Source organism: Orcinus orca, chromosome 11, assembly GCF_937001465.1.
Source record: "Orcinus orca chromosome 11, mOrcOrc1.1, whole genome shotgun sequence".
Taxonomy (NCBI): Eukaryota; Metazoa; Chordata; class Mammalia; order Artiodactyla; family Delphinidae; genus Orcinus; species Orcinus orca.
This window is the reverse complement of record NC_064569.1, coordinates 98,055,901-98,127,631: the sequence shown is the minus strand read 5'-3', so window position 1 is coordinate 98,127,631 and position 71,731 is coordinate 98,055,901. Positions and strand designations below refer to the sequence as shown.

At 47.6% G+C, this 71,731-nt stretch overlaps 1 protein-coding gene and 1 pseudogene across 1 annotated transcript; both read left to right on the top strand.

The window, feature by feature from the left end:
• Positions 1–44,951: 44,951 nt before the first annotated feature.
• LOC101279591 (inactive Ufm1-specific protease 1-like) lies at positions 44,952–45,910 on the top strand (annotated as a pseudogene).
• Positions 45,911–52,906: 6,996 nt separating this feature from the next.
• On the top strand, positions 52,907–58,838 carry RTL6 (retrotransposon Gag like 6). The gene is made up of 2 exons (XM_033405222.2): positions 52,907–53,259; positions 53,477–58,838. Exon 2 carries the CDS (start codon positions 53,791–53,793, stop codon positions 54,508–54,510), a length of 720 nt encoding a protein of 239 aa, XP_033261113.1. The 5' UTR covers positions 52,907–53,259; positions 53,477–53,790; the 3' UTR covers positions 54,511–58,838.
• Positions 58,839–71,731: the final 12,893 nt, after the last annotated feature.

The window sequence follows — 71,731 nt, the reverse complement described above, 5'->3', positions numbered from 1 at the left end:
GGGCTGCGGTGGGGGGGGGGCGGTGGGTGCCCACGTAGGCGGTGGTCATGCAAAGCGGGAGGAGGGACTACTTCACTGGGACAGGAGTCATCAGGTAGGGCTTCCCAGAGGAGGGGACAGGCAGGCAGAAGGGGACGTCCAAGGGCACTTCTGGGCAAAGGGAAATGCACGGTGTTTTGGGGGTTACAGGGGTAAGAGTGGGCATGGGGTGGCCACAGACATGCTGGAGAGGCCGCCTGGCACGGGGTCGCCAGAACCCTGAGAGTCTAGGTGGGTGCTGATTTTCAACTGCTATTTGCTTCCCCACTCTGAACCTCAGGCTCCTTTTCGGAACTGTGGCCAAAGTGTGACCTAGTAAGGTGGCCCCCTGTGGTCCTTGTGAGGGTGCCATGGCTCCCAGTTGGTGCTAATTGAATAATGGCTATTGCTATAACCAGGGTTATCATGACATCGCATTAATTATTAGTATACAAAGTTCTTCACGTGGTGTGTCCCAAAGGTTCAGTTCGAGAAACAGAAACCACTTACTTTGGGAGGAGATTTCATACGGGAGATTAGATGCTTTCCAAACCTTGAAGGCGGGGGAGCGAGGGTCAGTCCACGGACACTGTGCGTGTCCCGGTTCTGCGATTGTCCTGTGGGCCCGGCTGGGTCCCTGATGGCTTTTATGTGGGGAGTGGCACAGCCCCCTTGGCCTCAGCCCTGCTGCCTCGCTTGGAACGTGGGGTCCACTAAGCCCCTGGGCTCCTCTGGGCACTTCCCAGCCCCAGCTCCTGGCCAGGCCTCCTGGAGTTTATCTTGAGCTTTCTGTTGAAGTTTCTTAAAAAAGCCTTTTGAATGTAAAATGAAATACCAATATAGAAAACCACATACGACAAATGTTACCGTAACCACCTCCCGGGTCAAGAATGAGAGCCTCGTCCGCCGCCCTAGCCCCCTCCACGGGCCCCAGGCCCGTCACAGCCCCTTCCTTCCCCAAAGTAACCTCTGTTCTGACTTCTGCCGCCATCACTTTCATGCCTTTCTTTGTGGTTTTATCATCCAAATAGAAGTCATTCGTCCTTTAAAACTTCCTGTGTCCTTCCCGTCTCTTTCGATTTATAGGCACCTTCATCCGTCTATTTCCCTTAAGGCGTCTGTTGAAGAGCGGGGGCCGCTTGACTGTGGCCTTCCCCACGGTCAGGAGTCTGCCCGCCGACTGTGTCGTCCTGGTACCATCCCGCATGTGCCCCCGAAAGGTTCTCTGCCCTCCTTTCAGACTACCTGGCTCTTGAAGGGAATTTCTTGCAGGTCAAGCCGGAAAGCCAGCACCTAGGGGAAACCCTCCTTCCCAGGCATCTTCTCACCAACCCCCGAGGCCTTTGCCACAAGAAGGCTCTCTGCTCCCCATGTCCTGCTCCCTGCGAGGGAGCATCGCCAGGGCGGGCACTGCCATGACCCCTCCCCACACTTCCCTGCCTAGCCGGGCACAGCTGCACTGCGACACAGCTGTCCCCGGTGACACGCACGCAGTACGCCGGGCGCTCTGGGCCGTTCACATCTGGCGGGGTACCTCTGCCATCATTTTGCGGTCAGGCCCTGGTGGACAGGATTGGAGAGCTCGCACGCCTGCTCTTAGGGCAGCGTCAGGGGTAGAAGCTGGGTGGCAGCTGCTTCTGGGGGCCAGCCTGGCCTGGCACCTACTTCCGTGTGACCCCTGGCAGAGAGTTGCTTGGGCTCTCTGAACACCCATATCACCCCCAGAAATGTGTTTTTTTTGTCATGCCGAATGGATGGTGGAAACTGACACAGGCCTCATCAGCCGTGAAGGGCTTCCCCACGGGAAGCCCCAGGCGCTGGGTTCTGGGTGGTGGGTGCAGTGGGCACAGGGCGTGGAGACAGATCTGGTCCAGCACCTGGCTCCCCTGCTCACTGGCTAGAGCTGGGTGGCCTTCCCAGAGGTCCTGCCCTGTCTCCAAGGAGGGGGCAATGTGACTGTCACCTTGGAGGGCCGTGGCGAGGGCAGGACCTGAGGGTGAGGGGAAGCCCGGGTCCCTGTCCTGTTCGTGGTTGGCATTTGATTGTTCAGGCGCTCACGGAGTGCCGGCTGTGTGCCAGGCCCGCGTATCAGGCGTGGGGGGTGTAGACGTGAGGCCAGGAGAGAAGAAACTTACCAAGGTCCCTGTGTGCCCACCTCTGGCCACGCCCCCAGGGGAGCCTGGGTGCTGTTGTTCCCAGCTGGGCACATCGTCGTGATGCTGCCCCCATGAAGGGGTCCTCAGGTGTGCCAGCCCTGACTTGGCGCCTCCAGTGGGTTTCCCAGCGAGGCCACATGTTCCTGGATGACTGCATCTTGCGACAGCCTTTGCTATTTTCTGATGTGCAGACCCCTGACCTGGGGAGGGGATTGGGGTCCTGAGGCTGGACGCACTCAAGGCCTTGGCCCCTGGACCCGGGGCTTCAGGGCTCAAATTCTTGCCTGCAGACCCCCGCCCAGTGCCCCTCCTGTCATCCTGTCAGGATCACATCCAACTCCAGACCCTGCCCTTGGGCCACAGGAAAGTGTCCATATCCTGACCCCATACTTGCCGCTGTGAGGCGATGGGCCTGCGATGTGAAAGGTGCCAGTAGCGTCTGACCCTCATGTAGTGCTCCCCACCTGCCGGGCACTGGTCCAGGCTCCCGAGGGGAATTACTTCACTCTATTTTCACAATAATGAAGACCATGAGGCAGGTACAGTTTTTTATCCCCATTTTACAGATGAGAACACTGAGGCCCAGATTGGATATGGTACCTGCTGAAGGTCAGCAGCCAGTACAGGGCAGAAGCAGGATTTGAACCCAGGCAGGCTGACTCCAGAGCCATGGGCCAAACTTCTGGGTTGCCCTGCCCAGCTTGGAGGGCCATCTCTAGATGACAGGGACACAGCTCCCTCATCTGTAAATGTGCAGGGTGGTGGCAAAAGTTCTGAGGAGTGTTGGGCCCAGGTGTATAGATGGGGTGTCAGAGGACATGGCCACTTTCTCTTCCTCCCCTGGGCAGGCCGATCTCCAGGGAGCAGAAATCTCCCCACGTGAAGAGGAGAGGGGGCTGACGGGGCCATCAGGGCCTGTGGCATCCTTAGGAGGGTGGCACACGGCAGACCTAGTGTTCCTGGATGGCCACAGCTGTCCCCAAGGCTCAGGCCTCACAGTCCGGACCCTCTTGGCGTCCCTCCCCTATTCCCCTATCCCAGCCCCTTGCAAACCTGATTTCTTTGCCCTTTTCTCCCCTGATGAAGCTTTGGAATGAGCTGCTATGTTTAGCATCTCCAATCAGGCCAGCATCACGACTGGCTATTGTTAGCATCTCAGTGCGACACTCAGGAACTGATGCTGCCTTCAGGAAGGGGTGAGCTCATCAGCCCAGAGGTCCACGGTCACCTTTCCATGAGGCTCAGCAAAGCCTGGGCCCTCCCTCCCAGCCCCCACCCTGGGCCCAGGGCAGGGACAGAACTGAGAGTCAGGACAGGATTGGGAGTCGGGAGCAGCCTGGGAACGGATGAGCAGTGAGCATCTTCCATGAGCATCTTGTCCTGTTCTTCTATGAGCATCTTCTCCATGCTGGACACTGATGTACACACAACTCTGCCCATCAGCAACCCTTCCCCTGCTCCAGGGCCACATGAGGTTTCCTCTGGGAAGCAGCTCTCCCCGTGCATAATGCCGTGCTGATCTGCGCATGCCTCTGCTGTGGGAGTGAGCACATCACCTGCGCCGCCCGTCGGGAGCTCCCTTCCTCCAGGTCCAGTGATTGACTCAGGAATGGTCCCAAGCAGGATGTGGAAATATCCATGCTCCACCTTAAACAGAACCCGTTTTGTTGGAGTGACAACGTGCCCACTTAAAAATGGACGTTATCAGGTCCCCTTGCAGTTAGGAGAGGACATGTGATGTAAGAGGAGGTCTGCTGACGTACTTTCCTACCTAAGGGGATGGTCTCAGCCAACACAAACCCTTCTTCTTCCTGCCTGGAACGTGGATGTGGTGCCCAGAGCTGGAGCAGCTATGTTGCAACTATGAGATTAAAAACTGTATCATAGGACTTCCCTGGCAATCCCGTGGTTAAGACTTCACCTTCTGGGGCTTCCCTGGTGGCGCAGTGGGTAAGAATCCATCCGCCCATGCAGGAGACGTGGGTTCGACCCCTGGTCCAGGAAGATCCCACATGCCGTGGAGCAACGAATCCTGTGCGCCACACCTACTGAAGCCCACGTGCCTAGAGCCTGTGCTCCGCAACAACAGAAGCCACTGCAGTGAGAAGCCCATGCACCTCAAGGAAGGGTAGCTCCCACGTGCCTCAACTAAAAGCCCACGTGCAGCAACGAAGACCCAACACAGCCAAAAATAAATAAATAAATACATAAATAAATTTATTGAAAAAAAAAAAAAGACTTCGCCTTCCAATGCAGACAGTGGGGGTTCGATCCCTGGTCGGGGAGCTAAGATCCCATATGCCTCACGGCCAAGAAACCAAAACATAAAACAGAAGCAATACTGTAACAAATTCAGTAAAGACTTTAAAAATGGTTCACATTAAAAAAAATTTTTTTTTAAATAAAACAACTATATCACCCATGGCAGAACAGAGCAAAGGCTGGGCCTTCTGGGAAGGGGACGGTGGCCTAGACACATACATATATTGTATGTGTCTCTTCTTCAAACCTTGCTAAAATGATGGGGAAGATCACTCTAAAGGCATCATTCTCAAATACAAAGAGAAAAGGAGACCAAAGCAGTACTTTGGAAGCTGGAAAACCAGTGGGTGAGCGGTGACCCACTAGGCAGGTCCGAGGGTAGTGTAGAAAGCTGAAAGGCAGCAAAGGGCTCAGAAATTGACGCCACCAAATACCTCTGGAAGCGAGTGAAGGAGGATTATTTGAAACGAAAGCACTTAGTCTCCCTCCTCTGCTCGCAGGGCTGGGCGATTGCCCATCGTCAGCAGAAAACCTGAGATTTATTTTTGAGAGAGGACTGTCCTAGCTCAAGCTGCTATAACAGAACCACAGACTGGTGGCTTACAAACAACAGATATTTATTCCTCACAGTTCTGGAGGCTGGAAGTCCGAGATCAAGGCTCCAGCGTGGTCATGTTCTGGTGACGACCCTCTTCCTGGTTCACTTCTCGCTGTGTCCTCACATGACAGGAGGGGTGAGGGAGCTCTCTGGGGTCTTTTTTATAAGGGCACTAATCCCATTCGTGGGGGTCCCACCCTCATGACCTAATCACCCCCCAAAGGCCCCACCTCTTCATACCATCACATCAGACATTAGGATTTCAACATATGAATTTTGGGGGGACACAAACATTCAGACCACAGTGAGGGTAAAGCAGGGGCCTCTGGATTGGGGGTACCAGGTACATTTGAGGATGGGGGACCACATGGAAGCAGAGAGACATGCTGCATATTAAGACCTCTTGCCCTATTCCTTCCTGCAGCTGCTGGAAAACTGGCAGCTGGGCCTTATCCCAGCAGGCAGGAGGTCGGAGATCATTTCAGTGAACTCAACCTTTCCAAGTGGAAAGATCTGATACTCTGACCCAGGATGGTCCCCAAGGAAAGGGCCTGGGAGGCTACCCCTGCTGTGAAGACCGCAGTCAGCAACGGCTACTCAAGGGCTTGGCACTTCCAATCAGATCCTTCCTTCCTCCCTCCCTTCCTTCCTTCCTCCCTCCCTCCGTCCGTCCGTCCGTCCGTCCGTCCGTCCTTCCCTCCCTCCCTCCCTTCCTTCCTTCCTCCCTTCTATGAGGTTTGCGAAGTGCACAGGTCTTCAGAACGCAGTTTGATGACTTTTGAGAAACGTATGCACCCACATGACACTCACATGTCTCAAGGTGTGAAACCATCCCATCAACCTTTCACCAGTCCCCCTTCACTGTCAGTCCCTGATCCCAGGACCCCCTGCCCCGTCCCGCCCAGGCAACCACTGCTCTGATCTCTGTCACCACTGATGAGCTCTGTCTGCTCTAGAAGATCACATAAATGGACCACACAGCACACGCTCCCTTGCAGCCTCCTTCCTTACCTGGCACAATGCTTTTGAGCATCACCTACCTAGTCATACAGGTCATCACTTTGCTCCTTTTATGACTGAAGAGTGTCCCACCCTTTGGTTGTAACATGCTCGATCAGCCCATTCTCCAGCTGGTGGACTTTTCAGTTGACAAACAAAGCTCTATGAACATTCTTATACAAGTCTTTATGTGGACACGTACTTCCAGTTTTTAATTGGACAAATGACTAGGAGTGGAAGTGTGTGGTCACAGGCCAGGTGTGGTCACGAGAAATGGACATATCAGTTTTCACTGATACTCTCGGGGAATAAGGGGTCCTTGTAACAGGACCAGATGCCATAAAACAGAGACACTCAGAGAACTAAAGAGTTCATAGAAAATAAAAATATTACAGCAGAAATGAAAAAATAGATGAGTTAGAAACCGAACATCATCTAATCTTATAGAAAGCAGAGCAGTATCCCTTATTCACCTCTTCCTTTTCATCTCCCGAAAAAGGATTCCAGTTGTTTTTTTTTTTACTGTCCACGTCCACACTCTGCTAAGCTCCTGAATAAGTATTTCATCCTTTTTCTTGCAATTGTTAACAGGATCTTCTTTCTCATTGTATTTTCTCTCTGCTATAGGTGGATGCTACTAATTCCTGCACTTTTATCTTGGTTTTACTTTCTTCCGAAAGTTTAAGACCTCTTTATTTTTTTTGCTGTTTCTCTTATTACATAACAATTTTTAAAACTATAAGGAAAAGCATGAATTTTCCCTGAGTCCCCCCACTCTGATTAAAAGTATAAGAAAGAAGAGCAAAACAAGACACAGAAATAGAAAATAGAAAAGATAATAATACTAGAGGGAAGTCCAGGAAGTAAACATCCAAATATTGAAGTTCTGCAAGGTGAGAATAAAGAAGGCCGAGGGAAGAAATGATCAATGAAACAACTGAATAATTTCCACTTGCCGAGACCACTGCACGCCCAGAAAACTGAAGAACATAGGCCAGTACCAAAATATATCCCCTTGACCTTTCAGGATGTTTGGGACAAAGACATAAGCCCGGTGGGTGGGGAGAAAGTTACACGCCAAGGGTCAGGTTGGAGCCTGTCTCAACTTCTCAAGGGTGACTCTGGGTCCCAGGCGACCACAGTGGTCCTGCCAGGTTCTCTGCCCATGGTGCTGAAAATTGTTCTGCTGGGACTTTGGTCAACAGAACCCCCTGCGCCGGGTGGCTGGAATTAGAATTGGCCCAAGGAGGATGGTTTTTGCAGGACCGGGGCGGCAGAGGCGGCAGCAGCGTTCTTTCCTGAGAGTCTTTGCGGTTGGACAATACAGCAGAGATTTGCAGACGTGCCGAAGCTTCTAGCCTGTTCTCAGTGTCTTCCTATTCGGGCACACTCTTCTTCTCCCGCCGGCCCTGCTGACCACCAGCAGGGCCAAGCCCACCCCCGAAGGCCACAGCTTCCCACAGACCTCACAGACTACCCCTCCAGGCCCTCGGATTTGCTCTCACTTTGGTGGTGGGACACACCTGGCTCCAGGGAACCCCTGTGAGCCCTGACTTGTCCACTGTGACCTGCTTCAGGAGATCGGTCACCGGCTCCTCATTGGATCCTCTCCACTCCCCCTCTAGACTTCACTTCCCAGCTCCTCCTACAATTGTGCAAGTTCCTGTTTCTATAATAGATCTGCATAGCACCCACAGTAGCTCTGCTTCCTGACCAATTGCTGTCAGATACAATTTGGACACCTGAAGTGGTTCCGGAAACACACATCAAGATAGAATTGGGTTTCCGTCTGATCAGATGTGCGAAGCACAGGCACCCTTTCTTCTGTTCCCACTGGTGGCATGAAATGCTCACTGGTCATGTGCTTTCTCCTACACCTGGTCATCCCGGTGGCGCTCGTCACTGAAAGATGACGAAATACAAACGGGAAAAGAGTGTGTGTTTCTATGGAAAAGAAATTCCAGTATTTGAAGCTTCCATAAAGGTAAGACACTAAAATTGTGCTGCAAAACGGTTGTCAGGAAATTTGAAATCCAAAAGGAGTTCTGTACTCTGACTGCTTTGGATGTCTCTTTAAACTTCTCCTTTAGTTAGAAACCTAAACTAGAAACTAGAAAATTCACCAGGAGTTAGGTTCTCGCAACAAACGCTCCAAGAAATGCCATTTGGAGGTAATGCTAACCACAGCCAAAGAAGAGTCCCCACGTCAAAAGTTTGCACCATTAGATAACTTCAATTTGAAATAAGATGGTTGAGTTACATACGTGTCATTTTGTTTTAAAAGAATGGAGGTGGGGCTTCCCTGGTGGCGCAGTGGTTGAGAGTCTGCCTGCCGACGCAGGGGACGCGGGTTCGTGCCCCGGTCTGGGAAGATCCCACATGCCGCGGAGCGGCTGGGCCCGTGAGCCATGGCCGTTGAGCCTGCGCGTCCGGAGCCTGTGCTCTGCAACGGGAGAGGCCACAACAGTGAGAGGCCCGCGTACTGCAAAATAAATAAATAAATAAAAGAATGGAGGTAAAATTCGCACAGAATAGTGTTAATCATTTTAAAGTCTGCAGTTGAATGGCACTTGTTGCATTCACATGTTGTGCAACTTTCTAGTTTCAAAATATTTCAGCACCCACTCCAGAAGAATCCATGTATCATTTAAAAATGATTCTCTGTTTTGCAATACCTTTTTGAGTGACGGACATTGGTTGGGAGAGCTGTGTGCTGGGGAGGGAGGCTTTGGGCTTCTAGCTACTCCCTGTCCCTCCATGTGGTGAATTTTCTGAAGCATGAAGCCACCAGACCAAGGGGTGTAGAGTTGGGAGGTGGAAGGAGAGGCAGACCCTGTAGGCATCCTGAGAGCTTCTGGGTCAAGCTATGCCTGAAGCTGGCTCCAAGCCTGGAGCTTCTGCATTTGAGGAGCCAGTAAGGTCTCTGCTTTGTCAGTGTGAGTTGGGTTTTCCCACCTGACCTGTAACAGACATGATCCCACTGAACCCTTGCAGCGACTTGGTTCGTAGTCACCTGAGCTCTAGTTTACTGACCTGGACAGCAAGACTCAGAGAGGAGAGATTCAGTGGCTGAAATTCTCTGCCTCCTCTTTGCTCCCACCTGTCTCCATGACCCTCAGATATGAGGGAGGAAGTGGCCAGGTGTGAGCAAAGCTCTGTCTGCCCTGAGGCCCAGGACCCTCCCCTTGACCACCTCTCTGCTCTTCTGTCTGTGCAGAAGCCTTTCACAGAGAGAAGCAGGCAGGGGTCCTCACTGGGGTGGGAGGCCTGCAGAGCCGCCAGCCTCCGTTGCTGTTAATGCCAGCCCAAGACGCCTCCCACGAAGAAGTTTTCTTTCTTTCTTTTCTTTTTATTGGAGTATAATTGCTTTACAATGTTGTGTTAGTTTCTCCTGTACAACGAAGTGAATCAGCTCTATGTATACATATATCCCCTCCCTCTTGGACCTCCCTCCTATCCACCCCCATCCCACCCAGCTAGGTCATCACAGAGCACCGAGCTGTAAGATGTTTTCTTTGCCATCTGAGTGGGACATTGAATTTTGTCTATAAGCCTGTGAGACAGCTCATCTTCACAAGTCCATGCTCGCATGCCTCTGTGTGACCTTGAGCAAGTTCATTAACCTCTCTGTGCTTCACTTTTCCCAACTATAAAATTTAGTCGTTGGACTACACCAGCTCCATCCAATAGAAACGTAATGTGAGCCACATACATAGTTTAAAATTTCCAGGTAACTCACATTTAAGAAGTAAAAAGAAGTAGGTAGGGACTTCCCTGGTGGGGCAGCGGTTAAGAATCCACCTGCCAATGCAGGGGACACGGGTTCGAGCCCTGGTCTGGAAAGATCCCACATACCGCAGAGCAACTAAGCCTGTGAACTACAACTACTGAGCCCATGTGCCACAACTATGGAAGCTCGCACACCTACAGCCTGTGCTCCGCAACAAGAGAAAGCCCACGCGCAGCCATGAAGACCCAACATGGCCAATAAATAAATAAATAAATTTATTTAAAAAAAAGAAGTAGGTAAAGTGTTTTAATAATACATTTTATTGGGTTCCCTGGTGGCACAGTGGTTGAGAGTTCACCTGCCGATGCAGGGGACACGGGTTCGTGCCCCGGTCCGGGAAGATCCCACATGCCGCGGAGCGGCTGGGCCCGTGAGCCATGGCCGCTGAGCCTGCGTGTCCAGAGCCTGTGCTCCGCAACGGGAGAGGCCGCAACAGTGAGAGGCCCGCATACCGAAAAAAAAAAAACAACATTTTATTGAACTCAGTACATCCAAAATATTTTTACAGTGTGTCATCAATATGAGTTGTTAATGAGATATTTTACAGGTTTTTTGTATGGTGTCTTCAAAATCTAGTTATGTGTTTTACAGTAACCACACAACTCTAGCAGCTCCTGTATTGGATGGTTCTGGACTAGACTCGGTTTCAAACTTTCAAATTTGTGATTTAAGCCACTGGTCTGTTTTTCCAAGTGAGACCCTGTTCGGCATCCCATCCTATAAATGGACAAAGGGAGGTTTTTCTCTGGTTGTTCAGGACCTTGTACATCCTCCTCCCTCCCCACCGCCTCCCCACACCCCGACTCCTCGTTTACTACCCACCTCCAGCGGCCCTGAGCCTCCTTATGTAACACAGGGCCTCCTAGAAACCCTATTTGGAAATCACTGTTCTAGGTGACCCCTGAGGGCCCTAATTATTTTGGTCTTAGCTGACATTTAGATGTAGAGAAAGGCTGTGATTTCTCCCTCCCAAGCTCCATGTTGCTGTCTCCAAAAACTCCAGAAATCCACTTTTATTCTTTCATTCATGGCATTAGTCGGTCTGGGAGAGACTATGCTGCAATAACAAATAAGTTCTCAAACCTCAGTGACTTAACACAAAGTTTATGTCTTCCTCGTGAGAAGTTCAATGCAAGCTCGTAGCTCTCCTGGGCGGTGTCCTCCACACAGTGACTCAGGGAACCAGGCTGATTCCCTCTTCAACACGTGCTGTTCGTGGAAGGAACGAGAGTGGGGGCATCACCCTGGACACGCTGTTTTGTAACCATTCCACTGGCCAGAATGAAGGAATGCAGGCCCAACTTAGTGCAAGGGGGCTGTGGTCCTCCCAGGAGCCCAGGAGTAGGAAACGATGCTTTCAGCTTTGAGCAAGCTCCCTCCCATTTCAGGGCCTGTGCCCGTCTGTCTCCTCTGCTTGAAATGTTCTTTACCTCCCTTTACTTTAAGTTCTGATGATCTCAGTTCCAATATTACTTCAACTTCAGAGAGGGCAGAGAGGAGCCGCTGCAGGGCATGGGCTGGAGCGCCAAGAGGGAGGGTCCTGCAAGGCTGGCCCCCACGGCGGGGAGCTCAGATTTCATCCCACGACCCGTGATCAGTGTGCAGAAATGGAAGGGTTTTCAGCCAGGCAGTGAGAGGATGGGATTTGCGTTTGAAAACAACCTCTTTGGCTGCCTCGAGGATGGAGAGCTGATAATGATACTTCTATTTTTAAGAAAGGCCAACTCCCTTGGTGGCGCTCTGAGGAAAGGGCAACCCTGCATGACTCCAACTTTGATGAATAATCTCAACTCCATGGAAGTATTTTACCAACGCTCCATGTAAGAGGCTTATACATTATTTAGCCTCATAGCTATCTCGGCAGAGGGGACCCTAATGAGTAGCTGAGGGCCCAGGAGTGGGCTGGGGGCACAGCCTTTGGATCTTTTCTGCACCTCAGCCAACGTTGCGACCCCCACCACTTCCAGAACCAAACCACCTCCTTCATGTCCACGGACCTTGATGAATGCTAACTGTGGGTGGTCCAGGCCCCAGGCTGGCTTCTGGGGACACAGAGATGAGCCAGTTGCAATCTTTGTCCGGTGGAGAGACTGACACCCAGATGGTTGGGGGGGGGGTACGGTGATTCTCAGGAATAAGGGGGCTGTGGGAACCCAGGTCTGGAATGGCTGCCTGGAGAGATAGGAGAGGTGATGTCCAAGCTGGGTTTTGAAGGATGAGTAGGAGTTCACCAAGTGGGTGAGGTGGGTGAAAGTCATCGTTGCCTCTGGAAGGCTGTGAGAGCATAGAGCTTGGTGTGGGTGGTGTAGGATATGCAGCTGGGGTTGTAAACAGGGACCCGGTCCTGAGCTTTGCATGTCAGGACTAGTTTTGATGCTGCCCTGGAGCCCTGTGGAGCTGTTGAAAGGACTTCAGCAGGGGAGTGACACAGATCTGTAATTTACAGAATGGGTCACTCAGCATGCACAAGAGTGACTGTGGGCTGGACTTCATAGCTGAAAAAGACACAGGCCTGCCCTCAGGGAGCTCCCAGTCTAGTGGGGGAGGACGGAGTGGCCTGCATACCCTGGAAGTTGAGTAATATTACCCCCTTTACAGATGAGGAACTCGAGGCTCAGAGAGGTGAGAGATTGGCTCAAGACCACACAGTGCATACGGCAGCGGGGAGGATGGCCCTGGTCACCCCCATCAACTGGTTTCCATCCCTGTGTCGTCTCTGTCCACACCAGTGTTCGTCTGTGTGACCAGCAGAATTCAGAATTAGTGATGGTATGTGACTTCCAAAATTAGGGTATAAGAGACCCTGCATTTTCTGCCTTGTTCTCTCTATGATCACTTGTTCTGGGAAGCCTGCTGCTGTTGTGTAAGGACAGGCCATGTGATGGGGAACTGAGGTCCTTGCCAACAGCCACATGAGTGAACTTGAAATAGGGTCCCCAGCTGAGTCAAGCCTTCAGCTGACAGTGGTTCCAGCCCACAGTGTGACAGCAGCCTTACCAGAGATCCTGAGCCAGCACAACCCTGCTCAGCTACGGCCAGATTCCTGACCTCCAAACACCGTGGGAGAGAATATGTCTACTGTCTTAAGTGGCGAATGTTGGGGTTATTTGTTATGCAGCAGTTGGTGGCTGAAGCACACAGCTCTTTAGTGGTGGGGCCAGGTCTGCAGGGTCTCACGTCCTGGCTTTTTCTCCACGACTCAGCCCTCTATAGTTTCATGCCTTTGCCTTGGTTCCTCCTCCACAAGTCTGCCAGTCACCCCCATGGATCCCCATTTATCCACTGGTGACAGGAGCCTGGGGCTGGGGGAGGGTGGATGTACTCACCAGTTAGGGACCTGCCTGTAACATGTGAGTTGCCTCCATCTCCCTACCTGCCCTTGACACTGTATCTGTACCTGAGACCCCCTCACCTTGTCTGGCTCCCATCCTGACCCCTGGCAGAGAACCCCGAAAGGTGTCCCATCCTCAGCCTGCACCCCATTCCTCCTCCCCAGCTGCAGCTCCAGGAGGGAAGAGGTCCTGCCCGCCTGCCTTGCACGCGGCTGGATCCCCAATGTCTGGAACAGCACCCACGCAGAGCAGGCACGCTGCACAGACTGTAGAATGAGTCACAGCCACTCTAGGCACGGATACAGCCACAGGAGGCTCCCAACACGTGCCTGGCTCTCAGAGCTGATGGCAGTCCAAGGCCCTAGTCCACCCCTTGATGACCAGGCTCAGATCTATTGATGGGGGTGGGGATATCTTGATCCAGGCAGCGTGGGCTCGAGCTGGGACAAGCCGGTCTGTGCGGCTGTGTGGGTCACAGGCACCTGCTTTGCCCAGCGTGGTACCCAGGGCACCAGCAGAGCTTGGTGGGAGACATCTGGGCAAGCAGGCCTGGCCTTCCCCAGCATCCTGTCCTCCACCGTGTCTCTGCTTCTTCCTGGGCTATGGGGTCCCTCCAAGGCTTTAAGCCCCTTCAGGAAGCTGAAGACAGCCACCCCCGTTACTACCTGCATTCTGACCTCTTCCCTGTCTGCCCGCCCACGTCACCAGCCCGATGGTCCCCAGGCCTCTCAAACTCAACAGCTCCAGGGCAGAGCTCATGATGGGAGGGGTGTGGAGGGTCCTGGCTTAGAGCAGGGACCCCAGAGTCAGGCTAGCTCCGTTTCCAGCCAGGCTCTGTTGTTTCCTAGCTGTGTGACCTTGGGCAAGCTACTTAATCTCCCTGTGCAAACCAAGGATGTGTCAAGAGGTCAGGGCCAGGAGGCTTTGGAGCAGACAGGCTGGGTGGAGTGTGGAGGACAGTGCGGGGCGGGTGGTAAGCAGTGAAGACTGAGGTTGTGACACTTCTGGGGAGTGAGGGATAGCAGCTGCTTCATTTGGGGGGTGGAGGGGTCATCCATGGGATCAGGCAAGCAGCAGAGTCAGCAGCAGAGCCCAGGCTCTGTGATCCTCTGAGCCATTCTCTAACTGCAAGTCACACTGTCCCCAAGGTGCATCTGCTGGGTCAGCCCAGCCCTGAGAAACTCTTGGTGGTTCAGTAATGAACACGCTGCAGCGAAGTCTGGCTCCAGCATCTGTGGGTGAGGCTGGGGGAAGAGGTGCCCTTATGTATGGTGGCTGCAGTGTGAGATGGTGGTCCCCTTGGGAAGGGAATCATCCACCACAATTACGGGGCGCACACGCTGACCCAGCAATCCTGCTTCCAGGAAGCCGTCCGCTAGAAAGCCCTGCCACTTACGAACAGTCAGTTCCGGGACATGCACACAGCATGGACAAGGAGAGAGCTGCAGAATACGCTATGAAGTGAGAAAAGCCAGTGCAGACCGGATATTCGATGCTAATTCTGCGTAAGAATAGAGATTTGCTTGTATTTGCATGAAGAAGCACATTGGAAACATGCAAAAAGAAATGAATAGAAACGACAACATTTGGGGCGGGGACACAGACGTGAGGGAGGCTTCTTTGGTTACAACCTGTGCATTTGTGTTTTGAATGGGGTTATGCTTATTTATTACTTATTTTAAAAGAGTAACATAAGAGAACTTCCCTAGCGGTCCGGTGGTGAAGACTCCGTGCTTCCACTGCAGGGGGCACGGGTTCGATCCCTGGTCAGGGAACTGAGATTCTGCATGCTGCACGGTGTGGCCCCCAGAAGAGTAACATGATAAAATTCATTAGAAGGTTCCTCACACGGGGACAGCCTCGCCGAGGCAGCGATGTTTAAGCTGAGCTGGCGATGCTGCTGGGAAGATGGCAGTACTGACTGGGAGCTTCCTGGGTGTCAGGGACCCGACAGTCTCCCGTTCAAGGAGGCACTGTGTGCACCCATTTTACAGACGAGCAAACCGAGGCTCCAAGAGGTGAAATACCTGCCCAAGGTCGCGTGGCTGGTAAGTGGCAGGGTGATGGTTTGAACCCAGATCAGTCTTAAGCCATAGCCTGCGCTGCTGACCAGGGACGCAGGAACCCAGGGGTTATGTGCAGGGAAGGGGACCGCTCCAAGCAGCCAAGCTCGCCCCCCAGCCCACACCGCCCATTTGTGGGCACGTGGATTCTGCCCCAGCCTGCTCAGGCGCAGAGCAGAGGCCAAGGCTCAGAGGCTCCACTGCATCTGGCGGGGGAAAGGCTGAGCCAGAGAAGGTTCCAGAGCTGGAGGGGTACCACTGTGGGCAGAGCTGTAATGAAGGGGCAAGGTTGCACAGTCACAGGAGCTGGGCCTCGGGGAGGAGGCTGAGGCTGGCTCCCCTGCCGAGGTGGGTGAGGGGCTGCCGCCAATGCTCCCGTCCAGGGGCTGAGGCCAGGGAGAGGCAGAGCAGAGCCCCTCTGGGCCTGCCTCCCCGCCTCCCCATCTGCACCAGAGTGCTGGGCCCTTCCAGGCGGGGGTCCCGCTGTACCCACAGAGCCTGGCATGAGCGGGTGACCCGTAGATATCTAAATATGAAAGGAAAAGGTGACCACAATAGCTAGAGGACATGGAGACATTTGATTCACATGTGCTTATGTACATGTGAATATATTTATTTATAGAAATCTTTTTCCAAAACATCTTATTGAAGTATAATACACATATGGAAAAATGCAGAACTCCTAAGTGGATGAATTTGCACCACTTACACACACCCAGAAATGAAACATCAGTGCCTCAGAGCCTCCCTCGCGCTCCTTGAGTCTGTACCCTTCCCTCCCTGGTACCTGCCTCCCTACTATAGATACCGTGCAGCTAGGATCACAGCTGGTCGGCCACTTTGGAAACTGCTTGGCCACGTTTACCAAGCTGAACCTCAGCCCCCGTAGGACCCAGCAATCCTGTTCCTAGGTGTAGACACGGTGGAAACGTGCGCAGATGCTCACCAAGGATGCAGAGATTCATCCTGGAAGGTTCATGATCGTCTCAAACTAGAAACCTCCCATGCGTCCATCGCAGTGGATGGAGAAATAAACCTGAGATAGTCACACAATGGATTTTCACAGCACTGAGAATGAAAGTAGAACAGACACGCAGCGGCCACGATGACTCTCCCAAATAATGTCGAGCAGAAAATGCCAGACAGAAGGAACGTACCTAGGATGACATTTACACGCGAGGCAAACACAGGCAAAGGGACCCAACCGTGCCAGATTTTTGTTTTGCTTCTGTTTGCATTCTTTCTTTTTCTTCCCTCCTTCCCTCCCTCCCTCCTTTCCTCTTTCCTTCCTTTCTTCCAGTTTTGGGATCCCTCCCCCCACCTCCCATCCTCCCCACCCCCAGCTTTTTCTCTGCGTCAGGAAATAATATCCTTCAAGATGATGTGACCCACTATTACGCAAAGGCTGGGGAGTGGTTTGTACCTATGGTTGGTTTAAGCATTAATACTTTGGAAGCTCTATTACTTTTTTCGTAAATCAGAGTGGGCTCCAGGTCGCTGTCAGACACAGGTGGGCTGCAGGGCTTGTTTGGGTAGACACAGGGGAGACGGTAGTGATCACGTGACAGGAAGTGCAGGCCACACCCCACCAGGTGGGTGCGCTCAGGGGTGGAGTGGAGAGCCATGTGGATGCCATCCAGGTGGGAGTTCCAGCAGAAGGAAAGGGTGAGGTCTGGTCATTGAAATGATGTGCCTCTATCTTCCTCATGGCTGTAAACAGTTGGCTATCTGTTTAGTCCATGGCTTATGTAACCAAGTGTCTGTTATCGATGTGGTTACACAGCGGGCACTAGGGCCAGGCAAAGTGGGTTCAGAGCTGGGCCCCACCAGGTACTAGTCATAAATCTTGGACAAGTTATTTAACCTCTTGGGGCCTCAGTTTTCTTATCTGTAAACTAAGTTCACACACTGCACACAGACCACGCAAGGTCGCTCTGAGAATTAACTGAGTCGTTATTTGTAGAGCACTTGCCTAGTGCCCAGAGTACAATAAACATTTGAAACAAGTTTTTCCACCTTTTCTAGGTTGGTTAAAAACTTCCCCCATTTTAGGGGCTTCCCTGGTGGCGCAGTGGTTGAGAGTCCGCCTGCCGATGCAGGGGACACGGGTTCGTGCCCCGGTCCGGGAGGATCCCACATGCCGCGGAGCGGCTGGGCCCGTGAGCCATGGCCGCTGAGCCTGCGCGTCCGGAGCCTGTGCTCCGCAACGGGAGAGGCCACAACAGTGAGAGGCCCGCATACCGCAAAAAAAACCAAAAAAAGAAAACAAAAATTTCCCCCATTTTATCAGTCAGCTTTTGCTGTAATAATGCTGTGTAACAAGCCACCCAAACCTCTCAGTGGCTTTCAACGAGGGTGATACTTGTCTCTGGGCTGTGGCTGGGTTTGGATCTGCCCCACCTGTTTCTCCTCTCATTTCAGAGCCCAGGAGGAAAAAGCAGGACCATCTGTGGCATCTCCCCTGAGGGTGGAAGGCAGGAGGGGGCATCTGAGGCCTCTTAGAGCCATCGCCTGCACCCCGAGTACTGTCACTTCTGCCCACATTCCAGGGTGCAAAGCCAGCCTCGTGACCAAGCCTGGGGTCAGTGAAGCAGAGAAGCTGGCTCTACCCACAGGGAACCATGGCGGGGATGCAGAGGGAAGGGAGACTGTGAAAAATCATACGATTTCCTACTTACTCCAGATAACCAGGTTATAAAGTCCCTCCTATGGGAACATTTGTCCCCCACCTGATTAAATTCCTGGAAGAGTAATACCTGGTGAATGATATGGGCATTTTCCTGTGGCTTCAGAACACGCTGCTGAACTGCCCTCCAGAGAGATTGAGCGAGTCATCTTCTTACTAAAAGTGTACAAGCCTGACCCCCAGCCCCCAGCCAACACTGTAAATTATTATTTTCCATCTCTGCGGAGTTGATAGGTAAAGATGACAATGTCATCATTGTCATCATTGATGACAGTGATGTTGACAGCATCCTATTATATTACCGGCTTGGACTCTGATGGTGAGGTCTGCAGCGTGTGATGTCAGAAGGACCTCGGATTGGTGTGGTCACCATCCCCGGCTCCCTCCTCACTTTCCCGCACCGCGCTGTCGCTTTCGCTGCCGCTGTTGGAGACGAGCCTTCCCCTGGCCTGGGGGCTAGGCTGATGGAGGTGCCCTGCCCAGGCAGTAGCTTAAATGTGCTCCACTGGTTTGCTCCCTCCTTCCTCTGCCCCGCCCCTCCCCTCCACCTGGAGAACAAAACATCCTGTCCTGGACAGAGGCTGCTCCTTCTTCTGGGTTCTGGAATAAGAAGACACACAGAGCCCATTTCAGCTGAACCACAGCTTTTGCGAACAAGAACAAGAAACAATATATATATATATTTTAAACTGGGAATCATGTATTTTATCTGGCAAATTAGTTCAATTGTTGCTTTATTTTTTTTAATTAATTTTTTTGGAGTGTAGTCGCTTTACAGTGTTGTTAGTTTCTGCTGTGCAGCAAAGTGAATCAGTTATACATATACATATATCCCTTCATTTTTAGATTTCCTTCCCATTTAGGTCACCACGGAGCACTGAGTAGAGTTCCCTGTGCTATACAGTAGGTTCTCATTAGTTATCTATTTTATACATAGTAGTATATGTCTATCCCAATCTCCCAATTCATCCCACTACCCCCCTTCCCCCTTGGTGTCCATTGTTTGTTCTCTACGTCTGTGTTTCTATTTCTGCTTTGCAATTAAGTTCATCTGTACCATTTTTCTAGATTTCACATATAAGCAATATCACACAATATTTGTTTTTCTCTTTCTGACTTACTTCACTCTGCATGACAGTCTCTAGGTCTCTTCCCGTCTCTGCAAAAGGCACTATTTCGTTCCTTCTTATGGCTGAGTACTATTCCATTGTATATATGTACCAAAGCTTCTTTATCCATTCCTCTGCGATGGGCATTAGGTTGCTTCCACGTCCTGGTTATTGTAAATGGTGCTGCCGTGAACGTTGGGGTGCATGTGTCTAATTTGAATTATGGTTTTCTCTGGACATATGCCCGGGAGTAGGATTGCTGGGTCACATGGTAGTTCTATTTTTATTTTTTTGAGGAACTTCCATACTGTTCTCCATAGTGGCTGTATCAATTCACATTCCCACTAACAGTGTAGGAGGGCTCCCTTTTCTCCACACCCTCTCCAGCATTTATTGTTTATGGATTTTTTGATGATGGCCATTCTGACTGGTGTGAGGTGATGACTCATTGTAGTTTTGATTTGCATTTCTCTAATGATTAGTGATGTTGAGCATCTTTTCATGTGTTTGTCGGCCATCTGTATGTCGTCTTTGGAGAAATGTCTATTTCGGTCTTCCACTCATGTTTTCATGAAACAAACAACAGCGTTGTTTGTTTTTTTGACACTGAGCTGCATGAGCTGCTTGTATACTTTGGAGATGAATCCCTTGTCAGTTGCTTCATTTGCAAATACTTTCTCCCATTCTGAGGGTTGTCTTTTAATTTAGTTTATGGTTTCCTTTGCTGTGCAAAACTTTTAAGTTTAATTAGGTCCCTCTTGTTTATTTTTGTTTTTATTTTCATTACTCTAGGAGGTGGGTCCAAAGAGATCTTGCTGCGACATATGTCAAAGAGTGTTCTGCCTACGTTTTCCTCTAAGAGTTTTATAGTGTCTGGCCTTACATTTAGACCTTTAATCCATTCTGAGTTTATTTTTGTGTATGGTATTAGGAAGTGTTCTAATTTCATTCCGTTAAATGTAGCTGTCCAGTTTCCCCAGCACCACTTATTGAAGAGACTGTCTTTTCTCCATTGTATATCCTTGCCTCCTTTGTCATAGATTAGGTGACCATAAGTGTGTGGGTTTATCTCTGGGCTTTCTATCCTGTTCCCTGGATCTATATTCCTGTTTCTGTGCCAGTACCACACTGTCTTGATGACTGTAGTAGTAATCTACAGTAGTAATATATTGTAGTGTAGTCTGAAGTCAGGGAGCTTAAATCCTCCAGGTCCGTTTTTCCTTCTCAAGATTGCTTTGGCTATTCGGGATCTTTTGTGTTTCCATACAAACGGTAAAATTTTTTGTTCTAATTCTGTGAAAAATGCCATTGGTAATTTGATAGGGATTGCATTGAACCTGTAGATCGCTTTGGGTAGTATAGTCATTTTCACAATATTGATGCTTCCAATCCAACAACATCTGTTTGTGTGTCTTTGATTTCTTTCATCAGTATCCTATAGTTTTCTGAGTACAGGTCTTTTGTCTGTTTAGGTAGGTTTATTCCTAGGTATTTTATTGAAATAATATTTCTTGCTGCAAAGAATCAGCATTGTTTAACTGCAGCAAAACCTGCCCGATACAGTGCGTGATTTGAATCACATCTCCCCCTCGCCACGGATGTGAAGCCTCTGGGTTTACAAGTGGAAGGACCTAGATGATAATAAATAACTCACTTCCTTAGGCTGGGCTCCTGTGTGCAGGGGGTTGACTGGGGACAGCTCCAGCCAGAGTGAAGGATGCCGGCTTGGATAGAGGGAGAGGTCGGTCTGCAATGGAGCCATGGTGGGGACCTCAGCTGATATGGAGAATCCTGAACCAGGAGGGCCCTGCAGACACAGCCTGAATTGAGGCTTGCGGGCCAGCCCTGTACATCCATGCAGCGGCCAGTCATGGGATGCAGGCTTCCCTTTGGGAGGGAATGACCTCTTCATGGGGACTCCCTTTAGCCAAGTCAATGTCTGGAGAGATGCAGCTGGGAGCCGTCAGCGGCTGCAGCAGTGAATGCCGTGCCCCCGGAGGGAGGGTCTGGGTGGTGAACCACGTGTCCCCTGCATAGATGAAGCTTTCATAACTGAGCAAGTACTGGTGCTGGACATATGTTACCAGCCATGATCACAAGGGCCCTGGGGGGTTAGTGTCAACATCTGTCGGGGGATCCCAAGGTCAGGCAGCTGGAAGGAGGCCAGGCAGGGTTGGGGGCCGGGGTCTGTCTGACTCCAGCACCAATGGTCTCAGCTGCTAAGACTGAGTCAAGGGGGTCACACCTCTCCTGGGGGGGCGGGGTGCCCAATGGCGTCATCACACCAGTGGGTAATAACCACATAGAATATTCTAGAATGGCCCACACCGGGCTGATGAGATGTGACTATTGTGGTTCAGATCAGCATCTTCTTTTGTAGCAGAAGCTTTTACTCTTTTGAGAGGGAAGCAATTCAGAAAATGATTCAGCAAACAGTTTGACAGATGTTTCCTTGGGCCACTGGGTTTGTAGAATGTGCCTCATCTTTGGAATTGATCAAATCTGGTTGGAGTCTCAGCTCTGTCCCCCTCCCACCCACATCTCAGTTCCGCAGGGGTGGGGTAAGATGACACCCCTCCTCCCGGGGAGGATGTTGGGAGGATGAAATGAGGCAGTGGGTTTGTGGAGTGTGAAGTTGTATGTGGGTCAGGGAGGTGCTTTAGCTCTGGGGCTGTGGAGGTGATTGGTGTGGTTCTTGACCTCAAGGAGGCCACGGCCCAGTGGAGAACCATCCACATCCACCAACCATCATAGGGCTGCGCTGGGCGTGCCAAGACGCAGGAGGGGCATGGGGCAGGGTCGGGGGTCTGCCGTCAGGAGGAACACGGGAGCTGGGCTTTGAACGTTGAATAGGAGTTCACCAGCTGGCCAGGAGAGCGTGGGAAGAGCATGTGCAGAGCCGGAGGGGGTGTGGGTCCAGAGCATCTCAGGTGAACGCAGTGGGCGGGTAGTTGGAGATATTTTGCTCTGTGGCCAGGCTGTCTGACATCCTCCACATTTCCGCTGGGTCCTTAAGACAGAAGGCTCTGCCCTGAGGCCCAGCAGAGGCAGCGGTTTCTAGCAATGGGCTGAAAAGAGAAGCAAGGGAAAGGGGAGACCCCCACACACACACCCTGAACAGGACCAGAGGGGTCTCCTATGCCTGGAGGCACTGGGGGAGACTGGTGTGGCGTGGCCCTGGAGGGGGTAGGATGAGGGCGGGTATGGGGTCACGTGGATGTAGAGTCAGCGTCTCCAAGGGGTCGGGTCTTACCTCGGCCAGCACTCGGGGCCCGGACCCGAGCCCATCTGCTCACAGGACGCCCGCATCTCAGTTTCCTGGGCCCTCGTGAGACCCTCCAGAGAGAGCATGGGGTATGGGAGGGAAGCCTGCAGGCCAGCGTGTGTGAGACCCTCCCCGATGAGACACGGTGAGGTCCAAGGGGCATGGAGGTAACGACCAGAGAAGAGAAGAGGTCAACAGGGCCCTCGCCATCTGGGGAGTCCTGTGGGCGAGTCAAGCTCAACGCTGTGCAGAGTCACCGAAGACCTGAAAGCGGAGCCGTGACGTGGTCCAGCTGTGCTTTTTTTTTTTTTTTTGCGGTACGCGGGCCTCTCACCGCCGTGGCCTCTCCCGTTGCGGAGCACAGGCTCCGACGCGCAGGCTCAGCGGCCATGGCTCACGGGCCCAGCCGCTCCGCGGCATGTGGGATCTTCCCGGACCAGGGCACGAACCCGTGTCCCCTGCATCGGCAGGCGGACTCCCAACCACTGCGCTACCAGGGAAGCCCCAGCTGTGCTTTTGAAGGATGATTCTGGTGGCTCTGTGGGGAACGGGTATAGGATGGGAGGAGACCCAGGCTGGGAGCCCACCTCCTTGGCGCTTGCGTGCACTGAGGTCTGAGCTAGGGCCAGGGCAGGAGTGGAGACGAGTGGCTGAACATAAGAGGACCTCAGAGACCCTGCCAGCAGCTCTGAGCCCTTCCCTCCCCCCGGTGATGGGGAGGTAGTTGCTACAGGGCGGGGTGGGCTGCTCTGAGCTGGGCTGTGTAACCATGCAAGTCATTTATTCATTCAACAAACATTCATGGAAAGCCCACGGCAGATGCCATTCATCAGGTTTGCCCTCCCCTGGAGAATGGCCCAGAGTGAAATGCCAGACTCAGTCCTGGGCCCTTAAGCCCAGAGCAGACGCCCAGCCCCGGAGCTGGACAGACCTCACGTCACTCTCCACGGGCAATGATGGAAATGCCGACCCTCCTCTCAGAGGCCGAGGCCTCCTTCGCTTGGAGAGTCAGAGCAAGCTGGAGACATATACCTGGTCAGCAGACCAGGCTCTGTAAAAGGGGCCAGGCCACCCTCCACGCCTGGCTTGCTCCTGAGGGGTCAGCGACGATTTGGATTCTAACAGGTTACACTGGTCTAGAGTTTGGCTCTGAGTCTGCACTTAAAGAAACCAAAGTCAACTCCGGGGGGCTGTGGGGTGTCTAGGAATGTCCACGGCTCACCCCTTACGTGCCAGGATCTGAGCCAAGCGCTAGATGCAGTTCTTGCCTTGAGACTCATCCAGCCCAGTGGAAGGACAGGTTTGCAAAAATGAGTGCAGCACGTAACTACAGGCATTCTCAAGATGCCTGGGGAGCACACGGCCGAGTGCAAGCTATGCTTCAGGCTGTTTGAGAACATTTCCCCAAGAAATGGACATTCCAGCTGGGCCATAAAGATGGGCACTCAGGACATGTGACAGGGTGACGAGTGTCAGCCTTATGCCCCCACGTGCACCAGTAGGCGACGGAAAAGGTACGCGAGCTGCAACTTCTGGGCCTTGGGTAACGGCGGGGCAGGATTGCAGTCCTTAGCAGGGAAACACAGAAAGTTAGCTCCAGCTGCCCCCCAGCTTTCAGCCTGGGGTGCTTGCCAGAGTAGAACTCAAACAAAGATCAGGTCTTGTTGTATAAAAGAAATAGAATGTACAATCTGGGGCTGTCGAGGTGACTGGGACGTGCAGAGCATGTTACTAAAGAGGGGCAGAGTGTAGAAAAGGACCCCCAGAAAACTGCACAGGGTCCCTTGGTTCTCCAGGTAAATACCCAGGGGACAGTGCAGGGTGAAATTCCACAAGGTCCAGCACAGAATCACTGCCGGGAGCTGGGGGCTGGGGGCTGGGTGGGGACCCTGGGGGGCACAGCGGCTGGCATCCATGGGCATTCCAACCAGTCAAAGTGGAACAGTTTTGCCCAAGACCCTGGGCACTCGTTCAGCCAAGGCTCCAGAAAGGCAGCACCTTAGGACTATTCCAGACCCTTCCTGACAAATCCTTAAGACTTGAGAGAATCAAGGGGAAACCCCAGTAAATTAAATGTCTCCTAGAACAAAACATCACAGCTTTTGAAGGACAATAAAGGATCCCGACTGTCAGTAGCACAGCCACCGTGATGCCCAGCACAGAATGAAAAATCACCCGGACAGGTGAGGGGCCAGGCGAGCTGTGGTCTGTCCATAACGCAGCATCGCTCGGCAATAAAGAAGAGCCGTTGACACGTGCAATGTGGATCTCGCCTAAGAGAGAGAACCTGGACACAAAAGACCATACACATAAAAGATGCCGTTACAGGGAGTTCCGGGACAGGCAAAGCTAATCAAGGTGGTGGTCACCTCTGGGGCAGGCCAGGGAATGACTGACCAGGGGCCGAGGGAACACTGTGAGGTGATAGAAACATTCCATATCTTAGCAGGGCGTTGGCTTCATCGGGTGTATTTATTTGTTAAAGTCAATTGCACTTAAGATGTGTGCCTTTTACTACATGTAAATTACACTTCAATAATAAGCCGAAACAGGCGTGAAACGTTTGCCAGGTGAAGTAAGGGCTTCTGGCAGGGGAAGGTCATGGCAAAGGCATGGCGGCTGCAGGAATGGCCTGATCGGTGCAAACTGAATGATCTCGTTGGGCCAGATCAAGAAATGTGAGTTAGGGGTAATCCAGTTGGAACCTCCCATTTTACAGATAAGGAAACAGATCAGAAGGAGAGATGCCTTGTCTGCAATTATGAAGTTTGTCAGTGGCAGAGCTGGAACTCAAATTTCGGGTTGGTGCACGCATGCGTGCGTGTGTACGGGGTGGGGTGGGGGGGCAGTGATTCCTTGGGGTGATATTTGTTGAAGGGGAGAACGATTCACATCGATCTGCGTTCATGTCACTCAGACATGCTAGCTGTATTAAAATAACTCTTAATAAAACAGACAAAGTTTTGTCCCAGTCTGGCACGCCAGGAGGGCCAGCTGCCCCTGTCTGCTCCCTCACGTGAGTAATAGCACCAGGGCCTGTGCTAAGCTCTTTACCTAACTCACCTTTGCAGCCCTGGCAGTAGGACTGACGGGGTGATTATCATTCCCTCGTTTCACAGACACGGGCTCACGGCTCAGGCGGTAGGGGGCGGGGAAGCTCTCTGCCTGCGGTCACGTGGGCAGCAGGTGGCTGTCAGGTGTGACAGGTGGGTGGGCCTTGAACCCTGGTTATTGGGGCCTTTGTACTTGATGCTCCTGCTACCCAGAACCTGGTGCCCCCAGGTATTTACGTGGTGGAGCCTTCTCCTTGTTCATGTCTCAAATCCAGCTCAGGGACATCTTGGCCATTCCAGCTAAAGTGCATCCTTGCTCTGTCTCCAGCGCTTTCCAATGCACCCGCCTTTTATTGCCATCAGTACGCTTGTTTTATTAACTCATCCTGTCTATTTTATGAGGTTATTATCTGCCCTCCCTGTTAGAATATAGGTTGCAAGACAGAAGGGGCCTTAATATACTCTTGTATCAACCGGTATACATTGAATGAACAAATATACAAATGAATGAATGAATGTCACAGAATTCTGTGCCCTTCTACTAATTTCTAATAGTTCATCATTTCCTGCTCTAGCATTTTGCTTGGGCCCTTGGGTAGTTTCCAGTTTTCACTAGTATCTAGATTATTGCAATCCATCATGGGATCATGTTTGTGCAATTTGTAAAATTATGGATGTGTGTGTGTCAGGCGAATAAAGAAGTTCAAAAATATTGAGATGAAAGCATTTATGATGGTTCTTATCACTCTAAGCCTCTCTTTTTTTTTTTTGCGGTACACGGGCCTCTCACTGCTGTGGCCTCTCCCGTTGCAGAGCACAGCCTCCGGACGCGCAGGCTCAGCGGCCATGGCTCACGGGCCCAGCCGCTCCGTGGCATGTGGGATCCTCCCGGACCGAGGCACGAACCCGTGTCCCCTGCGTCCGCAGGCGGACTCCCAACCACTGCGCCACCAGGGAAGCCCTAAGCCTCACATTTTTGGACGCCGGCTATGTTCCAGGCTTTGTGAGCCCGCTTTGCCTTTCTGTTTCATCCTCACCTTCCCTGCCTGCTCGCAGACTCAGAAAGGAGAATCTTTGATATGCAAACAGCTTGGTTTTGCCGCAAAGATGTAGAAAGAGCCCCCCAGCAATTGGCTCTGCTAAGTTCCTAACATGAAAAGCTCTGCTCTTTGGAAACAAGAGCCAATAGGTCACCGTCCCTGGAAATGAAGTCTGTGCTCCTGGTAGCGATTAGTGAGGCTGTGACCAAGCCGGGCACCCGGGGGGGCCCTCATGTCATGGCTCTGCCACTGATCAGCTCATGGGGCTTCGTGGGTGGCTTCCGTTTCTGCACCTCCATCTTGGCATCAGTAGAATGGGGACATGGCGGCAACTGCTTCAGAGGATCAAATGAGATCATCAGAGTGCCTGGCCGCCTGGCATGCCACAAGAGCATCTGTGATGATGAGAGACACTGGTCCCTGGGGCCGTCCCTCACATCCTGCTTTTCTGTACCTACCCGCTAAATCAATGGGTCCCGGGGCCCTTGGGGGCCAACGGAAAACTCCTTAGAAGGGTTGACACTACCGTGACACCACACTGAGATTGCAGTGCCAGGGCGGATATGACTGCAGACACCGTTCCTCATTCAGTCACGGATGTACCAGCATGGTTCGCAGCCCTGGTGCCCATCGGTCCCTGGGAGACACAGAGGCCACCGACTCCAGGTGCTGCCCTGATCAGAGCAGGGCAGGGAACCCTCAGCAAGAGGGGGCAGTGTGTCTCTGGGCTGCATTTTCACATCATTTCTCTCTAATCGTTTCCTTGAGATAATGTACATTTATTATCATTACAATTTGCTGGGCTTTATTCCTAATTCACAGAAATGCATCAGCGGCCCAGAAGTGGTTCATTCCAACGTGAACGTGTGGTCAAGACAGAGAATGGTGACCAGAATGTAGAATAAGTTCGCAATCGTGAACCGGCAGTAAGAAGGGGCTGTGCGGGTCCTGGGAAAGTGAATCTGCCCATACGAGGGTTTTGCACAAGCTGCCTAAAAACACGAGCATGGATTCAAATACGTAAGTTCAAGTACCTGAAAAATTGATTTCATCGCACCAGCGAGCTCTTGTCCCCAGGCCTTGGAACATTGCTGGTGTGAGAGTGTCAAACAGCGGCCCGAAGCAGAAGAAGATTTCACTTCTTTAAAAAAAAAGGTAGAGATCCATCTGGTGAAGCAACAGAGTTTTTTGGAACAAGTGCAAAACGAGACCTGCCAGTGCAAAATTGAGTCCTTTTACTAATAAAGGCTGAAGTGACACGAGAACTCCATCATTCAAAGCTGCCCTCTCTGTAGCAACAGCAGAGGAAGTGAAGTTGCTGCTTCTTAATGAGCCCCGGGGTGAGTGCCAGATATCACACTCAGGGAGAACACCAAGAGAAGCGCCTGCAGAGTCCTCTATCAGATGATGCTTTGGGATGTTGTGTGACGGCAAGTACGTGATGCGTAACAGCCATTCCTGTGCGTTGCCTGCCGGCACATGCTCTTCTTCACCCAGGAACATCCTCGCTGTGATGAGGACGTATCAGCCCCTGGCGGGATGGAGACAGATGACAGCCGTTACGAAGGCAGTCCCAGCCTCCAGGGCCACATTCACTGGGCATGCGCTGGGGCTGGGAAGCCCTCAAGGCACTTTACAAGAATCAAGCAAACTTTACTTTTATTTATTTTTTATTATCATAGTTTATTTATCTAATAATATCTAATATTAATAATTAAATATTAATATTTAATTAGATAATTAAATATTATCCAATATTAATATTTATCTAATAAAAATACTTTTATTATGCACATTTGGCAAGCCCAAGGCCCATGCGGGTGTGGAGCTGGCCCCAGGGGACACGGCTGGTTAGCAGAGGAGAGATGGCCGCCAGGATGGCTGTGTCCACACACACCCTTACGGCCATGCCAGCCTCTGCCCAAATGTGAGTGACAAGTGGATTTTTCCTCCTTTTTTTTTTTTCTGGCCACGCCGTGCAGCTTGTGGGATCTTAGTTCCCTGACCAGGGATCGAACCCTGGCCCATGGCAGGGAAAGTGCTGAGTGCTAACCACTGGACCGCCAGGGAAGTCCCGGACTTTTCCTCCTTGACTGTAGGCCCACATTTCAGAAGAAGGGGCTTCTCACGAAGTTAAATTAATATTATTTTCTGGTAGCCATGGTGTGGGTTGGAAAAGGCACGTTAGAATCAGTTCTGACCTGGCACCAGCTCTGAACAGCAAGAAAGGAAGTCACTAAGTGAAGAGGTTGCCAGTACACTTAGCTTTTATTTATTGCAAAGAGTTAATGGTCCAACCGTGGCCTGGTCCTGCCTCACTATACAAGGAAAAATCACAAATAATCAATGCGGCCAAGCACAGATGCTGAGCTGGCGTCTTTCACTCTGCTGAATTAATTATAACTCTCTCATGGGAGTTTTGAGATGTGAACAGAGATAAGACTTTACTTCTTTTTTTTTTTTTTGCGGTACGCGGGCCTCTCACTGTTGTGGCCTCTCCTGTTGCGGAGCACAGGCTCTGGACGCGCAGACTCAGCGGCCATGGCTCAGGGGCCCAGCCGCTCTGCGGCATGTGGTATCTTCCCGGACCGGGGCATGAACCCGTGTCCCCTGCATCGGCAGGCGGACTCTCAACCACTGCGCCACCAGGGAAGCCCAAGACTTTACTTCTTGACACAGATAAAGCAAGTAAAGGCCATTCCTAGGATGTCAAGTGGATCATTTTCATACCTTGAAGTTCTGTTTAGTATCTATTTAGCATCATCACAACTCTGGCTCTGTCATTTCAGGACAGAAAAGTCACATATGCCTTACAGACACCACCATCCTGAGAACTGTGGGAAAAAGGAATCGAGGATTGGACACATTTAAAAGATCACATCCACAAGCTGCGAAAGGATGTGAAACATTTCTGGAATATTTCCTGTGTGCAGGAAACAAGTGTGTCAGGGGTCCACTCACTGCTGCCTCCTGCACTGAAAAGCCCCACTTTCCAGTGTCTGGGGGTCTGGCAAAGTGGTAGAGTTCATTTTCTGGGAGGTTTAGGTTAGGTTTGTATTTACACTGCATATAATATATCTGGAATCGCTCCATAACAATCTGTCTGGCCCCGTTCGACTTGAGCCTCCGTAATCGTTAGAAAGAGTCAGCGTGGGCTCCCTGCCATCGTCAGAGCCTGGTCCTTCTGAGCTGAGATTTTCTAATTCAGTAGAAATAACAAACTAGGAAAGAAAACTAACGTACGAGTCAATCTCTCCATTCTCCGGAAGGCGATGGCCACCTTTATAGAAATCTAGAATGATTTAATCTCTCAAACTTACAGGAAACAGTCGTTATTATTAACTTTTACAGCATTGCCTGTGCTTTACTTGCTTTTAAAAAGTGGGCTGATGTTCTAGAGAAAACAGCTCCCCAGATTGTTGAGGAGGGGGATCTGCTCCCCCTTTCTCCTTCGAGTCCCCCCTCGGGGCATCACAGCTGGGCCCCAGCCTCAGGACCGGGGGCGGGGTGGTTCCCGAATCTGGTCTGGGCTGGTCCTCCCACCCCCAGACTGACACCGACCCCCACTCAGCACTTCAGTCTGGACGTCAGACTTGACATTTGTCTCTCCCTCGTCTTCTTTTCCTAATTCATCACCAGATCTTGGAGACTTTACCTCTTCACAGTATCTGGAGTCTGACCCTCTCCTTGCATCTCCACGGCTGCCCCGATCTGAGCCCCATCCCTCCGCCGGACCATGCAGACCGCATCCTGCCAGATGTGCTCTGAATGCCCCCAAAGCCGTTTCCAGTCACCTGCCTGAGTGGCTGTTTCTAAGTGAGAATCCGCTCTCTCCTCTGCATGGGAAAGCTCTCCATCACAGGTCCTGCTCTAGACTCTTCTGTATTAACACATCGAATCCCACGGCAAGCCTGTGAGGAAAGTGGCTCTGTTTGGGCTGCCTTGAAAGCCGAGGTGTGGTGCAGGCTGGCTCGCAGGAAGCGGGGGGGGGGGGGGCGTGGGGAGAGTAGGGCAGGCGAGGAGGGACACCGCGGGCACTTGGGAGCTGCCCACCTGGACGACAGGAAGTGCCCCTGCCCATTGGCTGAGGACTGTCCTGAGGGGCAGTGACTCCCCTACATTTGCAGGCTCCCCAGAGGGAAGGCCAGGTGAGTTCCCCCCACCCCAGCTTCAGCAAGAGCCCTGAAGGGCTGGGCACCAGCAGTGGCCTGGCTGAGACTGACTGAGGCTGTGCGGGGGTCTGGGGCAAAACGATCTCTTGCACCAGAAGATGCTGCTGTGATCTCCATTTTGCAGATGTGGAAACAGAGGTCCAGGGCGGTCAGTGGCTTTCTCAATGTCATGCATCTGTTAGAATAAAGACCCAAGCTGTTCATCTGGTCTGCAGTATTCCTGGCCCCATCGGACCTGCTGAAAGATTCATGCCCACAGGGAGCAGCCCTCACCCAGTGACCGGTGAGGGGTGGTGTATAAATACCCCACCTCCCTCACCCCGCTGAGGCATCACTGGGACATGTGATCTAAAGCGGCTCCCACGGAATATAAAGCCACTTAGCTGCAGCCTTGATCGGGCTCCTCAACAACAGGCCGTCCCATGGCTGCATCTTAGTCACCGGTCCCTGTCGGCCCTTGGAGCTGTCCTCTTAGATGAGTGGGCCAAGGACCTGGGGCCAGGCCTCTTTGGCACCTCTGTAAGTAATAAACTGTCTGACTCAAAAAGTGGCTCATTGTGTCCACAGTGGCTGAATCTGTCAGTCAGACCTCAACCAGTGTGCAGTGTGCTTCTGAAAAGCCCAGACTAAGACAGCCTTCTATGTGTTCTGTACGCACTGTTCTAGAAAAATAGAAACAGAACCACATTCCCTGGGGCTAAAACAAGCACTTGAGGTTTTTATTATAAATGAACTTTGATTTAAAGGTAAATGTTAAGTAGTTCATTGAGTAGTGAGCTGAGAGTTGGTCCATGGATGTCGAGGGTGGGCTGGTACCTGCATCTGAGAAATGCCCGCCTCCTGGTCCGAGGGGTTCCCATCGTCACTGCCGTAGCTGAAAATCCCAAAGGCCTCCCATTTCCCTTCTAATAAAGCCCAACCTCCTTACCTGGTTTGCATCACCTGCTGCCTCTGCCCAGATGTTCCTGCCCTTTCTTCATGTTGCTGACTCCTTACCACGCCCTTCTTAGGTGGCACATTTCCTCCCCAGAGACCTTCCTGGCCACCCACCCTAACCAGGCTTACCTAATGACACACAGGGCGCCTGGAGCTGTCCATGCCTCCATCTACCCTCAGGCTTCTTCCCCAAAAGATTTGAGGTGGCACACAAATTCTATTTCCTTGTCCCTATGGTGGCCCCAAGCATAAGGTGCTCCACTGATTTTATAGTAGTTTTTCAGGAAAATCACAAACACTACTATAAATGAAAAAGTTGAAAAAAAAACCTCTCTGACCAGTTCATACCCCACCCACACCATCCTATCCCAATTTCTGAATTGCTTTCTGTTTACCACCGTCAAAATTGGACGCTAAAATTCCTTCTGAATCACACTTGGCTGTCATGGTGGCGAATCACAGCACACTGCTGCTTCCCACATCCTGTGCTTGTGATCGGACCTCTTCCTTACTTTCAGAATGGCTGGTTTGAGTCTGTGCTACACCGAGGATTCCTAGGGTTTGGAGTGGGGGCAGAGTTTCATTTTCCCCCTTAATTGAATGACTTATCACTAGGAGTTAAAACGGCTTCTTCTGAAAGGTAGCTGGAAGCTATCGACAGAGGGATATTTGGCTCCTGAGTGATCTTCCTTTTGAGAAATGAATTGGTCACCAGAACGTCTCCAAGCCTTGGAGCACCTGGAATCTCTTCTGAGAGATTTGGCGGTGTCCTCTGTCTTTAATGCGTTGACAGGTGTGTGAGAAGAATGGGACTTATACACAGAATTAACTTTCAGTCTTTTTGTCTGTTATTGCAGCTCAGGGAAAAATTCACAGAATTTGAAGGGTGTGTTTGTGATGGTGTGACACAAAATATATTCTAAGAAGTAACGGCAAAATTCATTTTGGGGGGGCGAGTAGGGGAAGTAGCTCAAAGACAGAGGCAAACATTGCCTTGAATAATTGAAACGGAAGCATTCCTGCAGGTCTATGGCTTTGCCAATTAAGAGAGACAGGCTGTGAGTATAAAGATGCTGAGATAGATTAGATTACTGTTCCAGAATCTTCAGCCCCTGCCCCAAACCTGTGGGTGAGTATACTTCTCTGCCTCATTGATGCTGAGCTGATCATGTGACTTGCTTTGGCTCTGTAGTGAGTGATCCTAATTCTCTGCTCCTTGACCTGCGGAACTGTTTTGGTCAAGAGGATATTAGTGGATGTGCTGCAGCAAAGCCTTGAATGTGCTTGTGAAGTGTGTTACTTTGGAGATTCTGCCATCCCATGAGCAGAACCTCCCCTTGGGTAGCTGCTGCCTCTTTAACCTGCACCCCTGAATGAACACATGAGGGGCACACCTGCATTCAACCTGCAGCTTAGGGTTAAGCCCAGCCCAGTCATTGCCAGCTGACCTCCCACCAATCACAGGCACATGAGAGAAAATAAAATGGTGTTTAAGCCATGCGTTTGGGAGCAGTTTGTTATGCAGCATTATTATGACTATAGCTGACTGATACAAATACCGACACAGCTTCAAATATAAGTCTCAAATTAAAAGACACAAAAGAAACCCACCAAAGTGCAGCCTTGACATGTGATTGAGCAGCTGACCATGAGGTCTACTCTGCATCAGGCTTTATTTCTATAAGGATCATTCATGATTCTTCCAGGCAACATGGAGGAACCGACTAGGAGGGAACTTTTGTTTTTAATGCTTCATCATCTTGTCCTAGTGCAATGTTGTGATTTATAATAAGAAATATATATTTGATCTTCATACCACTTTCTAGCACAGAGCTCCTAAAACTCTTGGTATTTCCTAAGTGATAAGAGTGTTAAAAGTGAAAAGAGGGGCTTCCCTGGTGGCACAGTGGTTGAGAGTCCGCCTGCCAATGCAGGGGACGCGGGTTCGTGTCCCGGTCTGCGAAGACCCCACGTGCCACGGAGTGGCTAGGCCCGTGAGCTGTGGCCGCTGAGCCTGCGCGTCCGGAGCCTGTGCTCCGCAACGGGAGAGGCCACAACAGTGAAAGGCCCGCGTACCGAAAAAAAAAAAAGTGAAGAGTGTCTTTCATTATTCATAAGAAGCTCCTTTCGACCACACTTGAGTTTATACTAATAGGGTGGCTTTTGGAAAGTCCCTAATAATAGGGGCTGGTGATCAGAGGGTTGGAACTTTCAGCCTCTTTCCACTACCTTTGACCTTCAGGAAGGGGAGACGGATTGAAGCTTGGGTTAATCACCAATGGCTAACGATTTAATCAATCATGGCTATGTGATGAAGCCTCCATAAAAATCCCTAAAGCATGGGCTTCCAGGATGCTGAATGGATGGAGGTGTTGGGAGGATGGTGCCCCAGAGGGGGCATGGGAGCTCCGTGCCCCTTCATCCCCACCTCGCCCTTTGCATCTCGGCCGTCTGGCTGTTCCTAAAGTGTATCCTTTATCATACACCAGTAATCTAGTAAGTAAACTGCTTTCTGAGTCCTGTGAGCCCCACTAGCAAATTCTCAAACCTGAGAAAGGAGTCATGGGAACCTCCAATTCATAGTGAGTCTGTCAGAAGCACAGGTGACAGCCTGGGACATCTTGGGGTGGGGGACAGTCTTGTGGGACTGAGCCCTTAACCTGTGGGGTCTGTGGTCACGCTGGGTAGAGAGTGTCAGAGCTGGGTTAAATTGTAGGGCACCTAGCCAGTGTCTGCAGAGAACTGGAGAACTGTTTGGTGTGGAGCAAGAACCCCACACATTTGGAGGTCAGAGTATTAAGACGCACAGAAGGAAGCAGAGTTTCCCTTTAGAGTGTGGAGAGAAGAAACAGAAGGTTTTTACTTTCATTTTTTAAAAAAAATTAAAGAGAAATCAAGTGTGCACATTTAGGTTCAAAGTGAAATGCTTGTGGTGATACCAGTATCCACAGATGAACTAGGTGACAAGGACAGACTGAGGTCACAGCTCGGGCCTCTGCAACCAGGTCACCTCTGAGCAGGGGGATGGACTCATTGGATTTTAAAATGGAAAGTCCCACATCCCAGGAAGCCCTCAGTCCTGGGGAAAGTGGGACAGTGGTCATCCTATGCCCCACCCTAGGCTGGGGGACGGGGCAGATCTTTGACACCGATTGTAAGATGAATTCACTCATTTTGCAAACGTTTGAAAGAGTACGTGTTTCAGGATGATAGAAACATTGTGCCTACAGTAAACAAGATGAAAATAGATGAAGACATTAGGATAGAAATGTGGTTTATGAAATGGTTTATGAAACACACACTACTTCCTACCTTCCTTCTTCAAACCCACTAGCATGGCTTTAGAAAATGTGGATTTTTAAGAGATATTAATCCACGAGGACAAAGAGAAAAGGAGAAGAAACAATGGAAATAAGATCTGGGAAACAGGAAGGAAAATGGACATGAGCATACTGATCTAACCACAATCACAGTAGGAACGGGAGGAAGAGAGGAAGCTTGTGTGTGTGTGTGTGTGTGTGAGAGAGAGAGAGAGAGAGAGACAGAGACAGAGACAGAGAAGGTTGTGTGGGGTTTGCAGCCACGACAGGAAACTGAATCATCATATTCCATAATAGGACTTTGATAGATAATCCCTAAAGCTAAGTAATCAGTAACAACATAAGGGTACTATTTATAGATTTGAAGGTAAATGTAAAAAAAACCAGGCAGGAATCCATGTCTTGTGGAAGCAGGAATCCCGCGGCGGGTAAGTGTTGCTGTGTTTGGGAAGGAATCATTGTACAAAGACTTGATTCTTTTTTTTAAATAAATTTATTTATTTTATTTATTTATTTCTGGCAGTGTTGGGCCTTCACTGCTGCACGCGGACTTTCTCTAGTTGTGGTGAGCTGGGGCTACTCTTTGTTGTGGTGCGCGGGCTTTTTATTGCGGTGGCTTCTCTGGTTGCGGAACACGGGTTCTAGGCACTCAGGCTTCAGTAGTTGTGGCACTCAGATTCAGCAGTTGTGGCTCATGAGCTCTAGAGCGCAGGCTCAGTAGTTGTGGCGCACAGGCTTAGTTGCTCCGCGGCATGTGGGATCTTCCCGGACCAGGGCTCGAACCCATGTCCCCTGTATTGGCAGGCGGATTCTTAACCACTGCGTCACAAGGGAAGTCCAAATCTTGATTCTTTAATCTAGGTTCATATAAAACAGATAAAAGCAAAAGCATTGAGTAGAGGACCACAAAGGAACACATAGAGATGGTGCAAAAATATGGCGATCCATTGTGGATTTAACTTACATTTTCTTGACTGCTAGTGTGAAATAAAATTCATATTTTATGGCAAGACAAGAGCAATTTAAACATAAACAATTTTTCTCTGCTCTTTGGCCTCCTCTCTCCCCACACTGTGCATTGTGTATCTGCATTAAGCATCGACCAAACCTCCCCGTCAGCAGAAATACATGCTCAATCATGGAAAGCAACATTCTCCCGGAATCAACAAGACAGCTCCTTAAAAGATAACATTCCTGGGCTTCCCTGGTGGTGAAGGGAATACATAAATAAATTTATATAAAAACAATAACATTCCTTCTTGATCTTGATCTTGCAAGGGGCCATGAGGATGCTTAGATCCGGATCGTGTCAACTGTCAATAATATGTCGTTTAAGTTACCACAGAGCACTGAGTAGAGTCCCCTGTGCTATGCAGTAGGTTCTCATTAGTTATCTATTTTATACACAGTAGTGTGTGTATATATGTCTATCCCAAATGGGAGCAAATCCAAAAAAGAGGGGATATATATGTATACGTGTAGCGGATTCACTTTGCTGTACGGCAGAAACTAACACAACATTGTAAAGCAATTATACTCCAATAAAAATTAATAACAAAAACAAAACTCAGATTGCCACATCACAGGACAAACATATACAAGTTATGCTGTTTCCAACCTTAATTACTTCTTAAAAGTTTTATCATGAAATACATTCTGAAAAGAATGTACAACATGTTTGTGTTAAAATTTCGTAATAACAATATATATGTGCTTGGAATCATCATCAAGATTCATAAAAAATAACAACACTTCATTTAACGTTCAGCCTTCTGTCTCACAAAACTTACCTGTGTCTTAACTTCTAAGGGGCAGAACAGTTCTCAGCCCTTTCTGGAGGCTCCTGGGTTATAATCCTCAATTTGGCTCAAATAAACATTTCTATTTCTTTCTTAGATCAACTGATTAATTTTTCGTCGACACTAGTGAGGCTGAACATTTCTTTACCTGTTTGCTGGCCTTTGGGTTTCCCCGTCTAAGAACCGACTCTTCACTATCTTTCCTCATTTTCCTGTCGAATGACTTTTTTTTCTTATTGATTGGTGGGCATTCTCCATACATTCTGTCTGCTAATCCTTCCTGGTTATAACTTACGCAATTATCTTTTCTCATCTTCACTCTGGCTGGCCTTCATTTTATGTTGTGTGTGCACGTGTGCGTGCGTGCGTGTGTGTGTGTGTGTATGTGCAGGAGTGCAAAGAAGTTCACCATATCGGTGAACTGAATTTATCAATCCCCTCCATGTAGCTTGATTTTTAGTGTCTCGTTTAGGGGAGGTTTCCTAACCCTATGGTAAAAATGATGTACTTCTACACTTTCTTCTAAAGCTTTCAGAATTTTGCTACTCACTCTTAGATCTTTAATCTATGTACAATTGATTTTTGCAGAGTGTATAGAAATAAATATGCCACAGCCTTCAATACAGCAGGGAAAAGTAAAAAGAATTAATGAACTTGAAAAAAAAGAATTAATGAACTTGAAGTATACGTGAAAAAATTATCCAGAACACAGTGCAGTGGGACAAAGTGACAGAAGTATGAAGTAGACTGAGAAACATAGATAATGTACAGAGATCACAGACTGAGAAGGAATAATAGCCTGGTCGCTGTGTCCCAGAAGAGCAGTGAGTGTGTGGGGCTGAGCAACGCTTGGGATGCTTATTGACAAATTTCCAGAACTAACGTGAGAGATCAATCCTTGAAAGCAGGAAACCCAATCACTTCCAAACAGAAGAGATAAGAGAAATTCACACTCAAAGTGGGAAAACTGGAGGGAGGGGGAGAGAGAGGGAGGCAGCAGGGGAGAATGAGAAGAACGGCTGGTTCTCACTAGCACAAAGCGTGGTCTGAAGACAGCGGAAAATACCTTCAACATGCAGGAAGAAATGAACTACCTCTCCAGCAAAAATGCCTTTTAAGAATGAAGATAAAATAAAGACGTCTTCAAACATTCGAAAAACCGCAAGGGTTTGCCCCCATGGGGCTTCGTTAGAGAGAATTCAAGCAGAAGAAAGTGCTTTTTAGTGGAAGGTCAGATGAATAAGAAACAAGGATGAGCAAACACAGAGCTGAATATTCGGGAAAATTGATTATGTAGAAAAGCAACATTTCATGGGGTTGTAAATTTTGTATGAGTTTACATTATCCGTTAATGATAGAGATCAGAAAAGGAGTGATCACAGTTAAAATGGTTTAGGTTCTTGTGTTGTTTAAGATAAAGAGTAGAGCTTGCGATGAATCTCAGAATTCCTTATTAAAATGACTAGAGTAATGACTGAAGGAAGAAAAATAGGAATATAACTTCCAAATGAATAAAGGGAGAAAATGGAAAGAGGAAAAAGAACTTAATCCAAAAGAAATCAAGGAAGGATCGAAAAAGACAGAATTGGTGGGACAATTTGAAAGCACCTAATGTGTTGGCAGAAATGAATCCACATCGAACTATAATTACGATAGATACAAATAAAGTAAACTTGTAAACTCTACAGTTAAAAGATAAAGATTGTCGTATTGGATTTTTAAAAAATCTAGCTACGTGCTAATAACAATAGATACACCTAAGACATAAGGGCATAAAAAAATGGAACGCCACTCACTAAAAGAAAGCTTATAGGTGTATCGATACAAGACCAATTGATTTTAATGTAAAACATTTTACTGGAGATTAAAAGTGCCACTTATATTGATAAACAGTTCAATTAACTAGGAATATATAACAATTAAAATGTTGTATGTACTTAATAATAGACCAACAAAACATATAAAACAACAATTGACAAAATTATAAAGAGATAAATTCACCAATGTTGGGAACTTTTAAGATACCTCTCTCAGCAATTGTTAGATTAAGCAGATGAAAATTTAGGAAAAGTAGAGAATAGTTAAATAATAAAATCACTAAACCTTATATAAAGTTTCATATATATATATATATATATAACTGTATATATGACTGTAGACATATATATAACTGTATCGACAACTGTAGAATACAAATTCTTTTCAAGCACACTTGGGCATTTATGAAAATGGACCATGAACTGGATCATTCTCTGATCACAATGCCTTTAAGTTTGAATAAATAATCTCTAGATAATTAGAAAAGATCTCGGTTTGGAAATAAAAAATATACTTCCACATAATTCATGGCTCCAAGATTAAACTATAATGAAACTTATAAAATAATTGAATGAAGACAAAATACTAAATATCAAAACTTGAGGGATGCAGTGAAAATAGTATTTAGAGGGAAATTTATAGCCTCAAATGCTTATCTTATGTGGAGGGACCAACAGGATTGTCTAGCAAATGGCTCTGGACATTCGTGTGATCTACTACAGATATTCCTGTGAGCAGGGGCTCTCCTTCTTCCAGCAGCACAAATCCACCACCTCACTTGATCCCCAAGGCTAGCAGCTAGCATTCCAAGACAATCCCCTGCACAGATAGTATTTACTCTGGACTTCTTGCTGCCTAAGCCCCAAGAGCGCATTCTCTGCAGCCATACTGGTTTTTCATGTCTGACTACAAAAAGATGGAGAAGCGGGCAGGGATCATGCCTCCCATAAAATGTAATCCATGGCACGTCCAGCAGCCCAGCTCAGGGCTGAGAGAGCCCCTGTGAGGCTACGAGAGTACCAGGCACTTTGAGTCTTTTCTTACCGTCTTGGACTTGAGCGATTCCTCAAAAAATCCTGTCCTTTAATCCCACACAGATGGAACTGTGGTATTTGCCTTCTCCCTCTTTGCCATAACTCCACAGAAGAAAGATGAAAACTGATGAGAACAAATTAGATGAGAGAATGTAAAGGAAAGGGAAATTGATCAGGATTTCCACCCTCCAAAGGGCGCTTAACGCCATGCAGCAACCACCCTCTGCTCACCCAGACCGTGATTCTCTGACTGTCCTAGAAAACGGTTCTGCACTTGCTTCTCTTCCTCAAATCTTCATCTCCTCCTCTTCACCTCTTCATCCCTCTCAGCTAATGACCTTCCTTTTTGTTAGGGGCTGAATTGTGTGTCCCCGCCCCCAGATTTGTGTGTTGAAATACTAACCCCTAGGACCTCAGAATGTGACTGCATTTGGAGACAGTGTCTTCAAAGAGGTGTTAAGGTTACATGAGGTCATATGGATGGGCCCTTATCCAATATGAATGGTGCCCTTATGAGAAGAGGAGATTGGGACACAGACATGCTGAGTGAAACCATCTATAGAAGCTGAGGAGAGAGGCCTCGGAAGGAAGCAACCCTGCCGACACCTGCAACTCACACTTGCAGTCTCCAGCACAATGGATTTCTGTTGTTTGACCATCCGATCATGTGGTACCTTATTCTGGTCACCTGAGCAAGCTCACACACTCCTTCTTTCACCAGGAAAATAGAAGCAACAAGAGGAGATATGCCATGAGCTCCTGCCACCTCCCCTGCCCACATCCCACACCTCTGCTTCTCTCCTGTGACTGTGGAAGACTTCCCGTGCTCCTGGTGGACCAGCTCCTCCCCCACTGTCTCTAGATCCTTCTCCTACTGAGGTCCTTCCCCCACTCCACATCCTCATTCTGGCCATTCTACCATCTTTCTCTTGCTTCATCAATGTTTCCTTAGTCACATCAGCGTACAAACATCATGTTATTTTCCCATCTTATAAAGTGGTTCTTGAGCCCGCTGTCTCTCCCTCCCCCGGCCACTGCCCACTCTCCCCTTCCCTTGCACAGTAAAACTCATGGCAAGAGGTGTGTCCATACTCACTGTCTCTTAGCCAATCTCCCTCCTCCAATTTTCTCTCTGCCCAGGTTCCCTTCTCTTTTTTAAAACTTTGTGTTGAGAAATATAATGCACATACAAAGCACACAAAACACAAGTGTGTGCTTTATTAAATAACTATGAAAGGAAACGTCCGTGTGATTACTACTCGGGTTGAGAACCCCTCTGTTGCCTGTAATCTAGAAGACTAGGCACGTTATCTCTTCCTCGTGATGGACCCTCCCCCTGCCTTGGGGTATTATTATCCTGAAGTTTGTAGTAGTAATTGTCTCATTTTTCTTAGCACACTTATCACCTAGTACGTACCCATAAGAAACAAAGTTAAGTCTTTCCTGGTTTTGAACTTTGTATAAAGAGATTATATGATACACGTTCTTTGTGTCTTCGTTCACTCATTACGATGTTTGGAAGACTCATCCTTGTAGGAGTAGCTCATTGATTTTCATCGCTCTGCAGGAGCAGTTCTCAAAGTGGGTCCCCAGAGCAGCCGCATCAGTGTCACCAGAAGCCTTGTTAGAAATGTAAATTCTTGGGTCCATCCCAGACCTATTGAATGAATCAGAAGCTCTGGGGGTGGGGTCAACCCTCCCAGGAGATTCCGATGTACGCTAAAATTTGAGAATCATTACTAAACATTATTCCAGTTTATTTTTCCAGCCTACGGTTGATGAGCTTTTGCATTATTTCCAGTTCTTTTGCTGTTATGAACATCACCGCTACGGACAGTCTTACACAGGGTTCCCACAGCACTTGTGCATGAGATTTGGGGGCAGGACTTCTGCTCCGTCCATTTTCGCCTTTCCTGATACATGCCAAGATGTTTTCTGAAGGGATTAGTATCAGCCTGGATCTAAGCAGAAAACAAAAGACACACTCAATCCAGGTAAATGAGGAGAGTTTGATAACAGAGATGATTTATAACAGTGTCCTGAGAAAAAGCCGTGTTTTCATTAAACTAAAAAACCAGTGGAGCACGGATGTACTTGGGATTGGTTGCAGCGAACATGTTATTCTTAGTTGCACCCAAATAATCTGTGATATTTTATCCATCAACAATGAGAAGTATTTTCATACATGCCATTTGAGAAATTAGGCTACAAAAATTTTTGTAACAAAGTTAGTATTGGATACAAAAACAGACCTCAGGCTCCTGGTGTTTCCTTTCTGGGTTTTCTGCGGCCATTAATCAGACCCTTGAAATGTTGGTGCCTTGGAAGACCTACTTTGTACATCAACCTAGTGCCTTAGAATGGGATTGAACTTTCTGTAAACGAGTCTTCTAATTATTTTGTTACACTGTGTTCAGAATCTGCTGGAGATCTTTAATCAAAGTATTCATTAAATGGGTGTCAAGAATTTTGAGCTTTGAAACTTTAGCGAATTGTAATTTTTAGAAACAATCCTTGCCAACGGGGAAACATTGAAATTCATCTCTACAAAAGCAAGGCAGGAGCTGAAGGAATTAAATGCTGAGCATTCCAATGTGTTCAAGTTCTGATTTTCACATTCCATAATTGTTTTTGGAATATCTCAACATGTGGGAAGAATCTTTTGGTGAGATTCCTAGTTTTAATTGGATAAATTTATATTCTGTACTGGAATGGGAGGAAATCAAGAAGGCCTACAATTTTGCAGTCTTTAAATTTGATGAAACACTCAAAAGAATAATAAACAAAATTTGAGGGAACGTTTTGGCTTATGAAAATATTTGTCATAGAACGGTAGCCTATTCTGTCAAAACTGAGTTAACATGACAATTTATGGAGCTATTTGAGCTGGAATATTTATACATTCAATTAAAAAATAGAATTGAGGGACTTCCCTGCTGGCACAGTGGTTAAGAATCCGCCTGCCAATGCAGGGGACACGGGTTTGAGCCCTGGTCTGGGAAGATCCCACGTGCCGCGGAGCAACTAAGCCCGTGCGCCACGGCTACTGAGCCTGAGCTCTAGAGCCCGTGAGCCAAAACTACTGAAGGCTGTGCGCCTAGAGCCCATGCTCCACAGCAAGGGAAGCCACCGCAATGAGAAGTCTGCACACCGCTTCGAAGAGTAGCCCCCGCTCGCCGCAACTAGAGAAAGCCCGCACACGGCAACGAAGACCCAACACAGCCAAAAATAAATAAATAAACAAGTAAACAAACAAACAAATAAATTTATTTACAAAATAGAATTGAGAATATCTTCCATTTACTAAAGTTTTTCTGAGTTTACCTGGTACCTTAGTACCCATAGGAAGAGGACTTTCTCAATTAAAATCTAGTCTACAAAGAAGAGTTGGTGGAAAATATCAACAGATTTAAATTTATCATCACAGAATGCAACTCTGAGTAAGACTGCAAGCGATGTTATGACAAAACAAAGAATAATAAGACCATATTGAAAAAAGAGCATTCTTCACAAAAATATCAGTGTCATGGCCATAGAACAATATGATAAACTAATTCGTTGGGCCATAAACAAAGTTTCAGAAAACGCATTAGTTTAATTATCTTATCAACTTGTTCAGCTCTCAAAAGCATGCCGGTTTGAACGATGACCATACCCATGAGAAGACTTTGACATGGTGGCCACCTCTCCTCCTCCCTGAAGCCTATTCTTGGCTTCCACGGTTTCCTTCTTCCCTTCTGGCCACTCTTCAGCAGGTCCCCCTCATTTCCTAGACCTCTAAACCATGGACTGCACAGCTCTCAACCCTTTGCTACTTTTCGTTTACGCTCTCTTCCTGGTCTGAACCACCATCTGTCTATAAATAACTTTCCAAGGGACCTTTCCCCAGAACTCCAAGATCACATCCAGAGCCAGGTGGATATTCCACTCGAAGGTATGGAAAACGTCCCCCCAGCTCCACTCTCAGTGATGTCCTCCCTAGCAAAGCCCCCTTCACATGCATGTGTAATAAACAATACAGAGAGAACTGTGTACCCTTTACTCCATTCCCCGCAATGGTAACGTCTTACACACTCACGGTGCACCATCACAACCAAGATATTGACCTTGAAAGAGTCAAGAACCAGAAGATCCTCCTGTTGCCCTTTTATAGCCACTCCCACTTCCCTTCCACCTCAGTGCCTCCTGACGTTTTCATTTCTCTGGGATAAGTGTCTGCAGTGCAATCGCTGGGTTCTATGGCTGTTGCACTCTTAGTTTTGAAAAGAACTTGTCGCACAGTTTTCCAGAGTGGGTGGGCAGATTTGCATTCCCATCAGCAACGTATCCGGGTTATCTGCATCCTCACTGACATTTGGTGTTGTTACTATTTTTTATGTTAGCCATTCTCATGTGTGTGTAATGGTATCTCTTTATGGTTTTAATTTTCATTTCCCTAATGGCTAATGATGGTAAACATTTTTTCATGTGTTTATTTGCCATCTGTATAGCCTCTTGGGTGAAATGTCTCTTCATCATGTATTTGGCCCATTTTCTAATTGCGTTGTTTGTTGTTTTACTGTTGAGGTTTTTTTTTTTTTTGCGGTACGCGGGTCTCTCACTTCTGTGGCCGCTCCCGTTGCGGAGCACAGGCTCCGGACGCGCAGGCCCAGCGGCCATGGCTCACGGGCCCAGCCGCTCCGCGGCATGTGGGATCTTCCCGGACCGGGGCACGAACCCGTGTCCCCTGCATCGGCAGGCGGACTCTCAACCACTGCGCCACCAGGGAAACCCAACTGTTGAGTTTTGAGAGTTCTTTATGTTTTGGATACCCGTCTTTTGTAGGCCATTTTCTCCCAATCTCTGGTTTGTATTTTCATACTCTTAACGGAGTTCTTCACAGAGCAAAAGTTTTAAATTGTAATGGAGCCCAATTTATCAATTTTTCCTTTTATGGATCATGCTTTTGGTGTCAAATCTAAGATTTCTTTGCCTAGCCCTGCAAAGATTTTATCTATTTAAAGTTTTATATTTTACATTTAAGTCTGTGATCCATTTTGAGATAATTTTTGCATAAGATGTGAGACAGATGAAGTTTTTTTTTTTTTTTTTTTTAAACCTATGAATGTTCAATTACTCCAACACCGTTTGTTGAAAAAGCTATCTTTCCTCCATTGGGTTGCTTTTGCATCTTTGTCAAAAATCAGTTGGACATATTTGTATGGGTCTATTTCTGGGTTCTCTATTCTGTTCCATTGATCTATATGTCTATCCCTCCACCAATATAATACAGTCTTAATTACTGTAGCTATATTACAAGTCTTGAATCGGGCAGACTGATATATCTCACTTCATTATTCTTTTTCGAAATTGTTTTAGCTATTTCCTTTAGCTAGGTCCTTTGCCTTTCCATATATATTTTAGAATAATCTTCTGTATATCTACAAAAAATCTTGGCTCATCGCCGCGGGGCGCGCCTGGGGTCGGGGGAGAGCGACCCCAGGGCCCTTTCGCCTGCCCACAGTTCGCCCAAGACTCGGGGCCGAGAGGAAGCGCTAGAGCCCAGAGTTCTCCCTGGAGTTCGCCCCGCGCCGCCTGCAGGACGCATCTGCCCGGCCCGGCGACCGCCGCTCCCGCCCACCGCCCTGGAGCCGCTGAAGGACGTCCACCTGGGCCTGGCCCCGCCCGGCCGCGGCCGCGCTCGCCTGGCCCTCCTCTCGGGCCATTACATTTACTACCATTACGGCTGCGACGGCGTGGACGACCGGGGCCGGGGCTGCGGCTACCGCACTCTGCAAACGCTGTGCTCGTGGCCAGAGGGCCGGCCGGCCGGCGGGCGTACCCGAACCGGCTGCAGTGCAGGCGGCCCTGGAGGACATGGGCGACAAGCCCCCCGGGCTCCGGGGCTCTCGGGGATGGATCGGCTGTGTAGAGGCCAGCCTCTGCCTCGACCACTTCGGGGGTCCCCAAGGGCGCCCATGTCACGTGCCCCGTGGAGCAGCGCTTCAGGGGGAACTGGAGAGGCTCTATTCCCACTTGGCAGGGGCCGGGGGGGCCTGTAATGGTTGGAGGGGATGCGGATGCCCAGTCAGAGGCGTTGCTTGGCCCAGGCACGGAAGCCTACGTCCGGGTATTGGACCCTCACTGCTGGGGTGATTCGAAAAACCCCAGTGAACTACAGGCTGCTGGGTGGGTGGGCTGGCAAGAGGTAAGCTCAGCCTTTGACTCCAACTCCTTCTACAACCTGTGCTTGACCAGCTGTGACTCGGAAAAGCAGCTGCCCACCCTGGACTGAGGCTAAGGACCCAGAGCTGAGCCGGCTCTAGCGCTGTACCCGCTGAGCTACCCCATCTCAAAGGCAGAGGCTGCCTGATGTCAGACCCCCAGGAAGTCCCAGCAGAGCCTGGGATCTTTGGTGTCAATAAAGTGGCAAGGCCCAGCACACCCCCCCCCGCCCCCAAAAAATAAATCTTGCGTGGGCTTTGATAGACACTGCATGAAACCTGCATATCATTTTGGGGAGAACTGACTCTTTATTGTGTTGATTCTTCCAAACTATTTCACCGTGCATCTCTTTCTCTATTTAAATCTTTTAAAATTTAATTTTTAATTTAATTTAATAAACTTTAATTTGATCAGTGTTTTATTGTTTTCTGCATACAAATCCTGTACAAATTTTGTTAGATATACATCTATGTATTTTTGAGTGATTGTATATGGTATTGTGTTTTAAATTTCGCTGACCTTGTGTCCATTGTTAGCATATACAAATAAAGTTGATTCCTGTATATTCACCTGCATCTTGTGACCCTGCTGAATTCACTTACTGTTCTAGGAAGTTGTTATTGTTGTTTTTGGTAAATGCTTTGGGGTTTTCTATGTAGACAGTCAGGCCAACTGCAAGTAAGGACAGTTTTATTTCTTCCTTTCCAATCTGAATGTCTTTTATTTCCTTTTTTTCCTTTCCTCATTGCTCTGGCTAGAACTCCCAGCACTATGTTGAATGAAAATAGTGAGAGGGAACGTCCTGGCCTTGTTCCCATTCTTGGGGGAAAAGCACACTCAGTCTTGACCATTAAGTATGAAGTTAGCTATTGGGTTTTTGTAGAAACTCCCTATCAAGTCGAGGAAGTTCCCCTCTGTGCTCATTTTTCTGTGACTTTTGATCATGAATGGCAGCTGGCTTTTTTTTTAAAGATCTAACTCACATACTATAAAATTCCCTTTTAAAAAGTATACAATTTAGTGGGTTTTAGTATATTCACAATGTTGTGCAACCATCAACACTAACTCTGGAATATTTTCATCACCCCAGAAAGAAACCCTGTCCCCTTCAGCAGTCACTCTCCCTTTCCTCCTTCTCCCCAGAGCCTGGAAACCAGGACCCTGCTTTCTGTCTCTATGGGTTTGCCTACAGAGGACATTTCATAGAAATAAAATCATACAATATGTAGCCCTTGTGTCTCACTTCTTCCACTTAGCATAGTGCCTCCAAGGTTCATCCATGTGGTAGCACACACCAGTACAGTCAGCCCTCTGTGTTCGTGGGTTCTGCATTTGTGGATTCAACCAACCGTGGATCAAAAATATTTGAAAACTTTCCAGAAAGTTCCAAAAAACAAAACTTGAATTGTCTGTGCATGGCAACTATTTAGATAGTGTTTACACTGTATTTATCACTATTTATATAACATTTACATTGTATGAGGTGTTATAAGAATCTAGAGATGATTTAAAGTATATAGGAGGATGTGTATAGGTTATATACAAATACCATGCCATTTTATATAAGGGACTTGAGCACCCACAGATTTTGGTATCCATGGGGGGTCCTGTAACCAGTCCCCCATGGCACTGAGGGACAAGAGTGTTTCACTCCTTTTTATGGCTGATTAATATTCCATTGTACTGTGATACCACATTTTGTTGATCCATTCATCAATTGGTGAACATGCAGGTTGGTTCCTTTTTTTTTTCTATTATGAGTAATGCTTCTGTGAACATTCATGTACAAATGTTCATGTAGACACGTGTTTTCAATCATCTTGGGCATATGCCTAGGAGTGGAATTGCTGGGTTATATAGAAACTCTATGTTTAGCTCTTTGAGAAACTGGTCAACGGTTTTACAGTAGCTGCACCATTTTACATTCCCACCGGCTATGTATAAGAGTCCCAGTTTTTCTGCATCTTCACCAACATTTGTTATTGTCTGCCTTTTAGATTATAGCAATACTGGGGAATGTGAAGTGATATCTCATTATGGTTGTGATTAGCATTCTCCTAAAGGTTAATGATGTTTAGTATATTTTCATGTGCTTATGTGCCCTTTGTATATCTTCTTGAGAGAAACGTCTATTCAAATACTTTGCCCATTTAAAAAACTTGGGTTATTTGTCTTTCTTATTATTGAGCTGTAAGAATTCTTTATATATTTTGGGTAGTAGACCCTTGTCAGATATATGATTTGCAAATATTTTCTCCCATTCTGTGGGTTATCTTTTCACTTTTTTGCCAGTGTCCTTTGAAATAAAAAGTTTTAAATTTTGGTGAAATTCAATTTACCTATTTTTTTCTTTTGTCGCTTGTACTTTGGTGCCATATCAAAGAAACTGTTGTCCAATCTAAGCTCACAAAGAAAATCCCTAGGTTTTCCTCTAAGAGTTTTATAGTTTTAGCTCTTACATTTAGGTCTTTGATCCATTTGAGTTAATTTTTGTATAGGGTGTGAGGTAGGAGGTCTAACTTCATTCTTTGCTATGGATATCCAGTCTCAGAAAAGACTATTCTTTGGTCATTAAATTGTTTTGGCACCCTCCTTCAAATAAATTGACTAAATGTTAGGATTTATTTCTAGTCTTTCAATTCTATTCCATTCTACTATGCTAGATCATACATTCTTGATTACCATAGATTTGTAGATAAATATTGAAATTGAAGGCTCTGTTGTCAAGTGCATATATGTTCATAATTGTTGTCTTGATGAATAGATCCTTTTATCACTACAAAATATCCTTCTTTTTCTCTAGTAACAATTTTTGTCTTGAAGTCTGTTCTGTCTGATATTAGTGTAACCATTCCAGTGCTCTTTTTAGCTTGAGTGGTATATCATTTTTCATTCTTTTGTTCAACTAACTTGTGTCTTTGAATCTAAAGTGTGCCTCCTGTGGATAGCATCAAATTGGGTCATTTAAAAAATCCATTTTGCCAATCTCGACCTTTCAAGTGGAATGTTTAATCCATTTACATTTAATGTATTATTGATAATGTAGGATTTACATCTGCCATTTTGTTATTTGTTTTCTATATGTCCTATTTTCTTTGTTCCTCTATTCCTCCATTACTGCCTTCTTTCATATAAAATAGATATTTGATTACTGTACTATTTTAATTCCCTTGTCATTTCTTTCACATATTTTTTGAATTATATTCTTAAGGTTGCCCTGAGGATTACAGTTAACATCCTAACTTATAAAAATCTAGTTTGGATTAATACCAACTTAATTTCAACCATTTAGAAAACTTTACTTCTAAATAGCTCCATCTCCTCCTTACTCGCTTTGTGCTATTATTGTCAGGCAAATTACATTTTTAAAAATAAATTTATTTATTTATTTTATTTATTTTTGGCTGTGTTGGGTCTTCATTGCTGCGTGTGGGCTTTCTCTAGTTGCAGCAAGTGGGGGCTACTCTTCAGTGCAGTGCATGGGCTTCTCATTACGCTGGCTTCTCTTGTTGTGAAGCACAGGCTCTAGGCACGTGCGCTTCAGTAGTTGTAGCACGTGGGCTCAGTAGTTGTGGTGCACGGGCTTAGTTGCTCCTCAGCTTGTGGTATCTTCCCAGACCAGGGCTCAAACAGTGTTCCCTGTATTGGCAGGTGGATTCTTAACCACTGTGCCACCAGGGAAGTCCCTACATTTTGAATATATTGTATGCTCATTAGTATAGATTTGTAATTTTTGCTTTACACAGTTGTCTTTTCAATAATACAGGAGAAAATAGAGTTACAAACAAAAATACACTTATACTGTCTTTTTAATTTACCTATGTTTGTACCTTTATTGGGGCTCTTTATCTTTGATATGAATTCCAGTTACTGCCTAATGTCCTTTCATTTTAGTCTGAAGGACCTCTCTTTATTATTTTTTGTAGGGCCAGTCTGCTAGTGATGAATTCTCTCCAGTTTTATTTACCTGGAAATGTCTTAATTTTCCCTACATTTTTGAAAGAGAGTTCTGCTGGGTAAAGAATTCTTCATTGATAGTCCTTTTCTTTCAGCACTTTAATTCTATCTTCCCATTGCCTTCTGGCTCCCATGGTTTCTGACGAGGAACAAACTGTTAATTTTATTGATGACACCTTATATAGATCACTTTCTTCTCTCTTGCTGCTTTTGAAATTTTCTCTTTGTCTTTGACTTTCAAGAGTGTGGTGATGATGTGTCTAGGTGTTTGAGTGTATCCTACTCAGAGTTTGTTGAGCTTCTTGGATGTGCAGATTAATGTATGTCATCAAATTTGGGGAAATTTTTTGATTTCTCTGATACCATCCCTGGCAGGGGGTGGGGTGAGGAACGTCATTTTAGCTTGGCAAGTGTGGAAGTCTCGGCTCCTTACTTAGCCTTTGCTGGCACGAATAGTGATGGGGCCACTGAATTTTCTGCAGCATTTGGCTGGAGTAGAGTGGTTACTGTCTAAGTATTCCATCTTCATAGGCTATCTCTTTCCTCATTCTTTGGCTTGAGAGGGCAGGCTTTTTGGAGGAGCTTTTTTTTTCTGTATGCCTCTTCCAGATTGCCAGCTTCTTTGGCTGCAAATCTGAGCTATGTGATACAAAAGAATACCGCAATCTAGCCAGTCTGCCTTTTTTCTTCCACCTTTTCTTTTTTCAGTTGTTTTCAGTTGTGCTTTGCTGAAAGAATAGGGAAGCATGAAACTACTCCATCTTCCCAGAAATGGAAATTGACTATATTTGTTTTTAGAAGGTACTTTTTCATAGCCACCTTATCTTGTTACATTTCTGCTTCCCCCACCCCCATTGTCTGTTCTTTTCACAAATGTTACTCCTTCATTAGTCTCATTGAGCATCCTAAGTATGCTTACTTAAAGTCTTTTTTTCCAGACTGTTCTATTATTTAATTTCACCTGGAGTTAATTCATATTATGATTATTGATTTTGGTGGCCATTATTCTTAGCATTAGGTGTCTTCATGGGCTTCAGAGTTTTGATTTTTAGGCTCAATTTTGGGTAAAAGGGTATCTTTCACTTTCTTTCCCTCTTTGTGTACTCAACCCCCCTCCATCTTGAGGCCCCTTCTCCCCCTGGTCTAGCAGTTTGGGGTCACTCCAGTGATGCCTGGTCTGCAGTACAGAAACGTGTTTTATATTGGTGGTTCACAATTCCTGGCCCTCTGGGGTCTACTTGTCAGCCATGGGGCATGAGATTAATGATATTGGATGTTCTCCCTTGTCCTAGGGCCACACCTTCACAGAAGGTGTTGCCCCATGAAATGGTTGAAGAGATTTTTCAGACCCCTCTTTGACATAGGGGTGAACACTCTCTCCCCTCATTTCAAATAGGAATCCTGACTCTGTTTCCAGCCTTGTGTCCTCATTATGCCTTGGGATCCAGAGTCCAGCAAGCCCATGGCTTTGTCCATACTTAGCAGTTTGTGTTTCTGGACCACAGTGGAGTTTATATTGCTTTTGAGCCCAGCCAGATCCTCTCAACACTTTATTGTATAGTTTATTGTTGTGTGTTTGCGGCAGAGAGCAACACCTCACAGCCTGAATCATAGCATTATCTGGATCTGAAGCCAAATACTCTGTTTTTCTTATTTTAATATTTATTTTCATCTTTATTTAGCGCTATTTTATGCAATGCCACTTTGTATCCTGTTTGAGATAGGTGAAATACAAATAAATTATATATTTCTTCAAGTTTATGTTTCATCATTTCTCAAATCAAGGCGCACCTTATATCAAATGCATCTGAGAATTTAAGATGTATGGTGTCAACCACACCTGGAAATGCAGCAGACACTTCACTCATATGCACAGCAACCAGTAACCTGCGGAGGTGCGATCGGGGCGCTGAGGGCAGAAAAACCGGTGGGGTGACTCACAGGAATGGATTCCTCTGTGTGTTTGGAAAAAGTGGGAGGGGTAGAGGGGTATAGGACAACTTCTGCATTTGAAGTCACCGACCTCAGGCAAGATGAATGCAGCTCCTGCCTCCTCGTGAGGTGGGAGAACTCACAGAAGCAGTTTAAGGAAACACTGTCTCCTTTCTTTCCCCTCTTGCTTCATGTACTAGACATTTTCAGCTGGTCGCAAAAGGTGCACTTTTTGTCACACTGGGGTACACACAGTTGTGGCCACAGCTAGACTATCTCTTCCAAGTGCTGACACCCTCATGTTCCAACTCCCATTTTATAGAAGCAAAAACTGTAAAGGCATGAGTGAAGCCGACTCTTCCCAGGCCTGCCAGAGGGGTGCAAGTGGCTGCCGGTAGTTCAGCCTCCTTGAAGACGGTGTCCTCGAAACACTAGCAATGGTGGGCGTCTTTTCTCTCCATTCATGCTCCATCCTGGAATTGACCATTTAGAAGTAGCTCAGCAAGGTCAAGTGGGAAAGGCATCCAGTTCCTGAGTCAAATAGCTCATACACTTTGGCCCAGTAATTTCACTCCTGGGCAATTACCCCGGCAAAGCTGGCAGAGGAAGGGGCTAGGATTCATACACAAGTGAGGTTTATAAAACTTCCACATGTAAAATAAGATGGAGCTCTATCAAAGGGGGCATATTAAATAAACTGGGTACACGATTTCATTGGAACATAGGCAGTAATTGAAAACTATGCTTTTGAAATAGTTTTAATGGAAAATGCTCAAATTCAGTATGCTATTAAGGTCGCAAAGCATAAGGTACCATAATTAATATTTATTTATTTAATTATTTATGGCTGTGCCACGCAGCTTGTGGAATCTTAATTTCCCCGCCAGGGATCCAACCCGTGCCTCCTGCAGTGAAAGCATGGAGTCCTAACCACTGGACCACAAGGGAATTCCCAATAATTGATATTTTGTAATAGAATATATCATAGAAAAGTGACTGGATGGAAGTAGAGAACTATCACTATTTGTTCTCGCAAGTGGAGGGACTCTGAATATAAACTTTTTCAAAAAAGACTTCTCGGATATCAACATTTTCTACAGTGAATATACACTACATTGAACTTGTATTGAAGTTACAGTATGTAAAGCAAACTTCGTTAAAAAAAATTACAACCTATGCAAAAAGAGCTTTACTAGCAGTCTTAGAAAGAATTTAAATAATTCTTAATTATTTAAATAATTTAAATTTTAATAATTCTTAATTATTCATAATAATAAAATCAATCATCACTGATTGGCTGCTGAGGACCGGCACAGCGCAGTTGCCCGGGAGGCGGGGCTGGGCGCGCCATTTCCGGGGCGGGGCCTCGGCCGCGCGCGAGCCGGTGGTCTCCATGGCAACCAGCGGGGCCCAAGCGAGGCGAGCTTGGAGCCGCCACCGCAGCCGCGCAGGCCCCGCTCGCACCCCGGCCGCTCAGCCACTAGCCCTCCGCCGCGACCCCGGGCCCGGTCCCAGCTCGGCTGGTGTTCCCGCCAGAGGCTGCCCGCGCCTGCCTCCTGCCGCCGCCGCCCGGGCCTGACCTGACCGGGAAGCAGTTCCGGCGGGCCGTCGGCGCCGCCGCCGTGACTCATCTGCCTGCCCGCATTCCCCGATCGGGCCATCTTGGTCGCGGCCGGCGCGGCAGACGGAGCCGCGGAGGAAGCCGCGGAGACCCAGGTACGCGCCCGCCGCCCGCCCCAGGCCCCGGCGCCGCCGCGGGTGCATCGGCCCTTTGTTCTGCCCCAGGTGGGCGCCGGGCCCAGCGTAGGGAGGGGGCCTCGGCGGGGGCGCCCTCCTCGCCGCCCGCTCTTTGCTCCTCCCACGCCGCGTCCCTTACTTCTAACCCCCGTTTCCGCAGTCGAAACCGTTTTTAAACCATGTTTTCGTCCTTCAGGGCCCAGAACAAGTCCACCCTCCTGTGCAGCCCGCCATGGCCTTGTGAGGGCGGCGATCAAGGAGCCACATCCGGAGCTGGGGATCCGCGAGGGTCTGCACCCCTTGCCTGGTCTGGCTGTGCTCATCTCTTGGTCCGTCTGCCCTGCCTTCTTGTTTGGGCTTCTGAGCCACGCTGGGTCTTGAACCCTACCCTTTCCTTGATTTCTCTCTTGGTCTACCCAATTTTAGCATTACAGGTGCTCAGGTTCTGGGGTACCCAAACCCCCTTCTCCCGCTTCATCCATCTCAGCCTTAGGCCGACCTCTGGCCACCATGGTTCAACCCCAGACCGCAAAAGCTGAAACGCCAGCCTCTGCAGCGTCTACCAATGCCCAAATGGATGACGTCATCGACACCCTGACCTCCCTGCGCCTCACCAACTCCGCGCTGAGGCGGGAGGCCTCGACCCTGCGGGCAGAGAAGGCCAACCTCACCAACATGCTGGAGAGCGTGATGGCGGAGCTGACCTTGTTACGCACCCGGGCTCGGATTCCCGGGGCGCTGCAGATCACCCCACCCATCTCGGCCATTACCTCCAATGGGACCCGGCCGATGACGACGCCTCCCACCTCTCTGCCCGAGCCCTTTTCCGGAGACCCTGGCCAGCTGGCGGGGTTCTTGATGCAGATGGACAGATTCATGATCTTCCAGGCCTCGCGCTTCCCCGGAGAGGCTGAGCGAGTGGCGTTCCTCGTGTCCCGGCTGACCGGGGAGGCGGAGAAGTGGGCGATCCCCCACATGCAACCCGACAGCCCCTTGCGAAACAACTATCAGGGATTCCTGGCCGAGTTGCGGAGAACCTACAAGTCTCCGCTGCGGCACGCCCGGCGCGCCCAGATCAGAAAGACTTCGTCCTCGAATCGAGCCGTGCGGGAACGGCAGTCCCTCTGCCGCCAGCTGGCCGCCACGGGCACGGTGCCCTGCCCTGTGCACCCAGCCTCCAATGGGACCAGTCCAGCCCCGGCCCTGCCCACCAGAGCTCGGAACCTTTAGGAATCGGCCACCACCCTGGTCCGTCTGCCGCCACCCAGGTAGCAATACCCCTTTTGCTGCGTAGAAGTGTCCGTACCACACAGCATCGCCCTTGTTTGAAGACGTCCCTTCCCGCCTCTCTCGTTCCATAAGGACATCTGTCATTGCTCCTGGGCGCCCTGTGACCCACCTTGCTTCCTGGTATCGCGTGCTAGCTTGGAACTTCCGTTGCATGTTTCCCTTCTCTCGCTTGCAATTCCAGCTCTTCTAGTGACCACAGCTCTGCTGCTGGGTCACGCTGACCCCGCAACACACTTTGGACCATTGGGGCTGACCTTTCCCAGCCTGACCAGGTTCACAGATGTTCGTCTTCCACCCTCTGCGGCCCCACGGCAGCTCCCCACCTGGCTGCCCTGTTCTCAGTAGTGAGCTTGCTGATGACAGAAAGAAGCCCTTTTGGCCAGGCGGGTGGCTTGATGGGGGTACCTGGAGAGGAGAGCCTGGCACCCTGCCCGTAGGTGATTGCCAGCCCTGCCAGGGCCCAGCGTAGCAGGCAGGGGCCTCGTCTCTGCTGTCAGCGGCCAAGGATCAGAGCTGGGAGTGGTTCCAGCGTTTCCGGGGGGCCGGCTCCACTCTGCACATGAGTATGCAGTCCTTGTGCCCCATTGCTGCCACTGGGAAAGACTGCTACTGCGGCCTTAGGGGGGGCCCCCGCAGGCTGCACCCCCATCAATGCCTGGCTTTAGCTGCCAGTGTTCTGATAGCGCCAGGACTGGGGGGAATCCGGAACTCGCCTGCTAGGCAGGTCGTTGTGGCTTGGGATCACTGGGCGTTTCCATCAACCTCCGCAGGCAGCACATACACGCCCATCCCTGCCTGAGACCCCCGGCAGGCTGAGGGTGGGCTCTAGAGGCTCACTTTGCTGCCCTGGACCCCCGTGGGAATCAGCGGTGGTGTCCCCCCTGTGGGAATCAGCAGTCCCCCCTCCTCTTTGCCCACTGGCACTTGGTGGTGCGCTTGTCTAGCTTGAGACCTCTTCCCTTCTCCCTGCAGGGGACATGTGGCCTTCACCTCAGCCCCTTGAGCCACACGTACGGTCTCTAGGTCTCCAAAGCCTCTGTGTAGCGTGTCCTCCCCAGGCCTGGGCTGTCCATCAGACGTCCAGCCTTTGTCCCAGAAAACATGGACTCAGGGCTGGAGACCCAACTCCTCTGGGATGCGTCACTGAACCCTTAAGGAGAGAGGGTGTCTGCCTCTGCAGCCCCGGCCAAGGCCTTGCTGGCGTTTGCAGAGGAAAAGAGCTGCGGACTGCCTCGGTCCTAATGCGGTGACGGTGCAGAGCTGGTGCCCGTGTTCTGATTCTGAGGGACGAACCTGTGCCTCTTAGTGGTGGGTGGCCTTCACGGGGGACGCCCAGAACCACTTTCTAAATGAGTCTTGGCCAAGCCCTTTGGACCGTGGTGCTCCCACCATATTTCAATGCCAAATGAACCGCATTTCCATGACCACCCGGGCGGTGGGAGATGGGCTGTCCTACCTTGGGTTCATCTGCCCCTGTTCTGCTGGTCCTGGCCCGACGGCCGGAGGACAGCCTCTGTGCACCCCTGCAGGCCTACGTCTTGGGATCCCCGGTGGCTGGCTCCTAGGGCCCATCCCCTCTTCCTAAGAGTTTCCATGATGCAGGGGAAAGTGGCTGCGCTCCTGAAGCAACCACCGACTACAGGGTCAAGGGTGATCAGTGGTTGCTGGGGTTCGTGGCCCACTGCTGCCCACTCATCATAAACTCCGTTAGCCCAGTTGCCCTGCTGAACCACTGCCTGAACCCAGGCTTCAGGCCCCCCTGGATTCCAGCCGAGGCTGTTCGGGCGGGACCATGGTGCTCATTAAGCCTGAAGCCGGGGAGGGCACACAGTGGGCCACTCTTCTGGGGGGCGGGCCCTCCGGTGTGGGGTTGCGCAGATCACTTGCACTTCCTGCTCTGTTCTCTTCTGCCTACCTGCCAGGTGGAGGTGCCCACAGCTGAAGGGGTACAATGACACCCGGGGAAAAGGAGGCCTGCAGGGGTAACTGACACCTTGAAGGTTTCCACGTGGCCCAGCCCGGCCAGGGTAGGAGACCCAGCACGGGAGCAGGGCAGGAACTGCTCGCCAACCCCTGGCTGTACCCAAGTGGCGTTAGAAGTCCTGCTGTGTTTGCATTCGTGCTGCATTTCAGCTGCTGCACATAACCAGGCCAGAACCGCTAGGCAAGGCTGGCCATGCTGCCTGCCTGCACCCGTGACCGGCCCTCTGCATATGGGTCATCGTGCCCAGCCTGGGCTGCTGCTGCAGCTGCGTCTGGGTTGGTGATTTGCTTGGGTTTTGCCTGTTGCTGCGCACGGTACGGGCTGGGGACTCTGCTGTTGGACGCCTGCGACCTTGTTGATCGCTTCCTCGACCTTGGAAACCAGAGTAGATGCGAGGCTTGGGGTTGGACTTGGAAGAAGCCCCACGTTGGGAGCCCCTGGTGGCTCTAGTGGAAGACACCCTAGTCCCCAGCTAGAGAGGATGAGACCCAGGCTTCATGCAGCCCAGAGCAAGGGCAAGTGACTGGGAGGACCGAGCTGGAGAAGGCAGCGGGGGACGGGAGCTGTTCTGTACATATTTGGGGTTTATAATTTCTCTGAATTTAAGAGAACAGGTGTTGATTTATTAAAGGGACAGGGAGTTAGTAGTGTTAAACAGTGCATGTGAGGGAAAGTTTTATGTTTTTCATGGTGTTGACATTATTTGGACTATATTTTGTCTGTCTTCTGGTCTCCGTGGTACCCCATCTGGTAAGGAAGCTTCATTGCGTAACAGGGCATCGTTCGAGATCAGTTTTAGAAGAAGGGGTGACCTCTGGCCTACTGTATAGTGTGACCTTGGGGTTGACTTAATGTCCTGAAGCATTTCGGTGACTTCTAGGAAAAAGCCAAGACCCATCTCGCTGGTCCCAGGTGAGTATATGAGGAGGTCATGACACGGAGCCCAGAAGTACCCCATGAAGACGCAGGTAAGATGCTCGAGCTGCTGCTGTCAAGAGGGACAGAACTACCTGCTGGACCATGATCCTGGCAGTTCGACCTTTAGGAGGGGGAACACATGTGGGGAGAGCTGGGCAGGTACTTAGGTTGCCTTAAGGGAGCAGCCCCGTGACTGTGAACGAGCACACACACAACGGGGCCAGCTACCAGGGGTGGAGTTTGGGCGGGAAGAGGGGAGAGATCTTAGCAGCCGTCCCTACCATCTTGCAACCAGAGCTGTAAGCCTGAGATCCCCTCTGCTCGGAAAGCCTTGGGTTAGGGGCTTAGAGATGAAGACACAGATGGGGCTCTGGAGAAGGCAACGCAGCACTGATTGTTGGGCCGGCAGCAAAAGCTTGCCTGTGTGGGGAGAGGGCTGGGGTTTAGGATAATTCCATCACCCACCACGTGTGGACAGAGCTGATGACGGGTGTGGTCTTGGGGTCCCAACGTCGGGTGTGGCCGTTGGCAGAGCACGGACGCAGTAAAGGTGGTGGGGTAACACCAGCTCCTCGCCGCGGCATCAGTAACTCCTTTGCATAACCAAGTAACAATGTCCTGGTTGTTTTCATTATTAAAGCCAACCTACACATCATAGAAATTTTGGAAAATAAAGTAGTAGAAAGAAGTACAATTTTAACATTTTGGTGTTTCTCCTAGTCTCTCCCCGCCCCCCATGGTTTCTCTGCTTTTTGTTTTAACATAGTTGTGAGACTACCTACTGTAATGATACGATATCGTGTATTTTCATTGACGTCACGGGCATTTCCCCGTGTTATTTCTAATTTTACGTTGAAAGGCCGTGTGCTCCTCCGTCAAGCAGCGCCAATGGTTGATCACCAATGCTCTTACTAATTTTTCACCATTAGGAATTGATGAATATCTTTGTGCATAAAGTTTTCCCCAATGTCCAGTTATTTCCTTAGGGTAGATTCTCAGAGGTGGCGTTTATTGAGTTAAAGAATATGAAAACTTGTGAGGCCATGATTACATACTGACAGGTGGTCTCCAGAAATGTTTGTACCCATTTACACTGCCACCAGCAAAGATAAACGTGCTCATTTTACCATCTTGCCAGTACTGAGTATTCTCGTCTGGCCAAATACTTGCTAATCTGATCATGAAAAAAATAGCATTGTATTTTAGTTTGCATTTTTTCGATTTCTAGCAAAGTAGAACATCTCTTCGTGTCAAGCAGTTGTATTTCTTTTGTGTATTGTTGGTGTCCTCTGCTCTTATCTACTGGGGGTCTGATAAATTTGTATGAGCTCGTTATATATTAAATATATTAACCTGCTGTGTGTCATACTCGTTGCACATGTTTCCACCTTTTTGCTTTTTTGTGTGTTTTACTGAAGTTTTAACTTGATACGTAGCTGATCCGTTCCCTCACTTGGCCCCGTGCCCACCAGCTCTTAAGGCAGGCACGCATATACGGCTGTACCACTGCGCTGGCAGCAGTGGCTGACGCATAGTGGGTACTCCACAAACGTTTGTGAGACTGGCGTGGATGGATGTGCTGGGCATCCATGGTGTGTCACACACACCACCCCCACCCCCAAAGTGCTTGTGAACCAAGCACAGTTCACAGACCTTTTGGTCCCAGAATCCCTTTGCACCATTAAAATCCTTTAGGACCCCGAAGAGCTTCTGCTAATGTAGATTTTGCTTATCAATATTTACCATGTTACAAATTAAAATGGAGAATGTTTCAAAATACTATTTTGAAAATAAACTCATCACCTGACAACACGAATAGCATATTTTAAAGAAAACGATTTTCTAAAAAAATTCAGTGAGAAGAGTGGCATTCTTTCATCATTTTGCAAATTTCTTTAATGTCTGACTTAATATCAATAGAAGACAGCTGGAACCTCAGACCTGCCCCTGTACTTCATCTTTTGCAAGATCACACATCACGTAGCCTCTGAAAAATTCCACCGTACACTCAGGAGACAGCAAGAGTGGAAAACACACAGGATATTTCAGTAGTATTACGGAAACAGGAATGCCTTCCAGAACCGGAAAGGGTCCTGCCCACTTTGAGATCCCCTGGTCTGAGAAGAGACAAGAGTAGACCTTGCTGCAAACACCTCCATCTGTCCTTTGTGGTTTCCTTCACTGCTTTAAACTGAAGGTCTTTGTTTCTCTCTAGCATTAATAAAGGCACTTCTGGAATTAGTTTGGCTTGTAGTGTGAGGTGAGGCTCCAACTTGACTTTTCCCCAGTTTTTTCTTTATAAATTTAATTTATTTATTTTTGGCGCGGTGGGTCTTCGTTGCTGCACGTGGGCTTTCTCTAGTTGCGGTGAGCGGGGGCTACGCTTTGTTGCGGTGTGCGGGCTTCTCACTGCAGTGGCTTCTCTTGTGGAGCACAGGCTCTGGGGCACATGGGCTTCAGTAGTTGTGGCTCGCGGGCTCAGTAGTTGTGGCGCACGGGTTTAGTTGCTCCGCGGCATGTGGGATCTTCCCGGACCAGGGCTCGAACCCGTGTCCCCTGGATTGGCAGACGGGTTCTTAACCACTGTGCCACCAGGGAAGCCTTCCCCAGTGTTTAAACCCGAGATCACCTACTGACTTCTTTCTCCCCCTCATCCATGTGTTTCTTCCAGCACATCTGAAAATCTTATCTTCTGTGGCGCCGACTTTCCCAATATCTAGTGATCCATCTATCTCCCCCAGAACTTCCCTTTTAAAAGTGATTTCGGGTTTATATTTTGTATTCCTAATAGGGGGTCTTCCCCTTCAGGTTTTCTTAGCTGTTCTCACCAGGTGAACATAAAAATTAATTCTAAATTTCGCCCTGAATCCCAGCGCAGACGCAGGGCTGGCAAACTGTGCGCGGGCCAGAGCCCTGGAGGGTGAGGTGACCGCTGCTTCGTGCCCACGGAAGGCCTTGCCCCTGGGGTTTCAACCAACGTTCCTCTACGACTGGTGGCTGGTTTGCGATCAGGGGTGAAAATCTGTGTCCCAACTGGCTAGCCTGCTGCCTAGTCAGGGTCTTCTGCTTGGAAAAGTCTAGAGTGCACACGATGCCCTGCCGGCTGGCCCCGGACGGCTGGTCCTAAGAGGTTTACAAGGGCCTCCCTGTGTCTTTCAAAAGTTCTTCCCTGGGTTCCGGAACATCTGGATGTAGCTGGGGAGTCTTCTGGATTCCAAACGGTATTGCGTCCCCAGAACCCTGCTGGTCACACTTCAAGCACCACATTTGAAAGCAGTAGAAACTGCTGACTCTCAGATCGTATCTGAGCAATTCCAAAGACAGGAGTCTCATGTGATCTGCCCGTGAGCTTCCAATGGCCACCAGGCTCTGGGCATCTGCTAAAGCCTCTTCCTGTCAAGAAAAGTTAATTTCTAGGCATACGCTGTAGCGGGGTATCGAGCTGGGCTTTTCCTGTCGTAGCCGAGACCCACATACGAGAATGAAAGCCTGTACTCGGAACTTTGACGGCTGCTGACGGTCCGTCAGTCCCCGCACTTGAAGGGATGTCTTAGCTCTGTCAGTCTGCCAGCACCGAACGGTTACATAGGCTGGCTGGTTCTTTACCAAACCTGTTTTCTCCTCTTTCTGGGCAGAAAGCTAGACTACATTCCCCAGCCTCCTCTCCAACCTGGTGGGGCTCAATGATGGAATTCTAACCAGTGGAATGCGGGCGAGAGGGGTGCTCCCTGTTCTCTCCCCTTCAACCATTTGATCCACGCTGATAGCCAAGGAGACCTTGGAAAACACAGAGTGAAGATGGCAGACCCATACAACAGAGACCCCAAGCCACAGTCTGTGGGAGAGCTGCCAGGATCCCCATGGGCCTGGGGCAGCTCCCAGCGGTGAGCAGGTGGGAGCAGGGAGTGGGGGGAAGGGGGGTGTGGCAGTGGCCCCAGGAGGAGTGAGCGCCCGCGGTTGCTACAGCCTTTCCAGGAACCCTATGTCCTCTTTCTCGAGTGGCCCTGACACGAGCACCAATGTGGCCCGGCGAGGGAAAAGCAAAGTCCAGTTAAGAGAAGGCCTCTTAGCCCCTCCAAAGCCACCAGGGTCACAAAGAGCTCCGGCCAACCCTGGGGAGAGGGGATGAGACACGCCCCAAATTGTTGGAGCCAAACATTCTTCAGAAGCAAACAGGACTTAGTCTTAACAAGAGACTGTTCTACACACAAAAATGACAAGAAAACCTTTTCATGTGGCCAAGATATCGTTAAGGGACCTCCTACCTAGTGGGAAGGGGTTTGACAGATCCCACTGGATTGGGGTCTGGAAGAAATCAAAGTTTTTCTATTTCTATTCCGAACGAGTTGAGATGCTTCAATAAACCAGTTACACTTCATTCACTTAAATGATGAACCCGTCCACAAAGCTATGAAATAACAGAACAGGAGAAGCAGAGACAACTCTGGTAGTCTCAGCCTTAAAGGAGCTTTAGGGCATAAAAAGCAGTGCGTCAGAGCGATGCTGCTCTTAGCACGCCGACTGCCCAGAGAGGTTTAGAAGAACCTTTGGAATCTGAACGAGAAAAGGACCGCAGTAACCCACAGCTGTGCACCTGCTGTCTGCCAGACATGGTTCTAGAAACCAAAGATGTAAGGGTGAACAAGACAGAGACTTTGCCCCTGTGGAGTCCTCCTTCTTCCAGGAGAAGAGAATGATAAACCCACGTGTATCTCATAGAAGGGAGGAGTGTGGATGGGGTCCAAGAAGATCTCTCCAAGGGCTTGATACGGAGCAAAGCCCCCAAGGAAATGAGTGAAGTGGGCTTAGACTCAAGCCTGACTGTGGTCCCAAAGAGGAAAAGTTATTCAAATCTGTGTTTAGTCTTAAAATCTATAGTGCCTTAGACTCAAGAAAGTATTTTTTTTTCAGATTTGAGATGACACTGAATATATAATTTTCTGTTCTCCGTAAAACTGACTTAATATGATACACAGTTTATCATGTTGTTAAAAAGTTTATTTGAAAATAAGCTAACGATTTCATAATATTTCCTTACATGGAGGTATATATATAACTTGCGTAGCTGTTCTTCCCCGGGCTGGCTTCATTTTTTAAAAATCAGGATATCATTTACACCCAGTGAAGTGAGCCGAACTTAAGTGCATACTTCAACGTGCTTTGACAAATGTATGCACCCGTGTCACATACCCCAAATCAAGACATAGAACGTTCCCATCGCTCCAAAAATTTCCCTTGTGGCTTCAACCTCTCCCCACCGCTGCTAGGCAACCGCTGTTTTAATGTCTATGCCCATAGATTAGCTTCTGGAACTTCAAATCGATGGATTCATGAAGTGGGCACCCCTTTGTATTTAAGCTTCTTTTGCTACTATGATGTTTTGAGATCCATCCGTGTTGGTGTATGTTGGTGTATGTTCATTTCTTATTATTGCTGATTAAAGGTCCACTTCATTCTGTAGACAGACCCTAGCTGTTTTGCCATTCATCTGTTAATGGACATCTAGGCTACTTCCAGGTTGAGCAAACACAGATAAAGTTGCTATGGACGTCCCTAGAAAAGTCTCTTTGTGCACATATGTTTGCATTTCTCTTGGGTAAATACAAGGAGCGGAATTGCTGGGCCATAGGTAAACTGTGTAACCTTATAAGAAACGGCCAAACTGCCTTCCAAGGTGGATGCGCCATTTGACGTTCGTGGTTGTGTGTGTAAGTTCACGTTGGTCCAGCTTCCTCTCTTCCCTTGCTGTTGTCAGTCATTTTCATTTCAGCCGTTCTGGTGGGCGGGTAGCAGTATCCCATGATGGTTTTACTTTACGTTTCTCTGATTTCTAATGATTCTGAGCCTTTTTTTTTTTTTTTGCTAACCATTAATATATCTTGTCTCCCCCCAGCCCCGATGTTTTATGAAAAATATCAAACACACATAAAAGTTGAAAAAAACTGTATCATAAACATCCATACATCCACCAGCTACATTCTACAATGAGCATTTTGCTAAATTTGCTTTATTGCATAAGCATCCATCCTTCCATCCATCCTCAATATGTCTTACTTTTAATGCACAGGGCAGTAAGTGAAAGATATCAGTCGACTTTACCTCTAAGCACTTAGCATGCATACCGCTAACTAGACTTCCACATTTGTTTACAGTGCTTTTTTTAATTGGCAGAAGGGGGATGAATTCACGTACAGTGGAACCATCTGGGGAGTTTTGAAAAAAGCATCCACCACTGTCACGCAAACCCCTCTCAAGATACAGAACATCACCACACAGAAAATTCCCTGGTACTTCTCCCAGTCCTAAATACTTTGGTCAATCCCCAAGACACAAAAATATTCTGTAATTCCTTCTAAAAAATTAAAATTTAAACTTCTGAAAAGATTTTATTGAAATATAGTTGATTTACAATGTTGTGTTAGTTTCAGATATACAGCAAGGTGATTCAGTTATACATATATGAATAGCTATTCTTTTTTAGATTCTTCCAGTATTAACTTTTACATGTAGGTTTCTGATTCATCTCAAAAAAGTATTTTGTGGATGATATGAGATGGGGTTGAAATTTGTTTTTTTCCCATATGGACATTCAATTGCTTTAGAATAACTTGTTGAAAGATGCTCTGTTTCTCCATTGGGTCGCTTTGGTGACTTTGTTTAAATCAAACGACCTAATAGAGTTGGTCTACTTCTGGACTCCTTCTGTTTCAAAAATCTATTTGTCTATTTCCGTGCCAGCACCATGCCGTCTTGATTACTGTGACTTTGTAGTAAGCTTTGAACTCAGGATGTGTAAATGCTGCAATGATGTGCTTCCTTTTCAAGATTGCTGTGGGTACCGTACATCTGTGCTCTCCAGTTAGTAAGTTGCTAGACACATGTGGCTGTTTAAATTTATTAAAATTAAGTAAAATGAAAGATTTAGTTCCTTGAATATAATAACCATATTTTAAGTGCTCACTAGAGCATTTCTACTCTCATAGTTCTATGTTAGGTTCTTTGCAATTCCATATAAATTTTATAATCATTTCATCAATTTCTATTAAGGAAGCCTGCTGGGACTCTGATTGGGAAGGAATTGAATCTACAGATTGAAGTGGTTGGAACCTGACATTTTAATAATGTTGAGTCTTCCAATACATGAATATGGTTTATTGCTCACTTTGTTTAGAATTTCTTTAATTCTTCTCAGCAGTTCTGTAGTTAATGGCCTATCACATCTTTTGTGAATGTATTCCGAAGGGTTTTATGATTCTAGATGCTATTTTAAATGGAATTTTTTAAACAATTCATTTTGCAATTGTTTCTTGCTAAGGTATAAAACCCAAACTAATTTTTACATTTGCTTTTATTCTGTGACTTTGCTAAATTCATGTATCAGTCCTGGTAGATATTTCCCAGGCTCCTTAGGATTTTCTATACTCACGACCACATTGTCCGTGAATAAAGAGTTTATATCTGTCTTTTCAGTCTGGATGCCTTTTATTTTTCTTTCTTGCCTTTTCGCGCTGTCTAGGACTTTCTAACACAGCGTTAGACGGAAGTCACAGAGCAGGTAGCCATGTGTTATTCCTGACCTGGGGGAACATGGTCGATATTTCACATTTGCTATGACGCTGAGGAGTAGGTTTCTCATACATGCCTTTTAACAGATTCATGAGATTTCCATCTAGCTCTCATTTGTGAGAGTTCTTTTTTTTAAATCAAAAATGGATGTTGAATTTTGTTAAATGCTTTTTCTGCAATTTAAACAATCATACTTTTTCTCTTTTATCCTGTTAACATGGTGAATTACACGGACTGATTTTCCGATGATAAACCAACCCCGCATTCTCGGGATAAACAAAACTTGGTAATTGAGTATTATCCTTTTTATAAAATAGTGCGTTTGCTTTGCTAATACTTTAAAGTCCCTTATGTGTTTTTTATCAGTAGGGATATTGGTCTGTCATTTTCTTTTCTGCAGCGTCTCTGTTTTTAGGGTTTATGATTGCCTCATAAAAGGTTGGGAGCTGTTCCTCTCAGCTGTTTTCTGAAAGAGTTTGTGTAAGATTAGATTATTTCCTCCTTAACTGTTAGGTAGAAGTAAAACTCCCTGGGCCTGGAGTTTCCTCGTGGTAATAAGGTGTTTGCTAGGGAGTTCAGTTTCTTTAGGGGCTCGATGGGACTGATCAGTCATCTGTTTCTTCTTCAGTGAGCTTTGGTAACGTGTCTTTTGGGGGAATGTGTCCGTTTTATCCAAGTTAGCAAATTTACTTGCATAAAGTTGCTGGTAATATTCCTTAATTACCTTTTTGAAGTCTGTGGGATCTCGAGTGTTTTCCTCTCTTCTATTGCCTGATATTGTGGCTTTTTTAAACATTCTGATTAGACGTTTATCAATTGTACTGATCTTTGTAAAGTACCATTTTTTATTTCATTGATTTACTCCACGTTTCTGTTTCCCATATCATTGATTTCTGCTCTTTGTTTTATTCTTTTAGTTGAAGTATAGTTGATTTGCAATGTTGTGTTAAGTTCTGCTGTACAGCAAAGTGATTCAGTTATATATATATATATACACACATTCCTTTTCATATTCTTTTCCATTATATTTTATCACAGGATATATTGAATCTTGTTCTCTGTGCTATACAGCAGGACCTTGTTGTTTATCCATTCTACATGTAATAGTTTGCATCTACCAACCCCAAATTCCCAGTCCATCCCTCCCCCAACCCCCTTCCCCCCTGGCAACCATCAGTCTGTTCTCTCTGTCCCTGATTTCTGTTTCTGTTTCATAAACAGGTTCATTTGTGTCATATCGTAGATTCTACATGTAAGCGATATCATATGGTATTTGTCTTTCTCTTTCTGACTTACTTCATTTAGTATGGTAATCTCTAGTTGCATCCATGTTGCTGCAAATGGCATTATTTTGTTCTTTTTCATGGCTGAGTAGTATTCCATTGTATACATATACCATTGTATATACATATACCATTTTATATACCATTGTATATGCATATACCATTGTATATATGTACCACATCTTCTTTATCCATTCATCTGTCGATGGACATTTAGGTTGTCTCCTTGTCTTGGCTATTGTGAGTAGTGCTGCCATGAACAGTGGGGTGCACATATCTTTTTGAATTATAGTTTCATCCAGATATATGCCCAGGAGCGGGATTACTGGACCATGTGGTAGCGTTGTTTTTAGTTTTCTGAGGACCCTCCATACTGTTCTCCATAGTGGCTGCACCAACGGTGAAGGAGGCTTCCCTTTTCTCCACGCCCTCTCCATCTGTTTTTATCTGGGTTGTTCCCTTCCTTCTGCTTTTACCCTGGGTTGAATTTGCTCTTCCTTTTCATATTTTGCAAGATGGAAGACGTCTTTTGCTTGTCTTCTTCAGAAGCAGTGGGTCTTCCCCGGGCCTTGCAGTTGGGAGGACTTCCTGCTGCTCCCCGGGGCTTGAGGCTTTGTTTGGTATAAGAGGAGTGCATGGAAAAGGGAGTGGTATTGCAAGTCTGTGTATCAGAGGAAGCACAGCTTTCTCTGGCCTCATGTCCTGTCCCCACTGTTCCTTGTCGTCACCAAGCCTGGGCCAGTGGAAAAAAGCTGGTGAGTGAGCATGGCCTCCGCTGTGTCTGGGGCTCCTGGTCATTCTAAATGGTCACAGCAGCCCATAAGCATTTAAGAATTTATTAAAATGTTAGCTGTTTTCTCCTGACCTGTCGTTGTGGTGCCCTTTCACCTGTGCTTTGCTGAAGGTGGAGAAGCTAGTGACCCCGTCTCCGTTCAGAGGGGCTGCCACTGTTTAGAATTCCCCTCCCTTCGTTTCCTTGTGATCTGAGCCCTCTCACGGGCTCAAGAAAAATTGTGATTTTTTTTGGAGATGACACAGCTTTTTCTTGTTAGGTTGGGAGTGATGTTTTCTTGCAGTTTTCTACACCCTGAACCTGACTTGGCTTTTTTTTTTTAAGTTCTGTTTTCTATTTTATTGAACATATATTCAGACTCATAAAATATTTTAATTATTTTTTTTACCAGAAGATTATTGGAAAATATAAATCCATTTTTTTCTTTTTTTTTAAATTATTTTTTGGCTGCATTGGGTCTTCATTGCTGTGTGTGGGCTTCCTCTAGTTACGGCGAGCAGGGGCTACTCTTCATTGCAGTGTGTGGGCTTCTCATTGCGGTGGCTTCTCTTGGTGCAGAGCACCGGCTCTAGGTGCGCGGGCTTCAGTAGTTGCAGCATGCACGCCTAGAGTGTGCAGGCTTCAGTAGTTGTGGCACGTGGGCTCAGTAGTTGTGGCACGTGGGCTCTAGAGCGCAGGCTCAGTAGTTGTGGCTCATGGGCTTAGTTGCTCCTCGGCATGTGGGATCTTCCTGGACCAGGGGTCAAACCCGTGTCCCCTGCATTGGCAGGCAGATTCCTAACCACTGCACCACCAGGGAAGTACTATAAATCCATTTTTATTTCTGCTTGGGTGCAAGTTTCCTGCTCACATGCGTTCTCGTTATTCAGTCAATAACCAATTACATTGGATTAAAGTCACAAGAACACATTGTGAATTCACCTGAACCAAAAACATTTAATTAAAATAGTGAACACTCTTTTTGTAAGCCTCAGCCTTACTAGTAGCCCAATAGCTTCATTTTTTTCCTTGGGGACTATAAAATATTTTAAAATTCTGTTAAAGAATACATAAACAGGAAATGTTAGAAGAAAATTTATCTGAACAACTTAAAAGAGAATACAGTCTCTGATCAGCAGAAGCTTATAAGTCAGTAAAAGACTCAAAGAGTAGGCATAAGTGTTGATAAAGCCATAGGACAGTGGAGAAGGAGAAATTAATATTTTCTGAGGAGTTCAAGAGATACTCCCTAGGGTCTTCATGTATTTAACTCCTAGATATTGGACTGACTTGGCTTTTTAAAAACAACTAAGAAGAGAAAGAAAAATAACTTCTTTTATTCATGATTCATATTGTTTTCAATTTAAAATAGTTGATAGAGCACATTTTCCCTCACCACTGTACCTTTTCAAAAATGTATTGGCTATTCATACCCACTTTTTATTTCTCATGAACTTAACTTTCCATAATGTTTATCGATTTGTTCTGTTTTATAAAAGTAATACGTGATCATTGTAGAAAATTTAGAAAATAGAGTATAAAGTATAAGTAGAGTATAAAGGAAACAATAAAATGAAAGAGATCAGTTTTAAATATAATTAAGTACAAAATAATGTATACATATAAAAAAATTAAACAGTGCAGAAATATATAAGGTAAAACTCAAGGTGAGCCTTATATGCACAGTTAGCATTTTGTGTGTCCCTTTCAGACCTTTTGCAACGTAAACACATAAGTGGAACCTAAGGCAGCTCCCTCTCAGCGTCCTGCAAGTGCAAGGTCACCTGGGGATGGGGGGCACCCCTTAAACCCTGCACCTCTCCGCTCTCACCAAGTCCAGCCCAGCTCTTCAATGAAGTTTTGGGTTTCCCTTTACTTGGTTCTTGTGCCTTTCTTGTTGTAGTTACTTGACTTAATGCCATCACATTTACCATCCATTCTCTATCTGATTATTACTGGGTTTTACCCTCTTTTTCAACTTAGAGGCAACAACTCTCAATTATCCGTGGCTCCAGTAGTTTCCTACTGGTGCTTCTGGGCTTCCAGTAAGACCAGCATCTCCTGGGTAGATGAGAAGGTCTGTCTCCTCACTGAGAACACCACCTACTGGTTTATCTTCCTGTTAAATTTAATTGGCTGGAATTTCTGGTATTAGGTAACAGAGGTGATGAATGACATTTTTATCCCAGATTAGCTTACTTCTGCTTTAATCCTTTTTGGGGACCTTCATAGAAAATTGTCAATTTCATGGAGATTTTCGGATTTACCAGCATAAAATTGTGCATGGTATTCTCCTAGGCTTGGAAAATCATCTCTGTAACTGTAACATCCTTTTTCTTCTTCTTAATCTATTTTCCTTTTTATAATGATTTGGTTGGCCAGAGATGGACTACTGTATTATTTATTTTTAAAGAATCAGCTGTTGATTTAACACATTGCTTTTCTGTTTCATATTCATGAATTTCTGCTTATGTTCTTATCACTTCCTTCCTTCAACACCAGCACTTCCTAATAAGTCAAAGAATCCACTTTCCAGTTTGCACATTAAAAAAATTTAAGTTTCCTGGGCTGTAGACAGGTATCGGGAGGAAACAGGATTCTGAAGCAATTAAGTCTGGGAAACAGTGGGTTAAATACAGTTCACTCAGGACTTCCCTGGTGGTGCAGTGGTTAAAAATCCGCCTACCAGTGCAGTGGACACGGGTTCGATCCCTGGTCTGGGAAGATCCCACATGCTGCGGAGCAACTGAGCCTGTGAGCCACAACTACTGAGCCCGCACGCCACAACTACTGAAGGCCGCACACCTAGAGCTCATGCTCCGCAACAAGAGAAGCCACCGCAATGAGAAGCCTGTGCACCGCAATGAAGAGCAGCTCCGGCTCGCCTCAACTAGAGAAAGCCCGCGCTCAACAACAAAGACCCAAAGCAGCTAAAAAAGTAAAAATAAACAAATAAATAAATACAGTTCACTCCTTTCCCCACTCCCCCACCAGAATTATTCTCAGAAACCTAAAAGCACCAGTGTTCATTTAGAATGTCAGAGGACAGTCAGTTTAAGTTCTGCCCAACTAACTTATTAGAATACAGAATGCTTTTCTTCCCTCTGATCTTCTTTGAGGCCTAAGATGTCTCAGAATTCACACGGGAAATGCTCCTCTAGTGCTTAATTGTTCCATTTGATGTGTCTAGTGTCTCTGTCTCTGTCTCTCTCTGTCCCTTTGTCTCTCTGCCTCTCTCTCTGTGTCTCTCTGTCTCTTTCTCCCCTTCCCCTGCCCGCTGAGCCCATTAAGATCACCTTGGATCCTGATTCTGCCATCTCCACGTGTCACTGAGATAGATGAGAAACATGGTCTTGGATGTTGTGGACAACACACCTGTACAAGGGCTGCTGGGTACAAGGCATGGCAGGAGCATGCCCTGCTGATACCTTGACTTTGCCCAGGGTAACCCATTGGTCTTCTGGCCTCCAGACCGTACAAGAATAAATTTGTGTTGGTTTAAGGCCCCAGGTTTGTGATGAGTTGTTACAACAGCTATAGGAATCAACTAGAGGTCAATATGGGAACAATTGTGCCAATTTAACATGAAATTTTACATGAAATGGATAGATTTCTAGAAAAATACAGCGCTCCAAAGTTGGCACAAAAAGAAAAGGAAAATCTGAATCTGTAAAAACCTTCCCACAATGAAGACTCCATGTCCAGATGGTTTCACCAGAGAATTCTACCTTAACATTTAAGGAACAAGAATGCTACCCTTACACAAACACTTCCAGAGAAAGAGAAAAGGGAAGATTGTCCAACTCACTTTGTGAGACCAGTTTTAACTTGATATAAAAAAGGGAAAAGGATAATATGAGAAAGAGAAATTACAGGCGAATCTCGCTCATGAACATAGATGCAAAATTCTAAAGAAAATATGAAAAAAACCCCAACCAAACTACAAGGTAGATTTAATATTATGAAAGCAGATATTATTTGTTAAATTAGCAGATTGGAGGAGAAAAATTATTTGATTATATTAATGGACGTAGAAAAGGCATTTGATAAAGTTCCATGTCCACTCATGAAAAAAGGAACTCTCAGAAAACCAGGAATATAAAGAAATTCCTTAATCTGTTAAGCGGTATCCACCAAAAACCTATAGACGATACATATTTATTGGTAAAATGGTGAAAGCTTTTCTTTTAAGATTGGCAGCAAGGCAAAGAGGTTTGCTATCCCCACTTCTCCTCAGCATTGGACTGGGGGTCCTAGCCAGTGTGATACAGCAATGAAAAGAATGAAATCACAGGGACTGGAAATGTAGCAACGATTTGTCTTTATTCACATAAAATGTGACTATATATGTCTCGACTTATAGAGATGCTATAGGTAAATTATTAGAATTAACAAGAGAGTTTAACAAGTCAACATACAAAAGTCAACTGGATTTCTATATACCAGAAATGAACAGAAAATGAAAAGTTTAAAAGATACCATTTAAATACTATGAAAAAGTGTATGCTGAGACAACTTAGATGAAATGGACAGATTCGTAGGAAGATACAAACTATCGAAATTGACTGGAAGAAATAGAAAAGCTGAATATATAAGTAAAGAACTTGATGTTAGCAGTATAGAAAACTTCCCGCAAAG

Excerpts from the sequence above, each read along its gene's own strand:
- RTL6 (XM_033405222.2), top strand. The coding sequence starts at position 53,791 with ATGGTTCAACCCCAGACCGCAAAAGCTGAAACGCCAGCCTCTGCAGCG.